Here is a 72,089-nt window from a genome sequence, read left to right as displayed (position 1 = left end):
CTTTTTTAAATAGTGCATATTATAAGGCTTCTTCCAATGAATTACTCAGCATTCCTACAAAGATATTCAGTGTTGCATGTCCAAGACAACCACAAAGTCATGAATGTGGTTTTTATGTGTTGAAGTACATTAGATATCTTGTACTGGCATCAAATGCAATGAATACCCTAAAAGAAAAAGTAAGTTCATTTTTTATAACTTATTTTGATATCGATAATCTATAAAATTAATTTATATTTATTAATTTTACAGTTTGGTGGGAAGACGCAATATTGTGAGATTGCAGACCTATTGCCAATCCAACACGAATGGTTAGGTCAATTGATGACATACATTTATCAGTAAGCCTATTTTGTTTATAAGTTTGTTTAGTTGTAAGTATAGTTTTTTGTAAATGTATTAATGTTAAGGCTAGTTATCTTACTTAAGTACTTGTGTTTTATATGCTCATGTATAACATTTTTAATTAATAAAAGTTATCATTTTTTCATTCAAAAAAAATTCTTAACCAATTTCAATTGTAAAAATATATATAATTGTAAATTCATATAATTAAATTGTTGAAAAAGAATTAGGCCAAAAAATATATATATTAATTAGACCATTTAAATAAAATTAGGCCAAATATATATATATATATAATAGAAATCGTCCATTTAAAAATAATCAGAAATATATATTAAATAAAAGGCAGGCACATTCTACTTCGGTTTTTACTAAGAACCGAAGTAGAAAGGGGACTTTCAACTTCGGTTTTTACTAAGATCCGAAGTAGAATGTCCCCTTTCTACTTCGGTTCTTAGTAAAAACCGAAGTTGAAAGTCCCCTTTCTACTTCGGTTCTTAGTAAAAACCGAAGTAGAAAGTAGCCCTTTTACATCGGTTTTACCTAAGAACCGAAGTGGAAAGTGCCAAGGATGGTCGCGTATATTCACTTTCTACTTCGGTTATTATGTAAAAACCGAAGTAGAAAGTGGAGATTCTACTTCAGTTTTTAACTAGTTTTTACTTCGCTTCGAACTACTGCGGTTGCGAATTTTAGCGAAAACCGAAGTAAAGGCTCATTTTCCTTGTTGTGCACGTGTCCCACGTCTTCCAGTGGGAGACGTTGGATGTCTCACTTATACATGAAATGTCTTCCACTGGTAGATGTGCCACGTGTCCCACGTCTCCCCATGGGAGACGTTGGATATCCCCTTGGCCACGTATACAACATATTTTCAACGTCTTCCACCGTTTTTAATGTCTTCCAATTGTAGCCACTAATAAAAACTTTCAATGTCTCCCACCATTAAACATTTAAAATCCCTGCTAAGTTTTAATGTCTTACACCAATGGTGCAAGGCTTTGTAGGGAGTCATTGTATATCAAATTTGTTGTAGTGTCAAGATAAGAGTAGTGATACGTGTCACCAAATTGTATAACCTTTATATAGTCATTGAATAAAGACAAAATACTAGTCATGCATTTGTCAAACAAACTCAGTCATTGTTTTAATGTTATTTTTTAGTTTATGTTGGGTTGATATTGTATAGGTTTAGGTTTATGTATAGTTGACTAATATCATTTTGTTTTTGTGTTGTTTAGATTTTATGTATATTTGTTTTCATGTTGTTTTTTAGTTTTTTAAGTTTATGTATAGTTGTTATGTTGTTGTGTTGATTTCTCATTGAGTAAATTTTTAGTTTTTCTTGACACATTTTAAAATGCATTGGTAAGTTTTTTAATGTTTTTTTTTTAGTTTATTTTGGATATATGTTTAGTTGTTTTGAGACATATTTTAAGTTTATTTTTGATACATTTAAAAATACAAGGAGAGGTTGTTTTTTTTTTTTAGTTTATTTTGAATTATGCAATGAATTGATGTCTAATTTCTTTTTCAACACTGTATTGTTGTCGTGTCGCATTTAATAATGAATTTTTTGATGTTGTTTTTCTGTGGGATGATGTTTAGCGTAAATTGTCTTTTTGTAAATTTGAAATATTAAAATCGTATTTTTGAAAACTTGAGTTAGTAAAAATGTAAAAAAAAAAATCATAAAAAATGAGTATTTATGAAAGAACCCTAAATAAATTAATTAAATACATATAATTTTGGATGTGATATCACAACAAAATTTAAAGTATATATTGCAACAATTTCTTACTTAAGAACCGAAGTAAGAGACCCCTATTATTTTAGTGTTCAAACTCCTTTTGTTTCCTCAGGAATAATGTACTTATTTGTGAACCGAAGTAAATCCAATATATAAAAACCAAAGAAAAATATTAGTAGGTATTCTTTTTGTAATCGCATGCTTAATGATCATACTATGTTGGTCAATTACAACGTTGTTCTTATTTTCTGTCTAATATTATTATTATAATTTTATTTCTGTATTTATTATATCAATTTGCAATAATAACATAAATAAATAACATGACGTAGTCGTACTGTGGTAGCGAACAAAAAAAAATAAAGAGTATTTGATAGATATTAGTTCATTTGGATCACATATATTATTGTGTTCACATATCTACTACGTCTAAATAGACATTTATAATATAAATTCATATCATCGTACGGAAAAAAGACTATGTCATACATTGGTGTGATATGATATTCTTGTTTTTTAAACCAAGTTGGTACCACTCTTTATCTTTATAGTAGAGTTTTGAGATGTTATTTATTTATTTTATTATTTATTATATATTATTATTACAATAATATATAATACGTATTAAATATATTATATAGAATATAAGTGTCTTATGTTACAAATAGTATGAATGTGTAACTAAATAAGAAATTAGAATATCAATTATCTTCTATTAAAAATAAAGAAGTTTCTTCTCCAATCATTGGGGTGTGATTTGAATATCATGATTTTTTTTTACCTTAAATATGGTAGTTTGTGATCTTAAAGGTTATCGTATTATTTAAAAAAAAATTATAAACAATGTTTTGGTTTAATCTTTATTTTAATATGTTTATGCCATTTTTTTATATATATAATAATATTTATTTATTTAAAATTTATATGACAATCATAAAAATATAATAAAAATAATTAATAAATTTTATAAATAAAATATATAAATATTTGAAAAAAAAGCTGTTTCGTTTAGTGCAAGTATTAAGCACATATATTATGTATGTATATCTTAATAAGTTATCTGAATTTAAATAGTTTGATAAAATTAATTAACTAGACAAAAATGTGCTTATAAACAAGAGAAATACATAAATTAAGGATTTCGACACAATAATCATACGTGCCTGTAAAATTTTAATTAGTTCAATATATGTGGACTAAGTGAAATAATACCTAATTTATTACAATATATATGTTAGGAATATTACACTTATAGGGAAGACGATGAGAAGATATTTAACCCATTTTACAAGTGTATATATATATATTCTCTATGGACTTTTTATCAATAAACCTCATATATATATGTAAAGTGTTCTAAAGTGCATATAGATTGGTCGGGTTTTACAATGCTATTAGTTGGTGTTTATAACCTTGTTGTAACATAACAATTTTTAGTTGTAACATTTTTTATTATTTTTTTAATAAGTATTCTAATAATTAAACAATAAAAAACAAATTAAGCATAGGATAATTTCTTTTAAAATTTATCTTTAAAAAAATACGGACATGCATTCAATTAATAATTCTGTCATAAACAAACGCTCAAACATTTGTGTTATTTTTACCAATAATTGATTGAAATATAGTTATTTCTCACACAAGAAATTAGTAAACTAGCATTACATAGTGCCATATTTATAGATTATAAAATAAAACAAAATAAGATACATACTTTCCCTCCCATTTACTTCAAATGTAACCTTGTTTCTTTGTCAAAGAAATAGCCAAGTTTATGTAGTGCCAATTTTCATTGGCCATTGATTCGATGATTTTGTGAGTGAACCTCTCAAATAAATCATCCATGATACATTCTCCAAATTGTTTCATCAGAATAGGTTCCAAAACTGCTCTCATATAATCTGAAACATACTTCCCTCTATTGTATTTATCTATATTATCTTCATCAACATTAGTACTATTATTGATTTTTCCTTTTTCTTCGTTGAACCCAGCATCCCAAGCAATTTCGAAAACTTCAAGCTTCTGTAACTCAAAAGATCCTTCGTCTTCAATCACCATTCTCACTTCTTTCGCAGTGGGACAATACACTGGCATGTTAAAATTGTCCAAACTTTTCTCTTCAACTATACCCTAAAATAATAGATTATTATTATTATTATATATATATAATATTTGCATGTACATTAAATAAAGTTTATATATATTATATTACACAAAATGGTACCTGGGAGACCATGTCATTCAACGCCCTCCCCATTATCTCCATCTTATGTTTAGGGTCATTACTTGTAGCACTGCCCATCATTGTTAGTACCATACATCCACCAGTGACAATTTCCTCTGAACGATACCTTAAAAAGGTTGTGAAATTCTCTTGAAACTGACTCAAGTATGCTTTCCCAACCACATCAGGACTTGCTTTCGTAATATAAATATTCCCTTTGTTATGTGCTTCTCCGGTCTCGCTAACCAACCCTTTGGGAGTCTTGAAACATATTAATATAAATTTAGTATCTTTGGTCGAATAAAACAATAATTTCAAATAAGTGTCGTCTAAACAATATTTAATAATAGTAAATCATGATATTTTATATATATACCTTGGACAACCAATGTAAACTGTAAGAAGAATGAAAGAAGTGTATGAAGTTATTAGGGAAAAGCCTTTCGTAGAAGCTCCCTGGCATGGCCATGACAAAGCATAAGGGACGATCAAACTTTCCTCCCGTCTCATTCTTCTTCTTCTTCTTCAGCCTCTCATAGAAGCTCGAAAGTGATTGAAAGACAGTGTTGAAATCGTTTCCAGGAAGATCATTGAGGAACACTTGGAATGTCAATGGCTTCTTCTTCTTCATAGTCATTTGGTTTATTATTTCATCTAAAATATAAGATGTAACAGCCAAAGAGTTTGGCCCGGAAGAGCAACCCAAGTCAGCTATTCTCATACAATCTGGGAATATATTACAGTAAGCTTCCAAAGCACTCTCTTCCACCGTGGCTTTCACTTTTGAAATAACCATCTTCTGCAATATTATATAATCACCACACATATATATTAACAGTCAGATGATATATGAAATATATATATATATACACATACATATATTTATGTATACTGTTCATACTTGAAGTGAGGAGTTTTCTGCGTAGCTTTCCTTGCCGACACCACCTTTCATGTGGAGAACTTGCTTCTCTTCCATATTTTTTTTCTTCGTATGATTGTGTGGATGAGAGATGCTGAGATGAAATATTAAGAAAAGTGATGGGATATGAGGACTATTTATAATGACAATGTGTTGTCGATACCACTTCACAAATTTCAAAGTTGTTGTAGTTCGTTGGATTAATTAAAAATAAATCCGACGGCATAGATTAAGCATATGTGAATGTATACAATATTATTTAAGAAATTATAGTAAATGAACCATTATCATTTTATTTATTTATTTATTTAAGAGTATATAACTTTAATATATTATTTTTGTTCAATTAGTTTTTATTTTAAAAATATATTCACTTTTTAAGTTTTTTATGGGTCGTTAATTAGTATATTATTTTCTAACTAATAACTAATGTATATGTAATTTGTTGTATGCATGCTATATAAATATATATATTTATATGCTATATAAATATATATATTTATATACTAGATACAAGCGACATGTTCACGTATGTTTAGTTTTATTTATAAAATATATTAATTATTTTTATTAAATTTATAATAATGTCATATAAATTTCAAATAAATATCTTATTTTAGTTAAATAATTTATTTATTTTTGTTTAAGTTTATGTTTCTTCTAATTTTTTAATTTGAGAAAGACAACAAGAGAATATATATTATATGTTTAATGTAGTATTAAATATTATACGTGAATTTTTAATTTAAGTTTCTTGCTATTTTTTTTTAAAAGGAATTTATTAATAATTGACAATAGATTATATTATATATTTAATATGATATTATTCTAATAAGTGAGTTTCAGTGTAATTATATTTTATCTAAGTTATAAAACATATGATTTTATTATTTTTAAATAATTATTATTGTTAAATATCTAAAAAAATATCATATTTTAATTTTTTTAATTATTTATTATTTTTAAATAATTATCATTGTAAAATATCTCAAAATATCCTATTTTATTTGTTTAATTATTATTTTTTTGGTAATTCAGATCTGTATATTGCTAAAAAACAAACACTTTACGACTATCTCAGCACCATATTTGGCCTGTCATTTCTCTATTACAACTGGTTAAACCAATCTTGATCTATATGTTGTATTTTGTTCGGCATATAATTCCTAACTCTACTTTTTACATTACTTTGAATTCTGCTTACAACTATATATGCTCACTCTATATACTTTGTGATTCCACAATGCCTCATTTCTACACCACCATAGATGATAAACCAGAGCTGCAACAGTAGTTGAATACACTTGTTTTCTGAATCTTGTCATCCTTGCCTTAGCTACCCATCTCAGTAATTTCTGTATTGTACTTGCTGCTGTACGCCAATCCAACCATTCTTTGATTTGTTTCAGAGCTTGAAAACACAGATGGCATTCAAAAAATAAATGTTCTCTATTTTCCTTTTTTGTTCCACAGAACAGACAATATTCATCTGGAGCTACATGAAATCTGAATAGCCTCTCTTTCAGTTGCAGCCTATCTAATACAGCAAGCCATAATATAAATCTGTGTTGTAATCCTATTCCAGACTTCCTTGTACCACTTCACCAGCTGCTTAGCAGTAACCAAAGCTTGGTACCCTTCATTCATCGTATACTCTCCTCTTGAGAAAAGCTTCAACATCTGTAGGTCCTTTAATTTCTCCTTGACTTTAACTAGTTGCTTCCAATACCAGCTGCTCATGCTTGGTGCTTTATAAGTCCACCAGTTGGTATCCTTGATATATACTGCATTAATCCATTTTACCCATAAGGAATCTTTCTTTATTTCCACAGCCCACACATATTTCCCCATTGCTGCTATGTTCCATTCCTTTATCTTCCTAAACCCTAATCCTTCTTCTTTCTTAGTTGTACACATGTCTTCGCATGATACTAGTCCCGAACTTCTAAACTCAACCCCTCCTTTCCATAAAAAAATTCCTACATATTGATGCAATTTTTTGTAAGACTTTTTGAGGTAAAATTAGTACCTGTGCCCAATATGAATGGATGGTAAGAAGGACTGAATTCACCAATGTAGCTCTGCCTGCATATGATAGATTCTTGGTACTCCATATTTTGATCCTTTGAACCATTTTCTCCACTAGAATATCACACTCAGCTGCTGAGATTCTTGTTGGGCATATAGGAATCCCTAGATAGCAAAATGGAACTTTGCTACTAGTAAAGCTTGAAGCTGCTGTGACCCTTTTAACCTCTGCCTCTGCCATATTGCTGCAATATATCCCTGTTTTGGTTTCATTCAGATTGCAATCCAGAAGTAAGGGAAAAGAGTTTAAGTCCCTGAAGCAAGATATATATTGACTTATAATCGCCATGACAGAAAATCAATACATCATCTGCAAAACAGAGATGATTAAGCTTAAGTAAATCACATCTGTCATAAAATTTGAATCCCTCTTTCTTGCCAACTTTCAGCATGATTCTAGATAAGTATTCCATCACCAATACAAACAGTAGAGGAGATAAAGGGTCCCCCTGCCTAAGCCCTCTTTTTGCTTAAAAAAATCCATGTAAAACTCCATTAAACATTAGACTATATCTTGGAGTCCTAACACAGTTCATAATAAGACAAATAAAGCTATCAGGGAAGTTAAAAGTAGATAACATTTCTTCCAAAAATTCCCATTCAATCGTGTCATAGGCTTTCCTCAAATCCAATTTTATCATGCATTTTGGTTTTGAGTTTTTCCAACCAAAATGCCTAATCAAGTCCTGGAAAATCATTATGTTATGAGTGATGGACCTCCCTTGGACAAAGCCACTTTGGTTCGGAGCAATAATATCTGGTAGCACTTGCCGAAGTCTCTTGCATATCATCTTGGTTGCCACTTTGTATATCACATTACAGCAGGCTATGAGGCGGTAATCTTTCACAGATTCTGGGCATTTGCCTTTAGGAATCAGAGTTAAAGTTGTTGAATTAATTTCTTTCAACAGCTTCCCTGAGTGTAGAAATGATCTCACTGCCTCACAAACCTCATTTCCAACCACCTTCCAATTATCCTGGAAAAAGAAACTACTAAATCCATCAGGGCCTGGGGCCTTAGATCCAGGAATCTCAAACATTGTTTCCTTTACTTCTTCGTTATCATACTCTGAGAGTAAAATTTTGCAGTGAGCATCTGTTACCCTTGGACCTCTGTTAACTATGTTTGTCTGTACTGGCTTATTGTCCTCCATTTTACTTCTGAGTAGCCTTTGGTAAAATTGCATAAAGGCTGTGACTACTGCCAGTGGATTATCCACCCATCTCCCCTCCATGTCTTGGATTGCATAGATCCTATTCTCTGCCCTTCTCATCTTGATGCTCTTATGGAAAAAAAATTGGTGTTGTCATCCCCCTCTTTCAGCCATTGTACTTTCGCCTTCTGATAAAGAAATGACAGATACCTTTTATTTATTGCATTATATCTTGCTCTATCTTCTTTTTCATGTGTAATCAGCTCCTTATCATAGGGCTTCTGTTGTAATGCAATTTGACTATCAATCATTGCTTGATAACACTGAGTATTTGTAGCTTGAATATCTCCTATCTCAGATTTGTTCATTTCCCTTAATAGCTGTTTGACTCTCTTTAATTTCTTCACCAGCTGAAACATTGGAGTGCTTGTATCTTATTCCTGCCATATTGCTTTCAAACCCTCCTGAAATGTTGGATAATTTTGCCACATTCTGAAGTATCTAAAAGGTTTTTTTACCTTCTGCCATCGGGATACACAGATAACCCCGCTGGGCAATGATCAAAATTACCCTCTGGTAAAAAAACTACTTTAGCTGTGGGAAACTTTTCTATCCAATCTTGGTTTGCCATTACCCTATTGATCTTGGAGTAAATCCATGCATGCTGATCTTGTTTGTTGTTCCAGGTATAAAATGACCCTGTATATTTTATATCTTCCACCCCACAACTCTCCACACACTCCTTGAAAGCACCTGATATTACGTGTTTATATTTTCCACCAATTCTTTCCTCAGCACTTAATATATCATTGAAATCCCCTAGAATAAGCCAAGGACCTCTACTCATAGCTGCAATTTCTTTTAAGTCATTCCATAGTGGTACCCTACCTTTCTCATCATTCAGAGCATATACATATGAAACCAAAAACTTTTCCTTCCCTGCCCTTGAAAATACTTCTAAATGCATTAGTTGGCTTGTACATTTCAAAATGTTGACTGAGAACATCTTCGGATTCCAGCTTACTATTATTCGACCTCCTTTATTCCATGCATTGTTTGAAGAGAAACACCACCCTACAAACATACTAGTGTATACAAACCCCAATTTATGAGTTTGTATTTTATTCTCAAGAGAGACCAACCAATCCCACATTCATTGAGTTGATCAATTTCTTTACCTCTTCCTGTTTGTGGCGATTGTTGATCCCCTGACATTCCAACTTAATATTCTATCCATTTCCTTGGGGAGGCTCTCCCCCTCCCTTCTGATTGTCATTAAACTATCCTTCCAATTCCTTGCCTGTATCCCTTAAAATCTGGAAATTATTAGAGACAGTAGTCACACTAGTTCCTTCTGATAGCACTTTCTTGCCATTCCTAACTGGAATAAATCCTTCCTGATCCGCCCCTGGAGGCTTCTCCACCTGTCCATCTCCTTCTTCTTTCTTTTTAACCACCCATTTCTGTCTCACCTCTCCTTCCTTCTTGCATAACTCAGACCTATGTCCTAATCCATGATATTTCCCACATGTAATCAGGAGCCATTCATATTTCACTGTGAAATGAATGTCCTTATGCAACTCATTAGTAAATGAAATTATTTCAGGAAAATCTTGCTTTATCTTCACTTCAACCAGCACCCTAGGATATAGCAATCTTTCTTTATTCCTGGTGAAAGAGTCTATCATCAGTGGATCCCCAATATGTTTCATTATTTTAAACAGGGCACGTTCCCCCCAGTATTTGATATCTAACCCATAAATATGAATCCACATTGGGGCTGAAGTAACATCTTTTTTCTTGAAATCTGTATGAGCATCCCAAGGCTTCATCACTACAGGCTTATTATCAAAGAACATGTATCCTCCGTTCAATATATTGTCCTTGATATTCGGATCCTCAAATCGAATGATATATACTCCATGTGCTATAGCTCCTATTTTGTCTATTCCTTTATCTTTCCAAATTCTTCGAGCATACCCCTCAAACACACTTAATGGTGGATTGGCCCCTATTACATAACAGACCATTGCTGAATTCCAGTATGCTATTTCATCCTCTATATCCTCCATATCGATTTTGACCCCTTCAGATGCTATCGTTTCCCCATCTAAGGAATCATCAAATTTAGTGTTTAAATTTTGCATCTCTTGCCTTGATCGAAGAATCGGAGCCAGAACAGATTTACTTGACCTTATTTGCGTAGCACACCTCTGCATATTTTCCATATATCGATTACAGTCCATTTGGAGAGCCTGTTGTTGTTGAGTCCGTTCCTTGCTTCGATCGATTTCATCTTCGATTGATCCATCCTTCACATCACCTTCATCTTCCGAGAACTCAATCGCCTCCACTCCTAAGATCTCCTCCATTGCTTTAGTCTTGACCACCGGATCCGAAGAAGACGATCCTCTCTTCCTAGGTCCTTTTGTCACCGGCGTTTTACCCATTTTTTGCTTCATCTTTCTCTTCGCCATAGCTCCAGCGTCTGCTGAGAGAAAAACACTTTAATTATCATTGTAAAATATCTAAAAAAATATCCTAATTTAATTTTTTTAATTATTTATTTTATTTTATTTAAGTTTAATTTTAAGGGTTTACGAACTACCATTAAATATAAGAATATTTTGTTAAATATAAAAATATCCTGTTAAAGGTAACATTAAAAAAAATAAAAAGCCGTTAAAATCAAGAATTTCCGTTATCTACACACTTATTATATATAATAGATATATTTATGATATTTAGTTTCTATCTTTTTATACATAATTGTAATATATGATTTTATATCGTGGTATATACATTTTAATGGTAGTATATAATTTTGTTAGCATAGTGTATATACATTTTTTAGTAATAATTTTGTAAATTTTGTTGGTATATTATTTTTGAACTCAATATATGTATATAGTGGTATGGTATATCATTCAACAACTCATAAAAAACGAAAAATAATAATAATTTAAAATAAAAACTAATTAACAAAAAAATAATATATAATATACATACACCATAATATTAAAATATTTAGAATAAAATAGTAATTTGCTAATTAACATATTTGGTAATATGTAATATTAAAAATACATTTATGCTATTTTACTACAAAATTAAAAATATAAATATGTGAACTTACTTTCCCACACCATTAAAAGTCATTTTGTACCAACCCTCATTTTATTATGCAAAATAGTCGTTTGAGGTTAACTTTGTTGTATCATAAATATTATTGTTATCAAATTTCCAGTCATCATACTTTTTGGAAATACATAACCAAACTAGACCAAGGAGGCATTCTGTGTTTTATTAAAATATACACTTTGTACGTTATATTTTTAATAATGCTAATTTGATACATGTAATTTGAAATCATACATATTTAGTACCATAAACTCAAATTATTAATCAATATAACTAAACTGTGTTCAATTTTATGGTTTCAAATTCAAATTTATGATGCGATTGATAACTATTTATAATGAGAATGTAGTGATACAACAGTACAGATTATATATGTGAAAACTATACATTATTGTTACTGAAGAGTGATTTTTTAAATTTGTTATATCATATATAGTGCTATCAAATTTTCAGTCTCACTAATAATTAGTCTAATTTACTAAGATTTTGTATAGAGTACGCTAATTAAGTGCATGTAATTAGTCTTCTAATTTTGACCATTTTCACCAAGTACGTAATATAGTCACATATATTCATGTGACATTATGCGTGTGTTCATTTTCAATGAAGTACAAATTTCACTTAATTTTGCAAATTATAATTGATAAGATAATCATGTGATTAAATTTGATATTAATTTTCTAACTATTATTCTATACTACAAATGATCATTAATTTTAACATAATTGTTAACATTATATACTTGGTGATTAATGATATAAACATTAGCCAATTAACAAAAATCCATTTCTCCAAATTTAATTTAATTTAATTTAAACAAGTTTATATATACTATATATATAATTACAACAATTTTGTGAGAGATTATGTTTCATAAAATTCAATTGATGTGATTGGAGGGGATAATATTTATATTAAAAAGAATAATATAGTAATTTTAACACTTAGTTTCCTTTCTATTATTCTAACTTATACGGAACAATATAGAAGAAAATTACTATCTTCTCCTTCTATCATATTTTCTATCATTTCTAAAATCTCTATCCTTCCTAGCATAGTTCCCTTTTTTGTACAAGCGGTACCTATAACCCAAACGAAAAGAAAGGCAAGAAAAATTGCTGTCTTTTACAACCAAACAAAATGAAAAAGAAAGAAAGAAAGAAAACTATTCCAAAAAAAGAAAAGAAAATGATCGTCAAATAAATACAAATCGACCATGTTTATACTATTATTAGGACAATTACAAAGTCGATATATATATATATATAGTTTCTTATGAAGTGAAGTGAAATGAATTGTGTCATTACTATTTCATTTGTCAAATACATCACTTTTCATCAAATGAGTTTTTTCTTTTTTCATTTGATCATTTATTAATTGAATTTTTTTTAAAGAAGAATTTGGTTGAGTGGATTTATTATGATATATATAACTCTTCTATTATTGTTCTATAAATTAACTATATGCATTTATAAAAGAAGACGAAAATTAAGGTGAGCAAAAATTGCTCATCTTTGTGCACATTACTAGTACGTGACGGTGGCAGAGCCAGAAGCAAAGTACAATGGTGGCTAATAACTTTTTTACTGCTATAAAAAATATTGAGAAATTCCTCCTTAAAAAAGATTATTGGTGTACCATTTGTGTGCTACTTTTTTACTGCTATAATTATTAAAAAAAGAAGCAATAAATAAGAAGATACAACACAATTAGGTGAGATATTTTTATTTTATTTTGAGTTGTCTTATAGTTAACTTTTATAACAACATATTTGAAATTCTTTATTTTATGATTACCAACTTTATATTTAATTAAATGCGGAATAAAATGTTGGTACTGGAACAAATATTTCGTAGCTACAAACAGAGATTCTGTAACTACAGAAATACACAACAAAATGATAAAACAGAAAATTAAAAACATATTGAGTTTTTTGACTTGGTGTCAATATTCTTTCAGATATTAGTCAACGGGACCACGCCTAGAGATAAGATTCATTAATAAAGTTTCTCAAAAATACAAAGTATATTTGACTTAAGCAAAGATTAGACTCCCTCTGATTTAATGTCACAAGCTTGATGTATTTTCCACTTGATGAATGAACCTTATTGAAACTTCAAGAGCTCGAACTCCCTTCGATTTGCTTGAAGAGTGCTTGCTTCCTCCAGAGGCAAGACTAGGATGAACCTTCTCCCAAACGTGTGCTCTTTGCTCTTCTCTTTGTTGAATTATTTCAATACACAAAACACATACAAAGACACAAAATAACAGAGGTATAGCCCAACCACTAACCTGTACACAAGAAACACTCTTTTTGTAAAGATGTAAAATAAGTTTAAGAATAGACAAAAGAGTTAACCTAGACAAGGCTGCTATGGTAAGTATTTATACACAACATACTCACATAAGACAGTCTTTATTACATTGAATCATCCGTGATCTAAGGAAACAGACAGACTGTCTGTAGCTGTAGAATAGTCTCTATTTGAGCTGTCATTGCAAGACCCTATCTTCGGTTTTAATAAGGATCAATCCGATCCTATCTGTTGAAATCTGGTCAAAAGAATGAGGTTGTCAAAAAAAATCATCCAAATATAAAATAAATCAACATTTATTATTTGATTCATATGTTAAAAGCTAAGTATATTGTTAAACTTTCTATAAATAGAATATATTGATATAATCAACTTTTTATATAATCAGAACATAAATGTGAACAGAATAAAAATGAAATAACCTTTAATTGAATGCCGAGATTATAAGAAATAAATAAAAAATTATCTTGTCAAATATAATTTGCCAAAAATAGAATTTACAATCTCCCCCTTTGACACTTTGATTGACAAAATATTTTGGATGTAAATACCCAAGAAGAAATGTTAGAAACAATGAGAATATACAATATCCCCTGCACATAAGAGTTACTAACACATAAAATAAACAAACATGTTAACTTTTAAAGAAAAAGTTTAACACAACAACTCACCTAAAAATAGGGTCCAGAGTTGTAACCAACAACAAAAAATAAACACACTACTCCCCCTTTTTGTCTATCAGTAAGGCCAAAGAAAAAAAAACCAAAGAGAAAACCAAAAGAAACAACCAAACACAAGGTTCAACTTGACATAAATACTACTCATGCAGCAAGAAACTTCTTAATATAACTGAGATGTTGAAGGGTAGAAGCTTGGCCCTCCTCCAATTTACCAAACCGAGTGGTAAATTTGGCAATTTCTGTCTGAACAGATTAAATGGATGGAGCGACAAAAGGTGATCCTGAATCTACAGGAGAAGCAGCACGCACAGGTGGAAAATATATTCCTTTAGGTTGCTTAGAAGGATCAAACTTCTCAGAGGGTTTGAAAGTCATCTCAGACATAGGAGGCTCTTCAGATTTAGTGTCTAGATCAGCTTCTTCTGTGAAGACAACATTTATAGATCAAGTTAGGAAAAAGCAAATTGTTTAATGCACTAAATGAAAGAACCAAACCGTTGACGTAATTTTTCGTCAACTAAAATAAGAAGAGCAATTAAACTGATAAATTGTTCTTAAAGAATAAAAATGAACACAATGGATTTTATGTGGTTCAGTAGTTAAATCTATCTTGTCCAAGAATCACTTTTATTGATTGATCTACGTTAAATTAAGCTAATCACTATGGTGCAAGTATTTATTGACCTGATTACATATACTCCTCCCCACGATCCAAGGAAGAAGTTATACAAATATATTTATTTGAATTTGAATTACAAACAAATCAATCAACAACATAATATCCAAACTAATCCCTTGAATATAGGAATGATTTACTTGAATATTTCTTTTTGACGCTTCTTAAACACACTTTCAAGCTAATCGTAATACTCTTCAAACTGGAATGTCATTTAGATCTCCTAGCCGATTCTCTTACTTCGAGCTAGCTAAAATGGTATGATACTTCGTAATTACAGTTACATTATTATTAATAATAATTGTTGACTGCGTTTTTAGCCAATGACGTGAGAACTTCAATAACGACAAGCCTTCAAGAGAATGTAAACGACAACAGACAGTTTAAACAAGAAAAGTAAATAACACACAAGATTTTTATAGTGGTTCAGCCCCCATTGTCGGTAATAGCCTAATCCACTTAGAGTTGTGATTTATAGATCCGTACTCAAGATCAGATGGACTGAGCCAACTGATTTTCTTCAGTACAGATTACAAAAATACAAGAATTCTCTCTTATTTCAGCACTTTCTCTCTAGAATACTCAGACCCAAATTTTCTCTCTCTGGAAAGATGAAGCAGAAGAAGCCCCTCTCTAATCTCATAAGCTCTCTATTTATAGGCTTAGGGTCATACATACGGTATCCCTTAGAACTGTGATATTTTATTATATTTATTACATTTAAATTACAAAGAAACATTCAAAATTCAAAATGTAACAAACCCTCCATTTGTGGGAAGAATGGGAGATTCCCGCATATCTTGTTGAAGTTGTTTCTGGGAATCTTGACTTAGTCTCCTCTAGCTAGTTGATCCACCTCCTACTGACCACTCATGTAAGTGTTGGTCGGACGTGCATGGTGGTAGGACATGTTTTTGTGGGTCGAACGTGCATGGTGGTAGGACATGCACTTCTCTCCTCTAACATGGCACTCTCCTCTAGCATGCCATGTTTCTCCTTGAACCAATCTCCTTGGCCTCTCACCTCGGATAGGTCCGAGGCAAGCTCCTTGAAGCTTCTCACCTCGGATAGGTCCGAGGCAACCTCCTTGAAGCTTCTCACCTCAGATAGGTCCGAGGAAACCTCCTTGAAGCTTCTCACCTCGGATAGGTCTGAGGCAACCTCCTTGGCATCTCATCCTTGGGGTCTCCTAGGATCACCCTCTTGGGGTCTCCTAGGACCACATCCTCTTTGGGGTCTCCTAGGACCACTTTCTTGAGTTCTCCTCGATGCACCCTCCTTAGCTCTCCTAGGATGCACTCCCCTTATCTCTCATAGGATGCACTCTCCTTAGCCTCCTAGGATGCACTTTCCTTAGCTTTCCTCGAACCAAGGTGCACTTGGCTTGGTTATAACATCTTTCAGGCAGTCCAAATTCTTCGTCAGTCTACCGGGTCACTTTATCACAACTCTGAGGAGTCAATGTATTTATTGACTATTTAATGTGTCTTTTACGGACCATGTACTGCCATTTGTCACCTTTATTGCCACGTTATTGATCTCCAATTTTTGGGTATAACAATAATATTTAAATTTGAGCTTATTGAGATGTCTCCAAGCTTATTATCCGAGCGAAATTCCCTTGTTATCGGAAACAAGGTATAACACCATCACGACACAACCACATCCACAAGATTATTACTAGATACAAACAATGTGCAATATGCATGTTTGCTTAGTTTTATTTATAGAATTTATTAATTATTTTTATTAAATTTATATTAATGTCATATAAATTTTGAAATAAATACCCTATTTTAATTAAATAATTTATTTATTTTTGTTTAAGTTTATGTTTGTTCTACTTTTTGAATTTGGGAGTGACAACAAGAGATTATATATTATATATTTAATGTAATATTAAATATTATACGTGGATTTTAAATTTAAGTTTCTTGCTAGTTATTTAAAAAAAAAAATAGTTTGTTGCTAATTTACAGTAAATTATATTACGTGTTTAATATGATATTATTCTAATAAGTGAGTTTAAGTTTAATTAAATTTTATTTAAGTTATAAAACTTATGATTTTATTATTTTTAAATAATTATCATTGTAAAATATCTCAAAATATCATATTTTAATTTTTTTTAATTATTTATTATTTTAAAATAATTATCATTCTAAAATACCTGAAAAATATCATATTTTAATTTGTATAATTATTTATTATTCTTTAATAATTATCATTGAAAAATATCTCAAAAATATAATATTTTAATTTTATTAATTATTTTATTTTATTTAAGTTTAAGTGTTTACAAACTACAGTTAAATATAAGAATATTCTGTTAAATATAAGAATATTTTGTTAAAGTTAACATTAAAAAAAATAAAAAATTGTTAAAACAAAAAATTTCCGTTATCCATACACTTATTATATAGAAGAGATATAAAATTTATATATATTTTAAAAAATTATATTTTTATATTTAATGAATATTTCTTTTATTTACTTTTATTTTATTATTGTTTAACGGGTCAATTCCAAATAACTTAACAATGTTGAAACTTTTTTTTTTTTTAAATCTAAAATAGAATAAATAAAAAATATTTTGGTTCAAATAATTTGTAATTAAAGTAATCAACAGCTAGCTCCATATAACAGTATTAAAATACAAACAAACAAAAAAGAAAAAAGTTACTTATGTGGACATGCCTCAAGTTCTCAGCCAAATGCTTTATTATAAATAGTTCTCATGTCTCGTGTCTCAATTACGTGTTCTGATCCATTACAAAGAAAATTAACTTGTATCCAAACAATACCAAATAACTCCTCACTTCAAGTATGCGCAGATACACACACATATAATACTGTCATGTGTATTATTTTACAATTATAATATATGTTAATTTATGTTATTATATATTGCAGAAGGTTGTGATTTCGAAAGTAAAAAGCACAGTGGAAGAGAGTGCCTTAGAGCATCAGCAACGATGGTCACCATCGTTGCTTATATTCATGTGAGTCCCAAAATCAATCAAATACCATATATATTTGTAGAGTCCCAGAATTTACTTAGCTAGTTAGATAGTAGTAGTAGTAGTAATAGACTATGGATTTTGGTTCAAGCCGGGACTTAGTTGGAAACTCCTAGCAATAGTTATGGATTTTATAAGTTTAACCTATAGTTTAAGAATACTAATTATAACATAAGGTTTGGTTAATATTGTTGGTTATTAATATGATAATTATTATAACCTAAGGTTTAGATAGAGCTAATAAGAATATGACACTTGTCATGAGCATGGTTATTCCTAAGGTTATGATTATTAATGAATTATTATTTTAATGATAAAATAAGAGAAATATAAGACTTAGTCTTCACTAAAATCTGATAGGAGCATGATATTTGTCACAATTTTATTTATTTGTGATTTAGATAATTAAATAGATTTTTCGTAACTTTAGGGCACTGTAACTTCCGACCTGTTTTTGACCCAGTTATGTTATGAATTTCGAAAAATAGTATTTCTAGAAAGTTGTAGATAATTTAATTAGATTTCTAACGGTATAAAGAGAGTCTAAATCGGAGTTCTACAGCTCTAGATATGTTGATTTTACTGAAGGGGAGTTTAGAGTTACGAAATTTAGGGAGTTAGAAGTTAAGATTCTATTTGTTTTTATTATTTTAAAAATCAAGCTTTGAATCCTTAAATCTCTCTGAAAAATTTGACCAATTCCTAAGCATTTGGCTGAAGGATATTCAAATATTTTCAATTAAATTTATTATTTTTATTCAAAGCCAAAAAGAAGATTTTTATTCCTAGAACTCTATAAATAGGACCTAGCACCAAGCCTTTTCATTCATTCTTCAAGCATTGATTAGAGCCTTCCATGTGCTAGTGAGACTATAGAGTGATAAACACTTGGATTGGGGTTATAAGCTTAATAAACACTTGGGAAGTAAGGTTATAGTGTATTTCGGTTTCGAGGTATAGTTCGGTCATAGAAGCATTCAAGGTATTCCTAATTCTAGTTCCTTTCTGTATTGCTTCTTATAGTTTTTCTCTACTCAAATCCTAACTCAGTCTTTTCTATTCTTAGGCATCTAAGTTTTTCGAACTTAAGGTTTTCATTGGTAAGTATCATTTCGATGGTGTAGTTTATTCTTTCCATCTCTTTTCTTTAGTATACTCACCTCTATATTATGGTTTTTTGGAGTGTTCCAAAATCCCGACTTTGTTCTCATCATCCCGGTATATTGGTAAGGAAAATAGGCTAGATCTTGTATGTTTGTATGATATGTTATGTTTTTATGTTATGTTATGATAAGTTTATGTTTTTTATATGTTATGTTATGATTTACCCTACCTCAAATATTAGACGAAGGACGTAGATGGGTTATTATACACTACATGTAATCTAACCTACCTCAAATATTAGACAGGGGAAGTAGATGGTTTATCACATGTCATAATGGCCATTATTAGTATAGTCTTATATAGTATATGTTATGACATGTTTTTAGCATATGTTATGATATGATTTTATGTGTATCTTTATGTGGTTAGTAGTTTTTCCTTGTTGGGCATTAGGCTCATTTCTTTATGTTTATATGTGCAGGAAAATGGTTATGGCGGCGGAAAGATTTTTGGCAACTTGAGGATGTGTATTGAGGCAGAATGGAATTGGTGGATTGCGCGTTCGATTCGAGGATGAAGTTTTTAAGTCTTTTAGTTATGATTTCAATGTATTATTTTTCCGCACTTAATTTTGTAACCAATTTATTTAAGTTATGTTTTGTTTTCAAAACAATGGGATCCCATATCCTAAATGAATTTTTATGTATTTAACCTTTACTTTACAGTTTTTAAATAAAGTTATGGTTATTTCATATGTACGTTTTCTTAAGATTAGTATAGTAGTCATTAATGGTCCAAAGTCTAGAATAGTTGTGTCATTACAATATTCAACTCTATTTTTTGGCAACGTTTCCCATTGGCAACGCTGTTTTGTTTTTTCTTTCTTATTTTTAGTTAATATTGTATTAATTGAATAAAATATTATATTTAGCCTGCAATGGAGATGCTCTTAGGGGTTTATAGTAGTATGTTGCCAGAGTGTATGAGAATAGGTGATTTGGATTGCTCTTCCTGGCCATCTGCCCTCACTGTTACATCTTACATTTTGGATGCAATAATAATGTCATCATCCCAATTCTTGGATGATGAGATGAATAAAAAGAAGTCGTTGACATTCCAAGTGTTTCTCAATGATCTTCCTGGAAACGATTTCAATACCCTCTTTTCAATTGCTTTCGAGATTTTATGAGAGGCTGAAGAATAAAAATGGTGACAAGTTTAAACCCTTATGCTTTGTCATGGCTATGCCGGGGAGCTTCCATGGAAGGCTTTTTCCTAGTAACTCCATGCACACCATTCACTCTTCTAACAGTTTGCATTGGTTGTCAAAGACAGCTAGTACGTATACAAAACTTGCAAAAACTAGGGCATGTTTGACATTGTTTTTTGTTTTTTATTTTCAAAGTTGTGTTCTCAGAAATTAGAACAGAAATTAGTTTTTGTAGTTTTCAAAAAACAAGAAGTATTTGGTTAATGTTTTCTAAAAATAATTTTTTAGTTTTATTTTTTTTAAATCTTAAATAAAAAATTAACAAATATATTTACAAAGAGAAAAATCTTTTAAAAGTTTGTAATAAATAATGAGATAAAATAATTTGAAAGAAAAAATGATGAAAAATAAGGAGTGAGAAAGTAAGAAGAGGAAAAAAAAAATCGTTATCCTATTAAAAACAGAGTTTAGTTCTCTCGCTCTTCTCTCAGCTTGTGCTGGCGCCATGGCGGGGAGACCGAGGGTTTCGAAGAAGAAAGTCACACTGAAGAAGAAGAAAGGTCCATCATCCTCAGATCCAGTAAAGAAACAGAAATCTATGAATGAAATTCTTGGAGTGGAGGCCATAGATTTCAACCTGGAATCGGCAGAGGAGGCAGAGGATGAGATTGCCGATATTGCCGCATCTGAAGCTCCAGTCCGCAGCGAAACGCCTGACTCGGAGAAGATCCTGGAACAGCATTTAGAGGTGAGATCGACGCTGAAAGATTGGGTTAGTGTGTTGAAAGGGGCTTCCGTTCCATCTAATGATACAGGTAAACCCAAGCTCATCCTGATTCTGAATCTTGATTCAGAGGATCAGATTGGAAAATCAGGGGAAGTTGTTGATTGTGTGCAAATTGAGCCAGAGGACATAGAGGATGAGATCCTATACTGGAGTACAACAATAGTTTGCTATGTGTTGGGTTCTAATCCTCCTATTTCAGTAATGGAGGGATTCTTTAGAAGAATTTGGAGGGGGAAAGGAGTGGAAAAAGTTGGTTTATTAGCACCAGGTGTGTTCATGGTGAGGTTCAATACTCTGGAGGAAAAAGATGAGATCATGAATGGAGGCTATCATTTTTTTGATAAAAAACCAATTATAATGAAGAACTGGGATCCGAATACTAGATTTACTAGAGAGGTTGTTCTGAATGTGCCACTTTGGGTTCAATTATGTAATTTGGACTTAAAGTTTTGGGGAGAGAAGGCTATGACAAAAATTATGAACTCTGTGGGTAAGTATATTCGGCAAGATAGAGCAACTTTGGCTAGAGAAAAATTACAATATGCTAGGGTGTTGATTGAAGTAAATATCTCTCAGGAGCTACCGAATGTGATTAAATTTAGAGATGAAAATGGAGAAGCAGTGTATGTAGACCTTTATTTTGAATGGAAGCCAGACCGGTGTGCTAGCTGCAAAGGATTTGGGCATAAGCAAGAGGTATGTAAGAAGAAGACACAAAATGTTCCTGATAAAGTCTGGAAGCCAAAAGTCATACCAGATGCTAGTACAATGCCAGTTCAGTTTACAAAGGAAGAAGGATCGCAAAGGGGGGGGGGGGGGGGGGGGGGGCGGATAAAGTGATTGATGCAGAGGGTTTTGAGAAAGCCAAAGGTAAAAGAGTTCAGATTGGTAGCATACCACCAGTGATCGTTGGTAATTCTTTCAATCTTTTGAAAGATGAGGCTCATAGGTAGGGGCAGGAACATGGTGAAGATCAGGAGGAAAGGGACACTACTAGTGGAGGGGGAGCTCCTCCAGTAGTAGATGGATAAGTTGTTGGGGTGGAATGTTAGGGGACTTAACAAAGTCAATAAACAACGAGAAGTTATGAAAATGATTTCTAATTATCATGTGGGCTTTGTTAGTCTCCTAGAAGCAAGGGTTAAGGCTACCGAAATGGGAGCCTTATACCTCCATATGTTTCAAGGGTGGTGTTTCACTACTAATTTGATGAATCATCCAAACGGCAGAATTATTGTGGCTTGGAATCCTAGAAGTTTTGATGTGAGTATTCAAGGAAGCTCAAGTCAATGGATGCATTGTATTGTGGAAGCCAAAACTGGTGAGAAGTTTGAACTCACTTCAGTGTATGAATTCAATGTTGTTAAAGGAAGAGAGAGTTTATGGAGTGATTTGAAAAAAATTAAGATTGAAGTTAAATTCCCTTGGCTTGTGTTGGGGGACTTTAATGCTATCTTGTCAACTGAAGATAGACTTCGTTACACTGGAGATGGCTCGGATTTATTTCCTTTTCAGAACTGTGTTCAGTATTGTGGCCTTGAAGATGTTAAGTTTTCTGGTTCCTTTTTTACTTGGAACAATAAACAAGAAGGAAAAGCTAGAGTTTATGCAAAGATTGATCGGGTTTTAGCTAATGATCACTGGCGTGAGCTGTTTGAGGCTGCTGAAGTGAGTTTCTTGCTGGAGGGAGATTTTGATCACTGTCCATTTGTGGTAGCAGTCTATCCTCAGTAGGAAGTTAGGAAACCGTTTAGGTACTTTAATTTCTGGAGTACTTATATAGATTTCCATCAGAAAGTAGCTCAAAGTAGGGAGGAAGAGGTTCATGGGAACCCAATGTATAGGCTGGTTGTGAAATTGAAGAGGTTAAGAGCTGTTTTGAGATTGATTAATAAAGAAGGGAAAGGTGATGTGTTTGTTAAAGAGACAGAGTCCTTTGCTGAGTTGATCAAAGCTCAAGAGAAGATTAGAGAGCACCCAGGTGACATCTCCTTTATCCATGAAGAGATTACAGCCAGGAAAAAGTATGTTGAGGCTCATGAGGATATGTTACAATTTCTTAAGCAGAAAGTGAAAATTCAGTGGTTGAAAGAAGGGGATCAAAACACGAAACTGTTTCATAATAGTATTAGAAGCAGAAGAATTCAAAATGCAATCTATTCTACTTGGGATCTTCAAGGGAATCGCCATGATACTCAAGATGGAGTGAGCCTTGCTTTTCAAGAGTATTATTCTGACTTGTTGGGAATGAAAGTGGCGAGCAGGAAGTCTGTGATTGCTAGTATTGTTCAAGAAGGGCAGGTTATTTCGGAGAGTCAAGCTGAGTTCTTGGTAAAGAGATTTACCGAAGCTGAGGTCAAGGCTGCAGTGTACTCGATTCCAAATGATAAGGCTCCAGGACTTGATGGGTACAGCAGCGCTTTTTTCAAGCATACTTAGGATATTATAGGTGAGGATTTGGTTAAAGTAGTTCTTTCTTTTCTTCACTCGGGGAAAATTTTAAAAGAAATCAACTCTACTACTATCACTCTCATCCATAAGATGAAATGTCCTCAGAATGTGAGTGATTATAGGCCGATTGCCTGCTGTAATGTAGTTTATAAAGTGGCCACTAAGATGATTTGTGCTAGGCTGAGAGAGGTTCTGCCATCCATCATCTCAGAAAATCAAAGTGGCTTTGTTAAAGGGAGGTTTATAGCTCACAACATCATGATTTGCCAAGATTTAGTGAGACATTATGGTAGGAAGAGTGCGCGTCCTGCTTGTTTGATGAAAATTGATCTTCAAAAGGCTTATGATACCCTTGACTGGGACTTTTTACAAGAAATGTTAATGGCGCTTAAATTTCCCAGCAAGTTTATAGAGCTAATCATGGATTGTGTGACAACTCCTCGGTTTTCCTTCATGATAAATGGATCCATTAATGGTTATTTGGCTTCTAAGAGGGGGTTACGTCAAGGGGATCCAATGTCTCCTCTGCTTTTTGTTATTGGGATGGAATATCTTTCAAGAATCCTTGTCAAAGTGACTGAGCATCAGAGATTTAAGTTCCACCCAAGATGTGAGGGGTTGAGACTTACTCACCTTTGTTTTGCTGATGATCTGTTATTGTTCAGCAAAGGAGATTTTGATTAAGCTCTTTTACTGTTAAAAGGTTTTCAACTTTTTTCAGATAGCTCTGAGCTTATTTCAAACAAAGGTAAATCAGCTATATATGGAGCAATGATGCAAGAGGAAACTTGGGTTAGATTGACTGGAATGACTGGGTTCAAAAGAGGTCTCTTACCATTTAATTATTTGGGAATGAAGATCAGCAACAAGCGTATCACAAAGGCGGATTGTGAATGCTTGGTTGACAAAATGATGCTAAGAATTCGCACTTGGAGCACTCGAAACCTTTCGTTTGCTGGCAGGTGTGTTTTAATTAACTCAGTCCTTTTTTCTATTAATACCTATTGGTCTTTAATAGTTATTCTTCTGAAGGCTGTTGTGAAAAGAATAAATCAGCTTTGCCGTGCTTTCCTTTGGAAAGGTAGAGCTGATTATGATGGGCCTGGTCAAGTGGCTTGGGAGGAGACTTGTAAGCCTAAAAAGAATGGAGGTCTTGGCTTTAGAGATGTTGGTTTATGGAATAAGTGTGCAGTTGGTAAATTTGTTTGGGCGATTGAAAAAAAAGAAGATAATTTGTGGGTCAAATGGATTCACAATGTGTATTTGAAAGAGAAGGAGTGGTGGAGCTATATGCCTCCCCCTACAAGCAGCTGGTATTGGTCTAAAGTAGTTAGAATCAAGGAGGAATTTCGAGCAGGTATGGTTGCAGCTGAATTCCGAAAGAATATCTTTAGTATAGCTGCCTTGTATAGTAGATTGAAGAGCTTGAATGAGACCAGATGGATTTTCACTCTTATATGGGATAGGATGAGTATTCCCAAGCATAAGTTCATAGCTTGGCTTGCTCTCAAGAAGAGATTACAAACCAAAGACAGATTGCTTCGTTTTGGTTTCAATATTGATACTTGCTGTGTGTTGTGTGGGCAGGTTACTGAATCTCATGAGCACTTGTTTTATGGTTGTGCCTTTAGTACTAGGTGCATTCATGAGGTGTTGAATTGGCTGGGTATTGGGACTAATTTGTGCTAGCTTAGGGGAATAGTGAACTGGGTTAGGCGTTGTGGTCATTCCAAATGTCGAAGGCGGATGTACTGATGTGCGATAAATGCAAGTGTGTATCATATTTGGTGCTCAAGGAATGATGCTTTATGGAACTCTAAATCTCCAATAGTCACAAATGTAATTAGAACTTTCAAAAGAGAAATCTGTAATAGATTTACTTTCATAGATACAAAAGGAATTAGCAAAAATGATATAGATTGGGTGGGGCAATTACTTTGTAATTAACTGATTGGTGTTTGTATTTGGTTTTGTGCATAATACAATTTTGAGTTGATTTACCAAAAAAAAAAAAAAAAAAGTAAGAAGAGAAAATTTGAATAAATAGAAATTGAGAAGAGAGAAATTGATCTAAGAAAAAATGAGAGAGAAGGTGATGAGACAAAAATTGAAGAGAGAGAAGTGAGGAGAAAAAGTGATGAGAGAGAAAATGATGATATATTATGTGATGAGAGAAAAAATGAGGATATATTATGTGATGAGAGACAAAGTGAGGATATAGTAAGTGATGAAAGAAAAAATGATGACATAATAAGTGATGCAAGAGAAAATAAAAAGATGGAAAGTAAGAAGAGAGAAAATAGCGAGAGAGTAAATGTAAGGATAGAGAATGTGATGAGAGAGAAAATAAGGAGAGAGAAAGTGATGTGAGAGAAAGTGAAAAAAGAGAAACTAATGAGAGAGTAAATGATGTGACAATAAATGATGTTAGATAATAATAATTAAAAAAATTAAGAACAACAGAAAACAATTTTTTGTTGTTCTCAAAATTTTTCTGTTTTTGTAACTTTGTTTTTAAAAATTATTTTATGAAAACAAAACCAAACACCCTAACTTGTTCTTTTAAAAAAAGTTTTTAACTTTTAATAACAAAAAATAATTTTTTAGTTAAGGAGCAAAACACGCTTTATACATTTATGATTGGTTGTCTTAGATTAAATAAAAATTAGGTTAAATTTTTATCTCTGAATATTTATGTACTAATCCGTATATATAAAATAGTTTTTTTTTTAAATGCAATATATGTATATCAAGATAATTAAGGATTAATATGATAATGTTTCACCTTTATTTGTTTGCTTCAATATCTCAAATTACAACAAAATTAGTATAAAATTATCAATTAGGAAATACGAATTTTTTCAAAATTAATTTTAATATTTAGAGGACATGTTTTGATTATAATCCGAATAGTTTTTTTTTTATTTTTTATATATTTGTTATAAATCAAAATCAAAATTTTAAGATTAATCAAATGTCTATTCAAAATAGTGCTTAGAAATAAGAAAAATGTATGATCGGTTTGACATGATCTTTAATTAAGCAATCACCATAAACTAATAAAGTTTGATAATTTAATCAATTCTTTTTTTCCAATTTTCAAGTAGTTTGTTTAAATTACATTGATTAAACATAATTATTTTTGTAGACAATATGTGACTCATTAATTGTATTTGTTTTGAAGGTACCAAATGGTTTGGTTAGTGAAACGGGAGAAGCACACAACAAAGATAATATTTATATTACAAAGACAAGCCCTGGTGTGTTAGTGAAAGCATACTTAAGTGACATGGCCTTCGAGGTACAATTAATTATGTTTCTTTTATTTATTTTGCAGAAATTGCTAAGGAGTTTATTGTTATACACTAGTATTAATTTATGCCTATTAATGTCGATACAAGATTTTACAGTGACTAAAATATAATTATATGTTATAGTTAAAATTAATTATTTTTAAAGAATAATTTATAGCACTTGTCGTAATTAAAATTAATATATTATTATTTTAGGGCATAATTGAAGAGAAAAGTGTGGGCAATTTCAACGTACCAATATATTGTCCAACTGTGATGGAAGTTAAAAATGTGATCGAAGAAGAAGGATATCTTTCTGGTTGCGAAAGCTTGAAGCTTATGAAGTTGCTTGGGACACTGGTTTTAGTGAAGCAGAAGGAAAAACAAATAATACCAGCATCGATGATGATGATGAGGTTGACAAACTTAATAGAGGGACTTATGTTTCCAATTATATGAGAGCAGTTTTGGAGCCTATTATGATGATGATGATGATGATGAGGTTGAAAAAGTGTCATAGATGATTTGTTCGAGAGATTCACCCGAAAGATCATTGAATTTACTGCAAATGAAAATTGGCCTCACATATACTTTGGTATATCTTTGACAAAGAAATAACCATGGTTGAAGATATCATCTAATCTATCATATGTGATATGATTTTTAATTAGTTTTTTGGTTCTTTGTTTGCGAATTGGGAAAATTGTGACAATTTTAGGAGTTTTTATTTTATAATTATTTTAAAATTTAATGTGTTATTTTATGATGGATGATCATGTATATATTTTGCATTTAGATTCCAAAGTTTTAATGGTGGTTATATATAAATTAAATATGATTTTGGTGTTTAAACTCCTTTAGTTTTTCATATGGAATAACGTTATCAATTAATCATTTCGTCAACCGGAGTAAATTAAGTATAAAAACCAAATTAAAAGCCTCATTTTTAGTACTGTTTTTTTTTTAGTCACATGCTTAATGAATATTGTCTGTTAATTAAAGATTTATTATATTTGCTATAATTAATATCGTAAATTAATTGATGACATATATGGCGTGGTCGTAGCAGACAAAAAAACATATATTATTGTGTTGAATATACCTGTACTAATAATATAAATTGATATAATTGTACGGAAAAAAAGAGTATGTGGTACATATTTATTCTTTTGAATGAAGTGATAATTTAAATCATAAAAGTGAAGGACAAGAATAATGAACATTAAGTGTGTGGTACATATTTTTCCATAAAGTAGATCTCATATCCTAGAGATTTACTGTTTTCCTAACTTATCAATAAGAAAAGTAAATAATAGAGACACATTTGTTTTTTTACCATTGTGCTTATAAAAAAACACTAGAAAAGTATATATATAAAAAACATTTTTCAATATTTGTGGATGAGAAATTAAATGTGCAATTTATTATAAATTAATGATCTGAGGATGAGTTGCCATGTCAAATAAATTAGCAGTGATTGAAGACTAATACGGATACGACATCACAAACCATAAAATTAACGCAATTATGGGCCAGTTTGGTACACTTGTATTGTGGGAAAAAATGGTTGTAGCTTTATTGTGGGGAAAAACAAGTTTACCTGTGTTATAGGGAAAATTTGTGGAGTGTTTGGTAAATTACAAAATTTAAAGTGCTGTGAGTTGGAAAACTTGTATCAGGATGTCTTATTTATTATATTTTACTAAAACAAATTTACATGTTTAAATTAAATATATTTTTGATAAAAGACTAATAAAGTGATCATAAACTGTTACACCCAGATTTCGAGACTTGAGATTGTGACCTCGAAAGCTAGACTCGTCAAGTGTGAGCTCGAGATATCTAAAACTCATGTTCGTGGCCCAGATGTCAAACCCTCGAATCAAGATGGCAACCTTGAAGACATTTAACCTCGAAGTTCTTTATGAGTTGGAAAGAACATATATATCATCGGGGTATATCCGTTGTTGGGTGTCTTCGGATCAAGTAGCCCGAGCTTAAAAGGAGTACAAGCTCGGAATGTAACAGCCTCGATGGTATCTACCCGCTCTGAGCTGGTCTTGGAATATGGCAGCTAGTTCGTAACTTATCTATAGACCTAGACCAACATGATGCTGATTGCCGACCTCGAAAGATTTAATGGGTCATCTGATGTAACGTGTTCCATGCGTTAAATGATATTTATTGTTGTAACATCCCAACATTAAAGGGATATTAACAAATCTGTTATTCGCCCCCTGGTTTTCAGGGGACGTTTCCTTGCATATAGGAGTTACAGTATTTAATGTGTTATTTTGGTAAGGAAAATAGGATAGGATTTATGTGTTATATGCTTTTATATGTTATCTTATGATTTTATGTTATGTAATATGTTATGTTAAGTATAATTGTAGACTTGGGCATATGACCTATACAACTAACAAGCCCCAAATAGATTATGGGCATATGACTTGCTTAGCTAGCAAGACCCCACTAAGCTAATGGGCATATGACTTGTTTAGTTTATGGGACCCCAAGTAATAATGGCCATTATAGTATGTATGTGACATAAGTGTTATGGTATGTTTTTATGTTGCATTATGAATTTTATGTATATGGCTATATGTTAGATTTTCCTTGCTGGGCATTAGGCTCACTCCTTTTTGTTTATATGTGCAGGAAAATAGTTTTAGTGGCGGGTAAGGTTCTTGGCAGCTTGGGGAATGTGTATTGAGGCGGAATGGATTCAAAGAGCCGAGAGTTTCGATTCGAGAATGTAGTTTTGTTCTTATGGTTTTTATATGTATTTTTCCGCATTTTATTATGTAATCTCTTTTTAATTATCATTATGTCATGTTTTGGTTTTAAAACAATGTGATCCCATATCCTAACTTAAATTTTATGTAAGTTTGACCTTTGTTTTTTTCAAAGTTTTAATAAAGTTATGATCTTTTCACTTGTAAGTTTTGTTAAAGATTAGTGTCTATGTATAGTTTTCGTTAATGGTCCAAGGTCTAGAGTAGTTGGGTCATTACAAAGAGGGTACCTACTCGACATGAATAGGTCCCGAGGAGTCTATGGTGTTCACAGGCTCGGGACCATCTTCATCCGAAACGTCGCCGATAGTAGAAGGAAATAATTCGACCTTCCTAAGGTTCTCTAAAGTAATGATGGTCTTGACATTCTTCTCCTCAAGGGTCAGGGAAATCAGCGCCTTAGCCCTAACAGTCATAGCCTATGTTGCGAGCGGTCTGTAAAAAGCCCGACATGCTTAAACTTGGAGTAGTTGGCCTCTGCATCCTTAGTGAAGAAATAGTTGTCGGCATATCTAAACACCATGCTATTTCCAGAGATCTCTTCCAAGAAAGTTTCGGTATCCTCGCTCGTATAATGGTGGAAGTGGAAGTACCCCGAGTTGCGCTGAGAAGGGGTCGTCTTCAGATCAAATAAGTAGTGGATCTCATGAGGTACTGGTGCAGCCCATTGTCTACGATGATAGATAATGTACAACACAGATAACACCAAGATCGTGTTTGGAGCCAACTGAAAAGGACTAATACCAAAATAATCAGCCACACTTCGGAAGTATGGATGAAGAGGAAGTAGGGCACCAGACTTTATAGTAGAGCGTGTCCAGGCGCACATACCCAAAGGGGGGTCCTCAGCTTTATCATTTGGACCAGGAATTGTAATAGAAACGCTAGAGAGGTCAAAGGTCTTCCTTAAGTTCTTTACCTACTCTTCAGTCAAGAAAGAGGCAGCCCCCTTCAATCAAACAACCTCATAATTTGCAGTGCGAGGCTTCTCAACTGGTTTTCATATGATTTCACTTGTAAAGGTGCTCCCAGAATCTGATGAATGGAACTCTTTTTGTCGTCTCTTCTTCTGATGCACAACTGGCGAGACTGTCTTACTATTGGAAGAAGGGCAAGCCACCTTAGGCCAGAACTTGTGAATAGAATGCTCTTGAGGATGAGTAGCCTGGCGATGAGAATCCTTCGTATGCTCTCGCTGAGAAGAAGAGTGATGGGGAACCTGACTGATATCCCAATGCAAAGGGCATTGCAAGGAGTCTCGCTGAATGGACAGACTCCACTGAGAACAATGACTTCGCTGAGATGTGCCCTGAGAGCCATGGGGAGTACTATGTTGAGAAGAGCCATGCGAAGAGCCCTGAGTGATGTGCCTGGAAATATGAGGATCATCTTTGGAAGGTTGCCGAGTTGTTTGTTATACTCTCGCCATTGGGCTATACTTTTTCAAGAAATCTTCCTCACTGAATAAAAATAATGCAGAGCAAGGGAAAATCCTTTTCACCCTTTCCAAGAACGCCTGTGGAGTACGCTCACTTACAGACTTATTTGACGAAGAGGAGTTGGACATCTGCAACAAAGGAAAATTAAAGAGTAAAGTTAGTATATCAACATAAAAAAGCTCCCTACCACAGACCAGATAGGCCAGTAGCTGGGGGCATGAATTTTACTAAGGAGCAAAAATGACAAAATCTATATAGGGGGTCGGCCTACCATACATTACAACAAAAATGATTTTTAGCTACCAAGCTTTTAGCTACAAAATATTATTGGTAGCAATTAATTATATTTTGCTACTAAATTATGGTAGCAAAATAATTTAGTTACAAAATATAAAAATATAAGACCAAATATTTCTACTACAAAAATTATTAGTAGCTGTTTACTAAATTTAGCTACCCATTTTCTTTTGGTAGCTAAATTTATTGGCGCCAAAATATAAAATTCACAACATTATATATTATTTGCTACTATTTTGTTTTGCTAGCAAATCAGACATTGTTTAGCTACTAATCTTTTAGTAGCAAAAGGTAAAAGTTATTTTTGTTAAATTATTGAAATTTTTTGCTACTAATTATTCATTTGTAGCAAAAATAATATTTGAACCACAATATTATGCTACTAAATTATTAGTAGCTAAAAGTATACAACATATAATACACTACTTAATAATAACTTAATAAATCATAGTAAAAATTTGTTTGATGACATAATAATTATAATTATACATCCATATAGTTATAATTATTTAAAATTATGTATAATAATATATACTTATAAAATTTTTAACACATTTAATAAATATAATATTCAATATAGTTTACTATCAATATATAAAAAATTTAAGTTATATAACTAATACTATTTTTCACTATCTTGAAAAACTGCCCACTACTCTGTTTCCCACACGCTATCTCACCACTAATACTCACTCTCTAGAAACTGCTCTCATTTATAAAATATATCATCAATATATAAATATATGTATATATATGCATATATAAAGAATTAAATACTTATCATTCTTGATATCGAAGCAAAGGAATCAAGCAATGTCTCATCTCTCTCTCATATAATTCCTCTACCAGCAACATATATATCTCTCTCTTATAGTTATATATTTCTTCTCTCTGCAATGTCTTACTCGAAAATGTATGTATGTTCAGTTATTTCATTGATAATTCATCATAATTATATATTTTTTTCTTTGTACAGAGTTGGCGCAAAAGATTGAAGATTAATAGCTGTTGTTCTACACTTGAATTTGGAGGAAAGCCACTATGCATTACACAATTTTGTAATTTCTTTTATTAATTAATCCAGCAATCCTTGCATCTTGTATATGAATTTTGTACCTTGTAAAGTTGTAATATTTTTAATTAATCTAACCTTCTTTGTTTTCGTCATCAATGTAATGTATACAATATATATATATATCATAAGTTTATATTTATTTTTATATTTTTCATGATATTTTATTTACATTAAAATTATTGAATAATTATAATTAATTAATTGCAAAAAGAACAAAGAAAAAGTACAATACAAATTACCAAATAAAAATATTTGTCAATTTGCTAGTAGAAAATATTTTTTTAACTACCAATTTTAAAATATATTGCTACCAATTAATATACCATCAAAATCATATTACTAATTAATCATTCTATTAATTACTCGATTAAAACATTTGCTACCATTTTGTGGTAGCAAAAACAAAATTAGTGATGCAAAATCTAAGTATTTTGCTACTAAATATAATATGTATTGCTACAAAAAATTAGTAGCAAATAAAGAGCACTTGCTACTAATTTTTTCGGTAGGAAAATACTTTTAGCGACGGGATATTAGCTACGAACTAGCTACCAAAAAATTTTAGTAGCAAAAACTATATTAGCTACCAAAAAGATATTATTTGCTACTAATATATTAGTATAGCTAAAAGACTTGTTTTTTGTAGTGATAGGACCCCCCAAGACTTGGAAAAATCGATCGAAGTCTCAAAGTAAGGGTTGGCCTAGTGGAACTAAGTCTAGGTCGACCACCCTGAGTCCCTGAGCTTACAAAACACAAAAGAAAAGACCTAGGTGGTCACCCTAGGCCTAGGCTAACCACCCTAGGATATTGGAGATCCAATAACATACAAAAAAGAAGACTAGGTGGTCGGCCTTGGATTAGGCCGACCATCCTAGGGATTGAAGAACACTTTGAAGCATCAAGGAGACAAAGAGGAGCTAAGGTGGTCGGCCTACCACTTTAGGCCGACCACCCTGAGGATTTAAGCTCCAGAAAATCGCAAAAAAGGCTAGGGTTCAAGTCTCATAAAAAAATGGTGCAACACAGGGAGGATCTAGGTTAAACCAAAACTGAGAATTTAAAACCCTTGGAATCGCCTACACCTAGGTTGTGAAACCCTGGAAATCGCCAATCATAGGGCACATAGACCTGGAAATCACCCAGCTAAGAAAACCCTAGGGGTAGTCGGCCTATACCCTAATCCCTTAAGCCTAGAAATTACCCAGGCTAAGGAAAACCTAGGATGGTCGGCCTATGGCTAGATGGGGAACCCTGGAAATCACCCAACCCTAATTTGCTAAGCTTGGAAATCGCCCAGGCCAATGAATCTAAAGGGTGGTCAGCCTATAGGCATCTAGACTCTAAGCAGCACTCAAAAAGAGGCAATGAACAAGGCAATTTTTGATTAAGAATAGTTTTTTTATTCAAACAAGTCAATTATTTTGGATCAAAATAAAACAAAACAAGGAGATTCAGAAAGATTCATCAAAGACTTAAAAATTAGGAAAGAATACTTACCAAAGAGGAGATACGCAGAGTTGATGAAGAATTCCACAGCTCAGAACTTCCTGAAGGAGTCAGATGGGTCAGGAGTTTGAAGAGTGAGGCCCTACTTATAGCCTCTCAGGCTATAACCATATTTTTAGGAATTCAAAATTCTTGAAAATTATGTATGGTATTGTTAAAAATTCAAATTCCTTGAAAAATGTCTTCTATTTTTAGGAATTAATATTCTTGAAAAATATTTTGTATTTTTAGGAATTAATATCCTTGAAAAATATTTTGTATTTTTTAAGAATTAATGTCCTATAAAAATACATTATATTTTTAGGACATCAAAATTCCTTGAAAAATATATTAGATTTTTAGGAAATTGATTTTCCTTGAAAAATATAATTATTTTTAGTAATTACAATTATCCTTGAAATCGATAGTTAATAAAAGTACTATGTAATGTCCCAAGGGACTTTCTTGTTATAGTACTGCTACGATATGTTTCTCAGGTTAGATGAAGTTTATCGTAATGTTGAACACATCACGATAAACTTTGGGGGAAAATGTTATCCCTGAAAAATCCAGGGACGACGTGGCGAATGAGAAAGCGGCACATGGCATCACAAATCAGGGAAAAACAACGAAGTATTAAAAAAAGGCCGATGAGAAAAAAATATAGGTCCAGGACCTATAGAGAAGTCAGCCAGGCCAAAACCCCCTAAGGGTGGTCAGCCTGACCCCAACCCCAAGGGGTGGTCGGCTTGACCTGCTCAAGAGCCACATGGGTTGTCGGCCCACCCTATTCTTCATAGAGTGGTCGACCTAAACTCCCAAATACACTTCTCTAGATAAAGTTCACGCTTGTTCAAGTTAAAGTCAACAAGCCTAGCACCCAGATGGTCAATAGGTGTAGCACCCAGAAGGTCATTAGGCGAAGCACCCAGAAGATCAGCAAACCTAGCACCCAGAAGGTCATCAGGCCTAGCACCCAAGCTCTAAAGGGTCATCAGGCCTAACACCTAAGTCTCATAGACCAACCAAGACTTAGCATTTTGCCGAAGGTTTCAATCGTGCATCGTCAACCACGATCCAGAGAAACAACAAGAAGACCCGCGATCTCATAATCATGGAGAGGTGGACACGTATCTCCACTCACAATGATCGTGTACCAAACCACGTCTTGCTGATCATGTGACAATCCCTGGGTACTACAAATAAAGGATCCAGAGCTTCATAAAAGGGGCTGGAATTTTGGGATCTGATGTGAGGAATATTTTGGGAGAAACTCTGGGCAAATTAGTAACGAGTGAATACTTCTGTTCATTAGTGTAATTGTCTATCGAGTGATTCAATACTAAAGACTAAATGGATTAGGTTATTACTATTCATCAGAACAGGGCTGAACCACTATAAAATTTATGTGTGTTTGTTTAAGATATTTGTACTCTGTCGTATATTATTTTTATTTCGTTCAAAAGGTGTCGTATACTGTACAATCAACCGTTGACTAATTTCATAGGTCAACAGAATCATTATGTCAAAAAAACCTGGAGGAAAAATCAAATCCATCTTACACAATATCTTAATAAGGTCATTTTGTGCTTCCTCCAAATCTTTAACATTTAAAGTCCTCGAACACATTTGCTTGAAGAAATTGCACAATTTTGTAATGGTGATCGATATAGATTTTGGGAGAAACTTGTGAACACCGAGAGAAAGTAATCGTTGCATTATCACATGACAATTGCGTGACTTCAACCCAAGAATATTTGTATCATTCTCGGATACTTTCTTCTTCAAATTTGAACAAAAGCCATATGGAAATCTAACTCCTTTTATAAACTGACAAATCTGTTGCCTCTGGGCCGGAGTTAACACATAAGGAGCATACGACTTCATCAACTTCCTGTTCTCATCTTCATAAATTCACAATGATTCTCTCACACCCATATTTTTCAAATCATGTCTTGCATTAGTGGTGTCTTTAGATTTATCATTGTCTAAGATGGTGCCAAGGAGACTATCACACACATTCTTTTCAACATGGATTACATCTATCTTGTGTTTTAATTTGTTTGTACACCAATACTCAAGCTCGTAGAAAATAATTTTTCTCCTCCAATTACCTTCATCTACACCTCTTTTACGTTTCACACCCCCAAATTGGACGTATTTTCCTTGAACATATGATGCAATATCATTAACTTCTTATAGTATATCCATCAAGTACACCGTCTCGAAGGACGTCTTGTCTCTACTTTTTAATCAAACTCAATGTCTCTTCTCATTCGATGAGTACTTGGCAAGAATCTTCTGTGACCAACATATGATGTCGTACCGATCACTCGGATGGAAGTTGTGTCTTCATTACACGTAGGACAAGCTTTGCATCCCTAACCACTCCATCCAGATAAACTGTTGCAAATTGGAAAATCGTTCACTGTCTGTTGCAAAAATTAAGCTATGCAAGTGTACACAGTCGCAATTTGTAATAATATGGTAATAACCAAGTATCGTCCTCAAGGACTGAATTCTCAATTACCAGTCAATTAATTTCACTTTCTATTTGATCAATTAGAATTCTTGATTCTTATAGACACAGCAAATGAAACTATAATATTCAGAAATAATAATTAAAAATTAAATAAAATAACAAATAATAGCAAAACCTTGGATTGAATTCACTGTAAAACAATTAGGAATCCTAATCTTCTCTACTATCCACTCTATTAATCTTTAATGCAATTACTACTGAAACTCTTCTCATTGAAATGATAGGTATGCAAAAGTGTTAACTATTCGAGTTAAGAAATAGAAAACTTGACCTAGTGTGAATTCCCTATATTTCTATGGTAAATTCAAACAATAGGAAGCAGTGAATACAACCCTCAATCACATAAACCAATTCGATACTCTCGTTCTAAATTGAAATCTATGTCTATTCAATTTTAGCATATTCAAATCTCACTTTTCAGATTTTGATTCAAATTCGTAAATCATATGTAAAAGATGCGCAGTCAATTACATACACAATAAACACAAATTGAATAGATTTCATATGAAGAGGAAATAGATAAATGTATTAAATCATAATAGAGTTTCAAGAGAGTCAATTAGAAATCCTAAACAGAAATTTAGTTCATGTTTATCATTAAGAAATCCATAAACATGAAATTAACATAAACTAAAATTAAAAAGAAAAGAAAAGAACTCTAGATGATCAATCCAAAAGCCTCCTTAGTCTCCTCTCTCAGTCCAAAACTCCAAAAGTACCCCCTTGCCTCTCCTTAATCGTCATTTAACCTAATTAGTGTTTTGTTAAACATGAAATGACTAAAACACCCTTAATTAAAAATCTGTGTTTTTTCCATTTGTAGACATATCCTGCGGTCGCAGGATGTCATTCCTGCGGTCGCAGGATGTCATTCCTGCGGTCGCAGGAATGCTCTAGAAATGCAGAAAACCCTCTGGAGTTGCGGCCGCAAGACACACTTCCTACGGTCGTAGGAAGTGCTCCGAAACACGTTTTCCACCAATTTTTTGTCATTTTGTCTATGTTTCCACCATGTTTCCACACCTAAGTCCTTTGACACCATAAAACATACAAAAACAAACATAAAATAGAACAAAACAAAACAAAGACCTAATACTTTACCTGAAAAACACATAGATAAATGAGTCTAAAACTCGTTTATCACTGTCCACAAAAGGGCTTCCCGCATCTTGAACATTGTGTTGGTCGTACTATCTCTTGTATCAACTCCATTAACCCACAGGTCCTTTAACTCATCCACCAATGGTCTTAGAAATACATCCATATCCTTACCCGATGATTTTGGCCCGGGAATAAGAAGGATCAACATGAAATAATTGTCATTCATACACAACCCAGGTGAAGATTATAGTTCGCCAACACCACAGGCCACATGCTGTATGCGAGGTTCATGTTGCCAAATATATTAAATCCATCGATAGCTAAGCCCAAACGAACATTTTTGGGATCCCTTGAAAAATCAGGATGATTGACATCAAAGTTCTTCCATGCAAAGCCATCCACCAAGTGTCGCATCGCCCCATCATCTTTCGATTTTCCGGTGTGATTTCATATCATGTGTTTCGCTGTAATCCTTGAACTGTTCAATCTTTTCAATTGAGGTGTCAACGGAAAGTAACGCATCACCTTGTCTAGTACTTTTTTTTCCTTTCGTCATTTCAGAAGTAATCCATCTACTACTTCAACATACTGAGCATGTCTCTTTAGATGCATGATCATTGTAAAATAAACAGCAATCATACTGACATACATGCATCAAATATTTTTAGTTTCTAATGTATCTCACAATGTCCTTTGGTGAATTTGATGAAGAAAAAGAGCTCCAATCACTTGATACAAAACAAACTATCACACAAATTTATAAGAAAAAAATTATATGTATATCTTCATTGTTTTTAAATAAATATGATTTAATTATTTAAATTATCATAAAATATCTTTAAAATATTCTATTTTAATTAATTAATTTTTTTTTTTGTTTAAGTTTATGTTTGTTCTAGTTTTTGAATTTGGCAGTTACAACAAAAGATTATATATTATATGTTTAATATAATATTAAGTTTAATTAAATTTTATTTAAGTTATTAAATATATGATTTTATTATTTTTAAATAATTATCATTGTAAAATATCTCAAAAATATCCTATTTTATTTTATTTAAGTTTAAGTCATGTTTACAATCTATCGTTAAATATAAGAATATATTCTGTTAAAGTTAACGGAAACAAATATAAAACCGTTAAAACTAAGAATTTTCGTCATCTACACACTTTTTATATAGAAGAGATACATAATTGGGAGTTGCCAAAATCATAACATATGTTAATTTGTGTATGTTTACTATTTAGATATGGAAAATTAAAAAACCTTAAAAAGTATATGCTAATGATGGCTATACATAATGCAACTTTGCGGAACACTTATTCATATAACGGAAAATATCAGTTTGGCCCTTGTATTTTTTCCAAATACGCGATCGGCTCCTGTGTTTTGTAAGATAACAATTCGAATCGTGTGTTTTACAAATTTGGTCAAAATATAACAATTTTAGTTGTAACATTTTAAAATATCACTACTACAAAAATAGACTTTACCTTCGGTTTTTATACATAGAATTGTTGAGAAGTACATAAAAAGCAAAGTTAAAGCTTTTGATGGACTTTTAACTTCGCTTTCTGGTTTAGCACTCATAGGAATTAACCTATTACTTCGGTTTTATTGAAGAAAAGTAGAACGAAGCTTTTAACTTCGGCTTTTTTTTTAAAAAAAATTGAAATTAAGAAAGGGCTCTAAAACCTTTTTACACCTGTATGTCTCATCATTCTGAAACGCAAAACAGACCCAAAGTCCCCCATTACCACAGTGAGAGAAAAAAGGGTTTCACTTGTTTTCAATCATTTTTCTTGTTTTCTTCCATCACTTTTGCTAAAAAAACTCATCTGGATCATAGAAAAATGGTTATATTTAGTATTGAGAGGAAAAATTTGTCCATTTTATAATGGGTATATGGGTGGTGGTCGAAATACCCATTGTTTTGGGATTTAGAATGGAATTTCAACATCCAAACACGTTTTTGAGCTTTGAAATATGTATGGATCGTTAAATATTTGTTCATATGATTTTTTTATATTTTTTTGCTGATTATTTCGGATTTATTATATTTTTCATAATATATTGATAATGTATAGGTTTTTAATGTTGATAATCTTGATTTGGAGTTGCAGTTGACTATTTAAAATGGTACGATTCTTCCAAATATGTGTTTATGATAATTTTTTTATTAATCCAAATTAAATATTATTATATTGATAAATTTATAATTTTTGTTATTTTATAAAATATTATTATTTATAATAATTATTTCGTGTATTAATCAAGTTAATATTTTTTTGATGAAATAAAACAAATTAATATGTTGTTGTAAAAAAAAATCAAGTTAATATTTTGTCCAAAGAGTCATTTGTATAAATATGTTTCAATGTTTAGTTTGTATTAAATATTAAATATGTTTGGTACTAGTTATATATAAACTCAATAATTTTAATACTTTATTTTTGTTTGAACTTTTTAGGACGATTATTGTTTTTGTGGTATATTGGTTTTGAATTGGCGGTTACTGACTTGAATATTAATTTGAAGGTGAGTAAGTATTTTAGTTTCATTTATTACTATTGGACATTTTTATAGAATTATAGTTAAATCATATTGAATTTAGTACAAATTAAATTTGAAAATTAGTGAAGTAGGTTCTGGAAAATTTGTGTGTTGCGGTGGTATAAAAATGGAATTATGCGTGTTGATTGTTGTTTTTCTTTGTATTGAATTCATAGGTACTTATGAAATTGAGATATGTTATAGAAAACAGAGGAGACTCTGCCAATTTTTTAGGATTTATTAATTGGACATGTTTTTAAATATATAGTATTTATTCATAGAGTTATAATTAAAAAAATTTAGGTTTGGCGGTAGGTTTTGAATAGGATATCGGGAATTTGTGTGTTGTGGTGATAACCATTAGTCCCTAGTATGAAGTAACCTTATCATGCCTCTAGACTAGATAATGTTACTTTGAACTAGAGGGCTTATGGATACCGTCAAAATTCAAGGCAAGCATTCAAGATGAAAATGGATTAACATAAGTTCTATTGTAATTGGAGACTAAGCTTTGCTTTTCGGAATGAGGTATTCCTCCAATTTCTGATAAACTTGACATGATTATGCTTATCTGCTCTGTAAACTATTGTAAATTTTAGTTGTAAATTGAATGTCAATAGGTTTGAGTAGTCTTATTTATTGGGGAAATTCTGCTAATTTTTTTGAAAAATATTTAATACTTAAGAAATTTCAATATTTCAAATAATTACTTAGGTGAACTTCACATGGTTAGTTGTATGAACACTTTAGATGTTTATGTGGTACTTAGCTTTTATATAGGTTGTGAATTTTATTTTATTTTAAGTTTATTGGAATGTTCAAATATATTTATTAATATTAAAATAATTACAAATTAGAATTAAAAAAATAATTATTAAAATATTTTATAAAAAAACTAAATTAATAATATAAATAAAATAAATATAATTTTTTTAGTAACAAATACCCTTAACTTCGGTTTTTAAATACTTTTAACTTTGCTTGGATTAACTTCGGTTAATATCTCCGCAAAATCCGAAGAATAACAAGCGAAAAACCCGAAGTTAAAGGTTATTTTTGTAGTAGTGTATATTTTTAATAAGTATTATAATAATTAAAAAATAAAACAGAGTTAAGGATAGGATAATATCTTTTAAAATTTATCTTTCAAAAAATACACACATGCATCCCCATAGTTCAATTAATAATTCTATCCAACACAAACGCTCAAACATTTGTGTTATAATTTTACCAATGATTTCTCACATAAGAAATTAGTAAACTAGTATTGCGTAGTGGTGATAACCATAAATCCTATTTCCCTCCCATATACTTCAAATGTAAACTCTGATATTTAACCTTGATTCTTTGTCGAAGAAATAGCCAAGTTTGTGTAGTGCCAATTTTCATTGGCCATTGATTCGATGATTTTGTGAGTGAACCTCTCAAATAAATCATCCATGATACTTTCTCCAAATTGTCTCCCTTCTCATTCTTCTTCTTCTTCAGCCTCTCATAGAAGCTCGAAAGTGATTGAAAGACAGTGCTGAAATCGTTTCCAGGAAGATCATTGAGGATCACTTGGAATGTCGATGGCTTCTTCTTCTTCTTCATAGTCATTTGGTTTATTATTGCATCTAAAATATAAGATGTAACAGCCAAAGAGTTTGGCCCGGAAGAGCAACCCAAGTCAGCTATTCTCATACAATCTGGAAATATATTACAGTAAGCTTCCAAAGCACTCTCTTCCACCGTGGCTCTCACTTTTGAAATAACCATCTTCTGCAATATTATATAATCACCACACATATTAAAAGTAAGATGATATATATATACTAGATACAAGCCACGTACAATGTGCACGTTTGCTTAGTTTTATTTATAGAATTTATTAATTATTTTTATTAAATTTATAATAATGTCATATAAATTTCAAATAAATATCCTATTTTAATTAAAAAAATTATTTATTTTTGTTTAAGTTTATGTTTCTTCTAATTTTTGAATTTGGGAAAGACAAAAAGAGACTATATATTATATGTTTAATGTAGTATTAAATATTATACGTAAATTTTTAATTTAAGTTTCTTACTAGTTTTTTAGAAGGAATTTGTTAATAATTGACAGAAAACTATATTATATATTTAATATGATATTATTCTAATAAGTGAGTTTCAATTTAATTAAATTTTATCTAAGTTATAAAACGTATGATTTCTGTTACACCCAGATTTCGAGACTTGAGATTGTGACATCGAAAGCTGGATTCGCCAGGTGTAAGCTCGCGATAGCTAAAATACACGTTCGTAATCTAGATGCCGAATCTTCAAAGCAGGTGGAAACCTCGAAGATGGGTAGCCTCGAAGTCCTTATAAGCTCGAAAGACAGAACATCGGAGGACGTCCATTGTCGGGTGGCCTCGGATCAAGAGGTCCAAGCTTGGCATAGGTGTGAGCTCGAAATAAGGTGGCTTCAGTGATATTTACCCACTCCGAGCTGGTCTTGGGGAAAATAATGCAACTCGTAATTTATTCAGAGACCTAGACCGGCATGATGCTGATTGCTAATCTCGAACAACGCAATAAGTCACCTGAGGAGACGCAGTCTATGCATTGAAGAGATATTTATTATTGTAACTTCCCTGCAATAAAGGAATATTAACTAGTCGGTCATACGCCCCCTGGTCTTCAGGGGACGTTTCCTTGTATATAGGAGTTACAAACTTTAAAGTCATTAAATTTATTAATGTACATAATAACTTCCTGAAACGTGTGAGATTGTATTATGAGATCTCCTCTATAAATAGAGAGATCATGTACCTTTGTAACGGACCCGAAATTTTGTGATCTTGAGAGAATCTCTGGAGAATTCATCCCTGAAGAATTCCCAGAAATTTCCTGAGTCTTAATAAAAAGGACTCGTGGACTAGACAGAGTTAACTGCTGAACCACGTAAAAAACTCTCATTGTTTTATTTTATTATCCTTTATGGCCATTGTTTTTACTGTTTACGTGCTCTACATTTTAAGTTGACGAAAAACGGCGTCAACAATTTTATTATTTTTAAATAATTATTATTGTAAAATATCTAAAAATATATCATATTTTATTTTTTTTTATTTTTTTTTAATTTTTAAATAATTATCATTGTAAAATATCTCAAAATATCCTATTTTGATTTGTTTAATTATTTATTATTTTTAAATAATTATCATTATAAAATATCTAAAAAATATCCTATTTTAATTTTTTTAATTATTTATTGTATTTTATTTAAGTTTAAGTTTAAGGGTTTACGAACTACCGTTAAATATAATAATATTCTATTAAATATAAGAATATTCCGTTAAAGTTAACATTAAAAAAAATGAAAAACTGTTAAAACAAAGAATTTCCGTTATCTACACACTTATTATATATAATAGATATATTTATGATATTTAGTTTCTATCTTATTATACATAATTGTAGTATATGATTTTGTATCATGGTATATACATTTTAATGGTAGTATATAATTTTGTTAGCATAGTATATACATTTTTTAGAAATAATTTTGTAAGTTTTGTTGGTATATTATTTTTGAACTCAATATATGTATGTTGTGGTATGGTATATCATTCAACAACCTATAAAAAAAAAAAAATTAATTTAACATATTTGGTAATATGTAATATTAAAAAGACATTTATGCTATTTTACTACCAAATTAAAAATATAAATATGTGAACTTACTTTCACACACCATTAAGAGCCATTTTGTACCAACCCTCATTTTATTATGCTGAATAGTCATTTAAGGTTAACTTTGTTGTATCATAAATATTATTGATATCAAATTTTCAATCAACATACTTTTTGGAAATACATAACCAAACTAGAGTAAGGAGGTATTCTGTGTTTTATTAAAATACAGACTTTGTACGTTATGTTTTTAATAATGCTAATTTGATACATGTAATTTGAAATCATACATATTTGGTACCCTAAACTCAAATTATTAATCACACTACAAAAAAAAGGTGTTATACCGAGAACACTTTTCCGAGAACATGTTCTCGGTATAGACATTTCAGATGCGCAGGACCTTTTCACGGTTCTGGAATAGGGTAAGTTCCTATACCGAGAACTTTATAAATATAGCCAGCTGCACGAACCTCCTTCTTCTTCCTCTCTTTCCCTCTGGTTTAGACCGTGCCCTCCGCCTCTCTCTGCCAAAATCCCCCATTTTCTTCCCAAAAATTTCGGTTTTATGTCCAAAAATATCCAAAAGTGAAGGGGTTTCTCTCTATCTGTTAAAGGTAAGGTTTATTTCTTCATTTATATATATATATATATATATTATGAAATGGTAATGTATTTTTGTAATTTTTGTTTGAAGGTGTGGGTACGGTTTTTGTTGAACTACAGAGAAATATTGCAAGGAATTGAAGGTGTTGGTAAGTTGTTTTAAATTTTTCTGTTTTTTTTAAGTTTTTTTTTTTTTCAATTTTTTAATAATTTAAGTTTTTTTATATAAACAAAATAATATTAGTTTTAATAAAAATCAGAAATTATATTAGGGAGAATGTATTTATTTTTAGGTTTTAAAAATATTTATTAGTAAAAATGAGATTAGGAATTAGAAAATTGTTATATGATTAATTAGTATTTTTTTTATTAAGATAGATTCTATGTTGTTTTGGTGAAAATTATGTGTATTAAACATATTAGTAAACATATTAAATATTTGAGTGTTAATTTGAAATTTTTGGTGCTAATGTTAGTATGTTGTTGTTAATTTTAATTTTTTTGGTTATGTTAGTAGTAAAAAATCAGATTTTATAATATTGACGATTTGTTGTTGTTAATTTTTAGTAGAATTTTCATATTTTGATTAGAAAATTGAATAATTAATAAAATTTAGACTAATAATTATAAATTATATAGTCGTTTAAAATGTATTTATATTGCTCTCTGCATAATCTGGGACTGCATATGTTTTATGTGTTATTTGCAGGTTTTTAAATTTTGGGATAAATGACAATACAGTCGTTATGCTGCCGAATTTTACATAGAATTATAAAATTTAGAGATTTTGTGAATATTAATAAAAGCACTGAATAAAATTTATAATAGGTTTAGTAAAAAAAATCATAAAGTAATTATATAACTTTTAACCAAATCCTAGAAATTGTGTGAAAATTAATTATATTATTCAATAAAGTAAAAGCATAAAATTTAATTTAATAAATCATTAATTAACATTTATAATTTTCACTAATTTTTGTTATTAAAATTAATATTTTAAGTTAGAAAAAAATATGTCAAAATTAAATAATTTTAATAATATTCACACTTAAATATATATTACAGTTAGATTTCATAAAACAACATAATTAGATATCTTAGACCCGTTCAGAGAGGGTGAGTCATTGAAGACTCTTAAATTTGCCTCTCTCTGAATTAGGACACACACACAAATTGATTGTAAGTTTGATGATTAGTGTTCCGTGCAGTGCTACATTCATACAATGTCGATCGACAAGAGCTGGATTAATTTGATAGATCGATTATCCGATGAGTATGAGTCTGGTGTGATGGATTTTCTCCAGAGAGCTCGGCAGTGCGTTGACTCAAGGGGATTGGTGAAATGTCCGTGTAGGAGGTGTGTCAACGTTGAATTTCAGACGATTGATGTATTAGAAAATCATCTCTTTATAAATGGTTTTCTACGGAAATATATCAATTGGCATTAGCATGGAGAGGATGAAATAATACCAATGAGGAAAGTGATAGATCAAAATGATGAAGATGAAATGATGAGTGTTCTCAATGATGTTATGCAAAATGACAATGACGAATATGAAGAGAATGAGCGAGATCAAGAGATACCTACAACAGACTATAGGGATGGGCAACATTATAACGATTTGTTTGCTGAGATCGAGGCTCCATTATTCCCCGGGTGTCAAAATTACACATCATTGAATTTCCTAGTGAAGTTAATGCATTTCAAAGTGTTGGGCAAAATTCCCAACAAAATATTTGATGGAATGCTGGAGTTGTTACATGATGCATTTCCAGCCCCAAATAAGGTTCCAAAATCGCATTATGCAGCGAAAAGGTTGTTGCGGAAACTTGGATTGGGCTACGAGTCAATCCATGTCTACAAGCATGATTGCGCACTGTTTTGGAAAGAACATGCTGGAAAAAGCAAATGTCCTGTTTGTGGGGAGGATCGATGGGTGGACAAGAACACCAAGAGCAAGAAAGTGCCTCATAAAGTGATGTGTTGTTTTCCTTTAACCCCTAGGTTAATGCGAAAATATGCATCGAGGCACATTGCTCAACATATGAGATGGCATCACGAGCAATGCATAAAAGAAGATGGTGTATTGCGTCATCCTACTGATGGGAAATCTTGGAAGGACTTTGACCGAAATAATCCAACATTTATAATGGAACCCAGGAATGTGCAGTTTGGATTGGCTGTAGATGGATTCAATCCCTTTGGTAATATGAGTCTTTCTTATAGTAGGTGGCTAGTTGTGTTGACGACATATAACTTGCCACCATGGCTGTGCATGAGAGAAACTAATTTCATGTTGAGCTTATTAATTCCAGGACCTCATTCGCCAGGAAAAGATTTTGATGTTTTCTTAAGACCATTGATTGATGAGTTAAAAGAACTATGGGTGACTAGTGTACAGACTCGAGATGCAGTCGATGGTAGTTTCTTCACTCTTCGAGAAGCTTTGATGTGGACTATAAACGATTACCCAGCAAGGAGTAGCCTTTCTGGATGGACTGGCCAAGGTTATCATGCTTGCTCTACTTGCAATGTGGCAACACCATCTATTCGTTTACAAAAGAAGATTGCTTTTTATGGCCATAGACATTTTTTACCAATGAAACATGCCATTAGAAGGGAAAAGAAGACATATGGTGTCGTTGAAAAAAGACTACCACCAAAGCCATTAACCCTGTAAGAAATGTTCACACAAATGGGTTTTATACCCGATTCTCTTCCTGGTAAGCAAGTGAGTTATGGCGGCCAAAAAAGAAAGCATACAAAAGAGCAAGTAGGTTGGCGGAAAAAAAGTATATTTTTTGAGCTCCTGTATTGGGCCAACATAATGTTGCGACACAATCTAGATGTTGTGCATGTTGAGAAAAATGTGTGCGACAGTTTAGTAGGCACAATAGTTGGGTTGGAGAATAAGACCAAAGACATAGTTAGTGCCAGAGTAGACTTGGAGAAGATGAAGATGAGACCAGAGTTACAGCTGAGGAAGTTGAATGGTCGAATACAGAAGCCTGCGACCAAATTCACTTTCACTGTTGAAGATCGCCAAAAGTTTTGTCGATTTCTTAAATCAATGAAGTTTCCAGATGGTTTTGGATCTAACCTATGGAAAAATGTGATTGATAATGAAAATAAGATCACTGGTTTGAAATCGCATGATTGTCATATCATTATGCAACACCTTTTGCCAGTTGGTGTGCATGCATTCCTAGAGAAATCGATAAGTACAACTATTATTGAGTTAAGCACTTTCTTCAAGCTCATTTGTGCGAGAATTTCAAAAGTCTCAGATTTAAAAAAAGTCAAAACTTCAATTGTTGAGATTGTTTGGAAGTTAGAAAATATTTTCCCACTTGCTTTTTTCGATATCATGGTCCATCTACTAATACATTTACCGAAAGAAGCAATACTTGGAGGACCGGTTCCCATGAGGTGGATGTATCTTTTTAAAAGGTATATGAAAAAATTGAAGAATTATGTCCGTAATAAAGCACGTCCAGAGGGGTCAATAGCAGAAGGATATGTGGTTGATGAGGCATTAACATTTTGCTCCATGTACTTGAAAGGTGTTGAGACAAAGTTCAATCGTCCAGATCGAAATGTAGATGTTGGTCCATCACTTAAAAAGATGTCGGTCTTTCGATCTCAGGGTCGTCCAATTGGTAAGAAATCCTTGACAATTTTGGAAGATGAAGTGAAGAAAACAGCGGATTGGTATATTCTAAATAAATTCAATGAGATCTTGCCATTTCTTCAACAAGTAATTAAAGTAGTTCATCATTTCATTGCATGTTTATTATAAAACTTATTAGTAGCTCTTAAATTGGTTGTTTTTGTTTGTTGCAGAGAGCATAGGGAAATTCTACAGACTAGAGGTGTTGAAAACCTAGACCAATTACATAGAGAGGAATTTCCTAATTGGTTTTGTAATAAGATTCATCATCTTCAATGAACAAGTTCCTTTGAAGTACATGAAGAATTAATCTCTTTAACAAACGGTTCTTCAACTCGCGTTGCGTCGTACCCTGGGTGTGTCGTAAATGGAGTAAGATTGTTGTGTTATGACAGGGACAAGAATCGCAAAACTCAAAATAGTGGAGTCTCTGTAGCGGGAGTCAAAAATAATACTTATTACGGCCAGCTGGAATAATTTTTAGTGATGTCATATCTTTCTGGTTGTTCTGTTGTATTATTTAAGTGCAAATGGTTTGACACTAATCGGTCTTCAGGATTAAAATTTGAGCAAAACATAACAAGTATCAAAACCAATTCGGAGGCCTTCAAAGATGATAAATTTATCTTAGCAACTCAGGCTAACCAAGTTTTCTACATTGATGACCTTAAAAATAAATCTCATTGGAAAGTCGTCCAAGAAATGCATCACAGAAATGTGTGGGTGTAACGCCCTGGATAGCCAAGACCCCTACACTGTGTACTGCAAATGTTTGGATCGAGATCGACCTCTTCTTTTTGCGGTAGCTGCTGCATATGTTAATTAAACAATAAAATTAAATTGAATAAAATAATAACAATTTTTTATTTATTGATAAAAGATAAACTAATTATAGTATATTACCTGTCTCAGAGGAAGTAGGAACTCGAGTGGGATTTGGGGGAGGATCACCTGCTCCATCATCACCATGAGAACGAGCTGACATATTTTGTAGTTTAAATAATTATTAACTTAAAATCAATTATAGTTGGAGGTTAATTACATAACTTAAATAATTTCTGTAATGCATTTGAAACTATTGGAAAACAAACATTGTTGAGAAAAGTCTTGAAATTAAAACATACACATTAAACATACAAATATGAATATGCATAAGAAAATATTATTCCTCATCAATGTCGATTCCTATGAATATGCATAAGAAAATATTATTCCCCATCAATGTCGATTCCTACATCATCATTTGTATTTTCTAAATCATCTTCAGTAATTTCATCATCTTCATCATCATTGATGAAATCATCATCCACATCCGGAACATGTCGAGACGTTTCCCCAATTATGCTGGTGTGACTAGGTCGATCCAAATGCATATTATCCAACTCTCCTAATTCCACAGTGAGTACAAAATTTGATGAACTGCTATCATGCACTACATCAACCTCGTTATCTTCATCGGTACTTGGATGATCCCAGATTTTTCAATGATTTACTTCTTCTACTACCTTCCAATTTTAGTTTCTTCAAGGATCTTCCAAGCAGAAAACTTATTTGCTTGAGTGGCGAGAATAAACTGCTCATTCTTGTATTATTCAGAATTAATCATGATACTAGTTATGTTATTCTCAGTCACATTTCGACCCTCACTTGCATTGGCGTTGAACCATTTGCATCGAAACAATGCTATTGAGTAACTATGGGAATAACATAACTCTACAATATCCTCAAGTTGGCCATAGAAAGTGAAACCATCGGTTCCTGGCATCGAAACTCCACTATTTTGAGTGGTATACATCTTTCATCACGACAATGTACCAAAATCTTCATACTTTTAACAATGCAAGCCGTGTAGGAGTATGCATTCTGATTGGACCCGTTTGCTAAAGCAAATAATTCATCAGTACACTCAGTTGATTGTACTTGTCGCAAACGACCCATCTATAGAGTATGCCACAAAAAAAGAAAACACAATGAGATGATTGCTAATCGATACGAATTTCGTAAGAATTCTATTGTTTCGATAATTTATCTTTAATTTAAACCAGCTAGAGAAATCTTTTTGAAGGTTTATGTTTGAATTTTCTCGAAGGCACTCACTGTATAACACAAGGATTAAGGTAAGATAACAGTTCGCTATGAATTAAATTTAATGGATTCATATATGTGTTAAGCTACTTACTCCATATATGGTTAGATTTCAAAGCAATTGTTGAGTACAAACCACTCCGCTTCTTTTCGATGAAGATAGTCAAGGGATATGATTTTCTTTTTGCTACTTGGATGACATTGAGATTAAAAAACAGACAACTGTATTTTAGGATAACCTAACTCTAACTTCCTTATTTTTTTTCTTAGACTCATAGAATGATGCTGAAATCTTATTCTCCTTCGAGAATGCAAATTTCATAAACTTCAAAAGTTCATCAAATGATCTATTTGTTCATTTCTTCATAACCTTCATGTGTATCATATTCATCAAGAAGGTCAAGGAAGACAACCATGTACAACCAAGGGATAACTTAGCTTTGACCTCTTGAAACAGGTCATCAAAATGATTCTACGCACTATTGCCACCACCATCTAAAATTCCTTCATTTACACATTCTTCGTTAGTGTCTTGTTCACCAATAAAATCATTGATGATGTCAATCATCTCACCAGTCACTAAAGCCCCATCGTCCACTACTAGAGGCATATCAACTTCACCTTGGTAGGTCCACTTCATGTATCGTTGCAGAAACCCATATTTGTGTTTGTGAGCCTCCACCACATCCATATTCTGATTCAGCATATTGACACAATGAACGAATGAGCATCTGACTTCTCCCGAAGCATTCACATGATTCTTGGCCATTTGTATAAATGCTTGACCACCTCCAAAACTTATCATAGTTACGTCGTCTATTGGTAATCCAACTCTTGTCAATCGTCATAATTGATTCAAGGGCAAAATAAATTATCACGACGTGATAATCATAAAAAACTATCTTTATTTGCTAATAATTTTTTTTATCACCAAAACACAAATTTTTTCAAGTAAATTGTGAAATCTTATGAATAAATATTAAATTTTATGAATATATATTGTCAAATTTTATGAATATATATTGTCAAATTTTATGAATATATATTATTGTTAGTTATGAATGTATTATAAAGTTTCATTATATAATCAAATATTTAATTATAATTATTATTATGTTATTTAATAATTATCACATTCTTAATATAATTTTTACTTTTTATTTTTAAAAAATAAGAATAAAGTTTTATTATCTTAATTTTAAGATTAAAGTTAACTTAATTACCTATTTTATCTACATATACTATCAAATTTTATGAATATATTATAAAGTTATACAAAGAAACTAATATTTAATTATAAATTTTCTAAATTACCATTAAATATTATTAGTTTAATTTCTACTGATTTTATAAAAAAAATATTACTAATAAAGTTTTATAATTGTAAAATTATTATTTTAATTTATAATTCATAATTTTTTTAATTAAAAATTTTAAACACACTAGCTTTAAAACTATTTTGTAATGTTTAGTTTTTCTAAATCTACAAAAAATTTGACAACATAACGACTGTAATCTAACCTATCCTAAAATTTAAATTCTGCATAAAAACATATATACCAGTCCCAGAACATACATAAAATTTAATAGAATCATTTTGAATTCACAAATATACAACAAAAACATATTCTCAAATTAACATATTATTTATATAACCTAACATATATATAATTTGAAACACAAATTTTATTTAACCTAACATATATACAATTGAAAACAAAAAATTAATCTAACTGAACAATTTTTCATAACTTAATATCAAATTAACTATAAAATTAACAAACATAAAAATTTAATTTAAAAATTTTTTATGTATACAAATTAACTATCATTATTTATCAATACACTAATAATCACAAAATAAAACAAAAAATATTAAAAATTGGAAACAATACCCAAAAGCTAGATATTATATCCAAACACTCCAATGCAATCTGAAAAAGAAAAAAAAAACAACAAAAATTTAACAAACACTTATCAATTAATATTCTAATCAATCACAAAACAAGACAAAAATAAAAATTACAAACAATAGCCAAAGGCTCGTGATGATATCAATGAATTAGGCAAAGGCTCAGGATGCTCCAATATAATCTGAAAACAAAAAAAAATAAGTAAAAAGTTTAACAAACCCATTACAATAACATGCAAAATACACAAAAATAATCATAAAAAAACTAAATTTAAAAGAAATAACTACATTATTGGGTATAAATGAACTTAACCTTAACAATGGTGGGCCAAAAATGGCATTGAAACGCCTTGGGCGGCAGAGGAAAACACAGAGAAACGTCTCTGTTTTGGAGGAAAATCACCAGAAATGAGGAAGAAAGGCTCTGCCTAGGGGGTTATATCGCTAAAGGTAATAAAATGTCGTCGCCAAGGTTGAACACGCTGTTTCACTCAAATGGTGAGATGTCGTTGCTGTAGGATAGTGAATAGTTCACGAATCCTGTCATGTGCTACGCGTCTACCCTACAGTGACGACATGTCATCGCTATAATTAGTGAAATTTGACTTAAATTTTTTGGCGGTTCACTTTTCCACATTTTTTAGGGCCATACTGCGACGACATATCATCGCTATAGAGTAGAAAATAACTGACCAGTGGTTTAAAGTGGACCCTACAATGATAACATGTCGTCTCTCTAGAATAATATATTTCCCTCCTTTTTTTCCACGATGACTCTACAGTGGTGACAAATCGTCACTATAGGGGATACAAATAGGCAACCAACTCTGGGAGGTTGAGTTCCCTCCTTATCCTACATCAACAACATGTCGTCGCTATATAGACAAACATTCTTCTCTTTTTTTTCAACGAAGACCCTACAGCGACGACACGTGTGTTGATGACCCACCTATTCGTGTGTTGTTGACGACCCTATGTCGTTGTTGTAGGGTACTTTTTTAAAAAAATTGACAACCGTACAGCGACCACATGTTGTGGGTGTAGGGTACTTTTTTAAAAAATTAAGAAAAAATAAATTTTCGTGGATTTCGGCTACATACAACGACTACTTTGGAGTCGTCGCAAAAGATGTCGTCGCTATAGAATATTTTTCTTGTAGTGTAATTCTGTCTGAACAGATTGAAAGGCTGGAGCTACAGAAGGTGATCATCCTGAATCTGTAGGAGAAGCAACACACACATGTGGCAAAGATATTCCCTTAAGCTACTTAGAAGGATCAAACTTCTTAGAGGGTTTGAAAGTCATCTCAGACACGGGATCCTCTTTAGATTCAGTGTCAAAGATCAGCTCCTTCTTCGAAGACAACACTTTATAGATCAAGTTAGGAAAAAGAAAATTGCTTAATGCTTTAAATGAATGAGCCAAACCGTTGACATAAATTTTCGTCAACTAAAATAAGAAGAGTAATTAAACAGATAAATTGTTCTTAAAGAATAAAAATTAATACAAGGGATTTTACGTGGTTCAGTAGTTAGGTCTATCTTGTCCATGAGTTACTTTTATTGATTGATTCGCTTTAAATTAAGCTAAAAGCAATTTCACAAATTTCGGTACAGTATTTGTGCGTGAAAAATAAATCACTATGGTGCAGGTATTTATTGACCTGGTTACAGATACTCTTCCCCACGATCCAAAGAAGAAGTTATACAAATATCTTTATTTGAATTTGAATTACAAATAAATCAGTCAACAACATAATTTCTAAACTAATCCCTTGAATATAGGAATGATTTACTTGAATACTGTTTTCTGACGCTTCTTAAACACGCTTTTGAGCTAACCGTAATACTCTTCAAGCTGGAATATGTCATTTAGATCACTGAGCCGACTACCTTGCTTCGAGCAGAAATGGTATGACACTTCATAATTACGGTTACATTATTATTAATAATATTATTTAAATCTGAGCTTATTGAGATGCCTCCAAACTTATTATCCGAACCAAATTCTCTTGTTATCGGAAACACGGTATAACACCATCACGAAACAACTACATCCACAAGATTACTATGTTTATAATTATTATATAAAATTTCTATACATATTTTTTTTTAAAATTATATTTTTATATTTAATGAATATTTCTTTTATTTACTTTTATTTTATTATTGTTTCATGCGGCAATTCCAAATAACTTAACAATGTTAAAACTATTTTTTGTTTTTTGAGAAAAATGTAAAACAGAATAAATAAAAAAATAAAAAATATTATGGTTCAAATAATTTGTAATTAAAGTAATCAACCGCTAGCTCCATATAACAGTTTAAAAAACAAACAAACAAAAAAGAAAAGTTACTTATGTGGACATGCCTCAAGTTCTTAGCCAAATGCTTTATTATAAATAGTTTTCATTCTCACATCTCAACGTGTTCTGATCCATTAAAAAGAAAATTAGCTTGTATCCAAACAATACCAAAAATGGAAGTAGAGCAAGTTCCCCACATGAAAGGTGGTGTCGGCAAAGCTAGCTATTCAAATAACTCCTCACTTCAAGTATGTGCAGATACACACACATATAATAATGTCATGTGTATTATTTTACAATTATAGTATATGTTAGTTTATGTTATTATATATTGCAGAAGGTTGTGATTTCGAAAGTAAAAAGCACAGTGGAAGAGACTGCCTTAGAGGTTTATAGTAATATCTTGCCAGAGTGTATGAGAATAGGTGAATTGGGTTGCTCTTCCGGGCAACTGCCCTGACCGTTACATCTTACATTTTGGATGCAATAATGTCATCATCCCAATTCTTGGATGATGAGATGAATAAAAAGAAGCCATTGACATTCCAAGTATTTCTCAATGATCTTCCTGGAAACGATTTCAATACCCTCTTTCAATTGCTTTCGAGCTTTTATGAGAGGCTGAAGAATAAAAATGGTGACAAGTTTAAACCCTTATGCTTTGTCATGGCTATGCCGGGGAGCTTTCATGGAAGGCTTTTTCCTAATAACTCCATGCACACCATTCACTCTTCTAACAGTTTGCATTGGTTGTCAAAGGTAGCTAGTACGTATACAAAACTTGCAAAAACTATATATCTCTGATTGGTTGTCTTAGAATAAATAAAAATTAGGTTAAATTTTTATATGTCTGAATTTATGTACAAAAGCGTATATATAAATATTTTTTTTAAAAAAAATGCAATATATATATCAAGATAATTAAAGATTAATATGATAATGTTTCACCTTTATTATTTGTTTGCTACAATATCTCTAATTACACACTGTTGTGTTAAAGGTTAATAACAAAATACTCCTTATGTATTGCAACAAAATTAGTATAAAATTTTCTAGTAATTAGGAAATACCAATTTTTTCAAAATTAATTTTAATATTTAGTGAGGACATGTTTTGATTATATTGCGAATTTTTTTATATTGGTTATTTGTCACAATCAAAATTTTATGATTAATCAAATGTATATTAAAAAAAGAGTGCTTTAGAATTAGGTAAAATGTATGATCGGTTTGACATGATCTTTAAACAATAACCATAATGGTTTGGTTAACCAATTAATTTTTTCAACTTTCAAGTAATTTGTTTAAATTACATTGATTAAACATAATTATTTTTTTAGACAATATGTGACTCATTAATTGTATTTTTTTTTAAGGTACCAAATGGTTTGGTTAGTGAAACAGGAGAAGCACACAACAAAGATAATATTTATATTACAAAGACAAGCCCTGGTGTGTTAGTGAAAGCATACTTGAGCCAATTCCAAGAAGACTTCACAATCTTTTTAAGATGTCGTTCAGAAGAAATGGTCGTTGGTGGTTGTATGGTACTAACAATTATGGGCAGTGTTATAAGTAATGATCCTAAACATATTTTGGAGATAGTTGGAAGGGTGTTAAGTGACATGGTCTTCGAGGTACAATTAATTATGTTTCATTGATTTATTTTACAGAAATTGCTAAGGAGTTTATTGTTACACACTAGTATTAATTTGTGTCTATTATGTACACACATAGAAAATACTTCAATATAATGTCGATACAAGATTTTACAGTGACTAAAATATAATTAGATGTTATAGTTAAAATTAATTTTTTTTTTAAAAATATTTATGGCACAGGTAATTAAAATTAATATATTATTATTTTAGGGCATAATTGAAGAGAAAAGTGTGGGCAATTTCAACGTACCAATATATTGTCCAACCGTGATGGAAGTTAGAAATATGATTGAAGAAGAAGGATCTTTCTGGTTGCGAAAGCTTGAAGCTTATGAACTTGCTTGGGACACTGGTTTTAGTGAAGCAGAAGCAAAAACAAATAATACCAACATCAATGATGATGATGAGGTTGACAAACTTAATAGAGGGACGTATGTTTCCAATTATATGAGAGCAGTTTTGGAGCCTATTATGATTAAACATTTTGGAAAAAGTGTGATGGATGATTTGTTCGAGAGATTCACCCAAAAGATCATTGAATTTACTGCAAATGAAAATTGGCCTCACATATACTTTGGTATATCTTTGACAAAGAAATAACCATGGTTGAAGATATCCTCGAATCTATCATATGTGATATGATTTTTAATTAGTTTTTTGGTTCTTTGTTTGCGAATTGGGAAAATTGTGACAACTTTAGGAGTTCTTATTTTATAATCATTTTAAAATTTAATGTGTTATTTTATAATGGATGATCATGTATATATTTTGCATTTAGATTCCAAAGTTTGAATGGTGGTTATATATAAATTAAATATGATTTTGGTGTTTAAACTCCTTTAGTTTTTCATATGGAATAACGTTCTCAATTAATCCTTTCGTCAACCGAAGTAAATTAAGTATAAAAACCAAATGAAAAGCCTCATTTTTAGTACTGTTTTTTTTTATAGTCACATGCTTAATGAATATTGTCTGTTAATTAAAGATTTATTATATTTGCAATAATTAATATCGTAAATTAATGGATGACATATATGGCGTGGTCGTAGCAGACAAAAAAAACATATATTATTGTGTTGTATATACCTGTACTGATAATATAAATTCATATCATTGTACGGAAAAAAGAGAGTATGTGGTACATATTTATTCTTTTGAATGAAGTGATAATTTAAATAATAAAAGTGAAGGACAAGAATAGTGAACATTTAGTGTGTGGTGCATATTTTTCCATAAAGTAGATCTCATATCCTAGAGATTTACTGTTATCCTAACTTATCAATAAGAAAAGTAAATAATAGAGACACATTTGTTTTTTACCATTGTGCTTATAAAAAAACACTAGAAAAGTATATATAAAAAAAAACATTTTTCAATATTTGTGGATGAGAAATTAAATGTGCAATTTATTATAAATTAATGATCTGAGGATGAATTGCCATGTCAAATAATTGAAGACTAATACGAATACGACATCACAAACCATAAAATTAACGCAATTATGGGCCAGTTTGGTACAGCTGTATTGTGGGGAAATATAGTTGTAGCTTTGTTGTGGGGAAAAACAACTTTAGCTGTGTTATAGGGGAAATTTGTTGAGTGTTTGGTAAATTACAAAATTTAAAGTGTTGTGAGTTGGAAAACTTGTATCAGGATGTCTTATTTATTATATTTTACTAAAAAAAATTTACATGTTTAAATTAAATATATTTTTGATAAAAGACTAATAAAGTGATCATAAACTGTTACACCCAGATTTCGAGACCTGAGATTGTGACCTCGAAAGCTAGACTCGTCAAGTGTGAGCTCGAGATATCTAAAACGCATGTTCGTGGCCCAGATGTCAAACTCTCGAATCAAGATGGCAACCTTGAAGACATTTAACCTCGAAGTTCTTTCTGAGTTGGAAAGAACATAGCATCGGGGTATATCCGTTGTCGGGTGTCTTCGGATCAAGTAGCCCGAGCTTAAAAAGTGTACAAGCTCGGAATGTAACAGCCTCGATGGTATCTACCCGCTCCGAGCTGGTCTTGGAATATGGCGGCTAGTTCGTAACTTATCTATAGACCTGGACCGACATGATGTTGATTGCCGACCTCGATAGATTTAATATAGTGTATAATAAACTCTATATTAAAGTGATTTGTTAATTTAATTTTACTAAAATAAAATAATATCTAATAAATTATAAAAATATTTTTTGAACAAAAATAATATTAATTTATTTTAAATAATTTTATTTTGTATAATATAATAAATAAGTTTATGGCAAAAAAATTTCAAAATTTTATTTTTAGAAAAAACTAAAAGTTGGGTTTTGCTAGCTTTAGCTTTTAGCTTATGTATAAATTATTAAATAAGTTGATTTCTGACTGTTTACCAAACATCATTATTGTACTACTTTTTCATAAAGTAATTTTTAGTTTTTTTTTTAAAAGTTGTCCCAAACAGGGCTATATATGGTTCGAATTTGGTGTATATTAGTATTTAACTTTATGTTATGTTAGCAATAAATAAAAGTTACACACAAAAATTTATATATATTAAACTATATACATCATTATAAATTAATCACTTAAAATTGATTAGTGTGTATTTTTTTTTTAGTATTTATTCCTCTATAATCTTTATTAAGCAGAGATTGTTCTGTTGGCACTTCATATTATTACTAGTGTATTAAAAATTACATAATAATTACTATCTACAATTACAACATCATAATAACTTAACTTTTACCTCATTTTTATCACATTTATATATTACATGAAACTACTATTTTATCTCCAATCTACTCCTTCAAATTTTACATCAAAAGAGAATATTATTCTTTTTATCATGAATAATTAATTTAATAAATATTAACATTAATAAACATAATTAAATAATAATTTTATATTGAGTAAAAAAAAGACAAAAAATTATTAATTTAGACTGAACTTAAACTATTACATTATGAAAATCAAAATTGCATTTTTAAAAAATTAAACACGAAAATTTAATATAAAAATGACATGTACAATAATAATTATATACTAATTAGTATATATTCTTCCCCAAATGATCAATTAATGCATTTGGAAGGGTAATGTGAGGTTAATTCTTTATCATTGATTTAATTGTATCGGTTAAGCTTCAAATAATGTTTTTTTTTCTCTCTTTAAATTATTGTTGAGTTTTGTTGACGTCGTTTTTCATCAACTTAAAAATGAGATCAATTAAATAAGAATATATCAGAGTAAATGAAATAAGAAGATGAAAACAAGATCTTTTTACGTGGTTTAGCAGTTAAATCTGCGTAGTCCATGAGTCTGTGCTATAAGCGCTTGGGAGTCATCTGGAAACTTTCAGAGAATAGTTGCCTAAGTTTTCTCTCAAGATTTCCCTCTCTTTACAAATGGAGTTTCCTTCTCTATTTATAGAGAAGGTTTCAGAATTCGTTCCCACATATTTCGGGAAGATATTCTGCGAATCAAATGATATAATGCAACTTAATGCATTATTTGCTACGTACACGGTAACATACCATAAAACATGGGATTGGTTAACAAATTACATAATATCCCTTAAACATAGGGATTCTACAACAATAATACATTCACATGTAACTGACTAGCTCAGATACTGAGTCCATTACACCTCCGAGACCATTTGTCTATCACAAGCTCGTCATCTTATTTTGCCTATGCTCACAACAAGTAACCATTGACGAAGTCATCACATTTGAGTTTATTATACTTCTAGAGTTCGAACCATCTTGTTTAAGGGAAAGAGATGCGTCAGGAAATATAGGCAAGTGTTGAACCCTTGCTATTCCGAGCTTCCTCATAAGCTCGGAGCACCATCGAGGCTACACACTCCTTGAGCTCACGAGGTTGTCATTTACAGCGAAACTGTTTGACTGAAGGAGCATATAACGATTGTGCTTGTTTTGAGCTTACACCTACCTAACAAGCCTAGATTTTGGGATCATAATTCCTCAATCTCGAAATCTAGGTGTAACATTTTGCCCCCTCAAAAGAATCAGTTCAAATCCTATGAGAAAGAAACTTTTGAACTATCCTCCTTGGAAACGGTACCGTCTAATGTACTCAAGAGTGGACGCGCGTCAGCCAGGGGTTGCTCAACTCGAGTACTTGAGTGCTTTTGTACCATGCCCACGTCTATTCATTTGCCATCTTTATGCCGCCATTGTCACGTCTGTGCCCATTCGTTCGATCAAATATCGAATTCGGCCAACAGTCCAAATCAGTTCGACATTTGACATTCTTTGGGGCCTATAAATATGCCCATAACATCTTATTCCCATCACTTTTGCATTTTAAACTTTCAGAGAAAAAAGGAGAAAAAACCAGAACTCAAACATTGTTTTGTTCTTGCATGTTTTCCAAACCGAGAAGGCAAAACAACTTTGGCTTGTTCGACCTCGTGAGATAATTCTTGCAACCACTCCTCCAATCATCAATCTCTCTGTATCCGCAAGCCATTGTGTGTAAGTTAATGTTCTTGATCCCATATGTTTATATATATTTTGTTTTTACATTTTTGTGTCCCTGTTGCACCGTGAGCATATTTGCTAGTTTTATACTAGGATATTTGTAGTAATTTGTAACTTTTACTGTATAGTTTAACTGATACTGCGCGGACTTTGGATTCAACAAATTTCTGGTACCATGGGTTTCAAGCCCAAATTTAGTGTAGAGGATGCAAGTGTAGCTTTTTGATTGTTATATATATATATTTTTTATTACGGGTAATGTATTGTATAGACCAAGAAATTGGGTACTGATTTAAGGTTTTAAATTGCACGTTTCCCAAATTATCACCTTTTTTGAGTAACCGTCAAATTTTTCTTCAAAAATCCGGGATTCATAAAATGAACCCACTTTCCCTTCTCCGCGTCAAATACACGCTCGAAGCCCGAGCCTAACAATGGATCAGGGGTACCTCCAAATTCATCCCATTCCTTTGAGATTTCGATCTCGATCGAGCTTGGCTTTGTTAGGAAAAAATAGATTGCCTCAATGGAAATAGGTAAGAATATTACAACTCCAGGCAATATATTACAAATAAATAAAGATTTATTAAATAAGGTTACAACTCTATAAGTGAAAGTACAAATAAACAAAAGAAGAAGAAGAAGAGAAGAAGAACATAATAGTGAAAATACAACTCTAAGCAAAAGATTACAAGTAAAGTAAAAATGTTTGGAACAAAAGAAAAGAAGATAACAACTCTAAACAAAATTACAAGTAAATAAAACATGAGGAATGAGAAGAAAAGAAATAGAAGAAATTGTAAGAACAAAACAAAGAAAACTCTCACTTACACAACCTAAGTGAAGAGTGTTGGGAATCGCCAACTTGAATAAGATTTAAAACCTTTGTTCAAAAGCTTATTTCCCCCTGACTCAAGCACTAAGGGATCTCTCTCAGATTAAAGGAAATGATTTATGGAATTATCAAGCCTCAAGGTGTCTCTAGCCAAGTGCTCTAATAGGTAGAAATATTGTGTCTTTCAAGTGAGCTATAGGCTCCTATTTATAGAGTTTAGAGACACCCTTTAAATTTCAAATTCCACTAACCCCTATGGCTGTTACCAATGTTTAATTGGATTAATATGAAATTAAAAATGAGATTTGGGAGTTATTTGGGTATTTGAGCCATTCAACAAAGATTGAAAAAACTGAAAAAATGGGTCAGTTTTGGCCTGTGGCCGCGGCCACGACTCTCTGTCCCACAGGCCTAAAAAAATTTGTGCTATTTTTCCAAATGGTTCCAAACCCTCCCAAATGATTTTGTAACCCCCAAAACATATTATTGGGGTTTAAATCATATCTCTAACAGGCATTTCTCAAATGGTTTTATGAAATTCATCTCAATATTGTGTTACACCAAATTTACACAATAATGGGTAATATTTGGAAGTTACCAATTTGTAACATCAAATATGTTACATTATTTGGATATATCTTATATATCTAAATATTGTAACTCTCTATTATATATTACAATATGTGACACTCTTTGTCACATTTATTTAATCTAAAACATTATATTATAATATAATATAATATTACATTATATTATAAAATAATATAACAGCCTTTCCATTCCGAGTCTTCGAGCTCGAACCATCTAGAAATTCATTCTTTATTCCTTGTGTGCCTGGCCCTCACCCTTTTCTTTCTTGCTAGATGTCACAGAGTTTTGAAAAACGATTGGGGTCAGTGCTCGCAATTCCCTATTTTCCAACAACTCCATGCCTCGAATCGCCCTTCACTCGAAATCAGCGGCTAATTCGCGAACATAAAGTGAGGTGTGAAAAAGAAGATATTCGAGCTCACTTCTAACGTCAAATCGATGAGGTTGAGGAAAGGAAAAGGAAAAAACTTCTGCGTGGCACCAAGATTTTGGGTCCGAGTCACTGAGGGGGCTCGGTTATTCCCTATTCCTACTTGTCCCTCTGCAATTGGGTTGGCAACATCTTCAGCTTGGTTACTTCTCTGGGGTCTCAGTGGAACAGGATGCAATGCTGGTGGCGGAGCTTGCTCTGCCCTTCTAGAGGCCGCGTTCTTACGAGGTCGCCCTCTAGGCGTACGCGGTGGGATTTGAGCATCCCGCGGAGGCGGAGCTTGGATATCTTGCGGAGGCGGGGCCTGAGCCGCCTATGCTTTAGCAGCTAGTCTGGCTAGTATTCATTGCATTTTGTAGCCTTTACCAACTGTTTACGCAGTTGGCCATTCTTGAGTTCCACGATTGGAACATATCTCTTGGGATTGTAGTACATATCCTTGTCGACACTAGGGGTAGGTGGTCCCCGGGAGTTAGACAAGTCACTCCTCTTATCAGGATCAGAATTCACCATATGATGCTTTCCAGGCCGTCAAGGTTATTCATCATCATCTAGAATTTCTTCCTCAGGTATATTGGGATCATTTGCAGCCATTGCTAATTTGAGAGGCTCTTTGACTAAACAGACTAACGCACTGTTTAATGGCTCTCAACGAAAGCACCAAACTGTTGACGCCGTTTTTCCTCAACTTAAAAAGGAGAGCAATTAAACAAGAATACATCACAGGAAATGAAATAAGAAGATGAAAACAGGATCTTTTTACGTGGTTCAGCAGTTGAATCTGCCTAGTCCTCGAGTCTGTGTTATAAGTGCTTGGGAGTCTTCTTGAAACTTTCAGAGAATCGTTGGCCAGAGTTTTCTCTCAAGATCTCAAGATTTCCCTCTCTTTACAAATGGAGTTTCCTTCTCTATTATAGAGAAGGTTTCAGAATTCGTTCACACGAATTTCGGGAAGATATTCTGCGAATCGAATGATATAATGCCACTTAATGCATTATTTGCTATGTACACGGTAACATCCCCTAAAACATGGGATTGGTTAACAAATTACATAATATCCCTTAAACATAGGGATTCTACAACAACAAATACATTCACATGTAACCGAATAGCTCATATACTGAGTCCATTACACCTCCGAGGCATGGTAGGTCGGTTGTGTGGGAAATGACTTCTCATGTGACATGGTAGGTCGGTTGTGTAGAACCGACCTACCATGTCATTATAAAAATACATTATTAAAGATAATCTAATTTGTTTTATATTATTGAAATTTTAAAATATATTAATTTATTTAAACAATACATATATATAATCTATTTGGGTATGAAATAAGTATAAAAATATATATACTTATTAATATTACATATATTATAATTTTTTAAATATAAATAAATTAATAAATTATTTGTAATTAAAAAATTAATTTCATTTTTATAAACAAGAAAATATTTTAATTTAATAGTATTTATAATTTAAAATAAAAAACTTTATAAAATAATTTAGAGTTTCTCTTTAATAATTTTTTTAGATGACATAGTAGGTCGGTTGTGTGGAAAGTGACTTCTCATGTGACATGGTAGGTCGGTTGTGTAGAACCGACCTATCATGTCATTATAAAAATACATTATTAAAGATACTCTAATTTTTTTATATTATTAAAATTTTAAAATATATTAATTTATCTAAATAATACATATATATTTAATTTATTTGGGGAAGAAATAAGTATAAACAAATAGATATTTATTAATATATTATAATTTTCTAATATAAATTAAATAATTATTTGGAATTAAAGAAAATTCAGCAAAAACAAAACAAAATTGCTGCCTCTTCTCTTCCTCGGCTTCCCATTCTTCTTTTCTCATTTGGTCTCGATTTCCCACTCTTTTTTTCTCGACCTGGCCTCCGACGACGCCTCCCAAAGGGTTTTGGCACTGTCCCCACTGCCATTGCCATTAGCCATTTAATCCATGGTAACCACTTTCGCTGAGAAATCAGAAGACGATCTTCGCAAGGAGATCGATGAGCTTCAGCGCCAGCAACGCGAGGCCTGATTTTCCCTCTCTCTCACTTTTGGATGTATATTGTAGCACAGTGTGTTTTCTCTTTGATTTTCTCGGTAAATTTTCAGATTACTGACCACCTTTGGGATCCTCGGGGGCTTCGCCGAGGACGCTTGCCCGGCACTGGTCCTTTTAACTTTGCCGCCAATGGTGCTCTTTAGAATTATGTTGCTCAATCTTTTTTTCATTTTCATTAATCCTTAGGTATTGATGGTAGAGTTCTTGGGTTTTGGTTTATCTTAGTTATACTTAGTTTCCTGTTTGGTTGAAGAGAAAATATAAAAAAGTTAAGAAAAACACTATTTTTGAACCAATGGGAAGTCTTCTTTTTTTCTGTTCTTTATAACATAGTCTAGAAATTGTATGATTCTAATTTATGGAAGTAGGTGGAAGATGGAGAGATCACTGAGGATGTCAAAGCAAATGAGGACGTGAATGAAGATGATTCGGTCAAGGAAGTTACTGATGGGAATTTGCTGCAGAGTGGTTGGTCGAGGAGAGATGGCAATCAAAGACCAATGAGGAAGGTAAATTCATATCACTTTACTAGTCTTCTTTTGGATTTTCAGGTTTCAAACTATGTCATCTTTCTTGTTTGTTATCTTAGTAGGTAGACCCTTGCAAAATAGAAGTTGAACAGAATAACTTTATTGGAGCTAGTGTTTAGCTTCTCTTTATTTAATTATCAAGTTAAGCTCTAATGTTTGAGTTATTAGGTTATTATCTATTTTGAATATCTGAATTTATAGATCAATCACACTTTGGAACCAACCATAAAGATCTTAGATATTTGTCTGGCCTTACCAATTGACTTCCCATTAGCTATTGAAGAAAAGATGATATGGTAGTTGTTTACATCACAAAAGGGGAAAATATGTTACTAAGATATGAGAGCTAGTGATTAATTTGACTTTTATTTAAAACAATAAAGAGTTTGCAGGTCATCACACATTTGTGTAATAGTTATTACGATGGCTGCTGTCATAGTTAAGTGCTTTGATATTATTTGCATGTAATTGATGCATGATAAATGCTTGGAAATGAACGTACACCTACTTCAGGGTGGCAACTTGGGTTTATAAAGTTAAAAGGGTTTGAGGGACTCTCTTTCTTAGATTTAGTTAGAAATTGGAACAACTTGTTGCAAAGTTGCTGCCGTTTCTGTTTCATAACTTTCATTTGTTTGTTTCATTGTTTCTTAGGTCTTATGTTTTCATCCAAATGATGTTTACATGTTCCTTTTACATTGTATTTCATTCAAACGAATAATACAAAGTTTTGTTCTTTTTTTATTTTTTTTTTAAAAAGGAACATACTCCCCCGTTAATTAATATAAGTATTTGCCTCATTGACATTTATTCAAGAAGATATGACTATGGGGTTGCTTTTATTATTTATATATTTTTTTAAAGTGTTTGTTTGTTGATAGTTTTGAGTATATATTTGTGTTTCAAGTTTTTGGCATAGTAAGTGTTTTTTTAGTGTATAAATGAAATTTTAATGTATTCTACTGCAAACAGAAGCGATTTGAACTTCTAAATTTATAACCTCTTAAGTTTGGGCAAAAATATTGAATGGACGTGGGCAAAGTTTTGGATGTTTATCATGTAAATTGCTAAACTTTGAACTGACTTGTCACCAAGCAATATTCTGTGTAGAGGCTTGAAAAGCGGAGGAGAGATCTGGTTTGTTAATCACATATGTAATTGGCCTGCTGGTGAACATCAATGCTTTTCTATTAGGAAATCTAGCTATACTAATTATTTTTTTATGCTTTTGCCCATGTTGTGTCAGACTCTGCGGGCACGTGTTTATGCCAAGACAGAAGAGAAGAAGTTGGAATTACTGTATCTTCGGTGGAGTGAGCACCATAAAAAACTTTGCAATTTTATAAGGTAGAGTCTCCATCAATGATTTTTTTTTTTTGGTTTTAAGTTAGTGTTTATCCCTTTATCAGTGTTCTTTCAAAATTTATGAATCCAATATGGTAAAATTTTAACTGTAACTTTTTTGCAGGTTATTTTTATGTTTGGCCCAAAAGTGTCCATATTCACATTTTATTGAGCCGAAGATAAGTTTTTCTGTTCATGTGCATAGTAGTATTGAAGCAACTTGATGAATGAGTGAAGTTTCTTGCTGTATAGCAAGGTTTTAGGTAGAAATTCAAAACCCATTTGTTTTACTTATTGGCCCATATTTTATTGTTTTGAATTTATTCTTTTCAGGACTAAGACAGAGCCTCCAATTTATTATTTGCCGAAGAAGCCACTGGATGCAGATGAAATTGAGGCTGAGCAGCGAAAAAAATAGGTTTTTATTCATCTTGTATTTCTCTAAGGCATACTAGGTCACCCATTGGTGCTGTAACCTGTAGGTGCTGTAATATGCAATGGCAATGGCACAACAAAGAATAGTATTGGCATCTATGGGAGTGCTTGTTGTGGTCATGAAGTCCATTGCTCTGCTTCTTATGGTTGGAGTTTGGGTATTTTTTATGGTCATCAATCTATTAATCTATGTTTTGTATATTTGTACAATGTATTAATGTATTATATATGTAAATTTGGATAGATATGAGTATTCTATATTTGTATGTATATATTGTATATACTATAAATTTGTATAGATCTAAAGATTTATTGTAATTTTGATATTGGTTCTATTCATTCTAATGCTCGATTTCAATAGTGTGAGGTATCTACAAGTTAATATGAAAAAAAAATATACAAGTTAATATGAAAAAAAAATAGAACACCACAAGTCGGGTGTACAAAAACTGAGGTGTGATGTAGAACACCACAGGTCGGTTGTACAACGGACCTCCCCTGCTGTACACCATAGGTCGGTTGTGCAACCGACCTACCCTGCTGTACACCATAGGTTGGTTGTCCAACCGACCTCTCCTGCTGTACACCATAGGTCGGTTGGGCAACCGACTTACCCTGCTGTACACCATAGGTCGGTTGTGCAACCGACCTACCATGTATTCACATGGTAAGTCATTGCATGGGAGGTCGGTTCCAAACCGACTTATGAATGTTTATAAGTCGGTTTTTAACCGACTTCTCATGCAATTTTTGTAGTAGTGACAACACTACTTGTCCTATTCCAACATCCAATAGACGCTTCATTCACGAATATCTGGCAAAAATTGGTACCTGGTACCATCTCCTCTTTTTATACATTCTCTAGTTGTGGCATTCAACCCATTGAGCAAAACTTCAAGTTGATACTCTCATTAAAGAAATTGTGATATAGAAACCTGGCAAAAACTTGTTGCAAAATTTAAGATTTGCACAATGTATGTAGTCAACAAGTAGTAAAGTGATAAGCCAAGTATAGTCTTCATAGGGATTGAAAATCATAATGTAATTTACAAAATTAATGTTGTCTTTCACAACATCAAGATTCACCTAGAAGCAATATCACAAACACCAAGAAGTCACTAAATAAACAAACCAGAAATCAAAACAGAGCAGGAAAATTAAAGAACACAACAAGTGATACTGGTTTAGATAAAGATTTAAAATGATCTTAAACCTACATCAAGTTTGGAAAAAGACAAGGCTCTTATATATATGAGAATAAAGTATACATACTATACAGACAAGAATATTGGCTCTCTCAAAATAAAAATGAACACTCAGTCATCGCAGTCATCCATGTACCCCATTACACCCAAACTTGACAATCCAAAAAAACCAGTGGTGTCGTGCTTAGTCTTCTTCTCAGTACAATATTCTTTTTTCTTAGTGTTTTTCTCTCTTTGTTTCTCACTCTAGAACAGTGTACCCCAAAACTGAAAGGGATAGGCATTAAATATAATATTTGTCATGCTTTTGGAATAAGAAGTTTGACTTTTACAATTGTCATAATATTTAGACCCAGCTGTCAAAAGGTGATGTTGAGTCATTGTAGAATTAATTCAATAAATTCTACCTTAATTCTTCAAGACTCAACTGTAGGAGTGTGAACCTTGCGATGATCTTGAAACCTCCTATCCTTCTCCAATGTTTAGTAAGCTTCGGCAGTGATTAAGCTTACTGAATGTGAAAACTTTAATTCCCACATTTGCTGGATTATCCTCCGTAGGTACCTTTTCTAGTTCCAAAACTATGTCTACAATCTTCTCTCTTATCCAAATATAGTCAGATATCAATATGTTTACTTTTCTCATGGTAAACTGGATTTCTACATAAGTGAATGGAAGATTGGCTATCAGAGTATACAATACCTTTAACATTGAGTAGCTTCAGCTATTGAAGTATTCCTTGTAGCCAAATTGCTTCTTTAAAAGCTTCTACAGTGGCAAAAAATTCAACTTTAGTGGTGGATAGAGTAACTACTTGTTGCTGTTGAGATTTCCAACAAATGCAATTTTGGTTCAATAGGAAAACATAAGTTGTTGTGGATCTTCTATTGTCTTTATTGGAAGCAAAACCAGCATCTACATAGCCATTAAGAGTCACTTTTCCTGAAGTTTGCTTATATATCAAAGCATATTTAGAGGTTCCCTTCAAGTATCTTAACAATCATTTAAGAGCATTCTAATTCTAAAGTATGAGGTTTGACATATACCTGCTCAATACACTTAGATAATAAGAAAATTCAGGTCCAGTGTTGACCATAATCTACATTAGACAACCCACAACAACAACATAAGGAACTTTTTCCATTTCTTTTCTCTCGTCTTCATTTTTCAGGCATTGGTCACTTGACAGTTTAAAATGACCAGCTAAAGTACTGTAGTTACCTTGGCTTATTCTATATTGAATCGTTTCACCACTTTGGAAATATAGCTAGCTTGTGTAAGTATTATTCTTCCTTATTATCTCTGCCTTATGACTTCAATTCCAAGAATCTTCTTAACGGGTCTAAGGTCTTTCATTTCAAACTCTGATTTCAGCTTCTCTTTAATGAATTTAATTTTTTACTTATCTCTACTAATTATTATCATATCATCAACATACAACAGTAAGTATATTGTATTTTATGAGTCTAAATCCTTGAAGTAAAGGAAAAGAATCAAACTTTGATCTTTTGAAACCAATTTCTTGAGCAAAGAGATTAAATCTCTTGTTCCATTGTCTGGGGACTATTTAAGTCCATTCAAAGACCTATTGAGTAAGCATACCATTTCTTTCCTACTTGTTTCCACCTGAAAACCTGGTTGCTGATCCATGTAAATAACTTCATCTAAAAAACCATTCAATAAGGTTGTCTTCACGTTGAGTTGTTCTACCTTTAGATCTTGATGTGCAACAATTGATAGCATCATCCTCATGGTTTTATACTTTACTACAGGTGAGAATATGTCTATATAATCAATTCCTTCCACCTGAGTAAAACCCTTAGCCAATAGCCTTGCCTTGAACCTAACTTGTTTATTCTCTGATGATCCTTCCTTGGCTTTGAATATCAATTTCCAGGCAATTATCTTTTGATTTTCTGGTCTTTGTACCAATTCCCATGTTTTATTTATTCTCAAAGAATCCATTTCTTCCAACATTGCAGCTCTCCATTTCTCGTTATGTACCCTAGAAAGTTCTTCCTCAACTGTAGCAAGTCCATAATTAATTTAAAATTTGATATAAAAATTATTATAAATACAAAAATTAATAATATGAAAAATTTAGAAAAAAAATATATAGTTTTAAAAGTTTTTAATAAATACATATTTACATATTTTATTTTATTTTTAAAATTTTATTATATTTTAAAAAAAATTATTTGAATTTTTGTGACATTTTATAACTGTCGGCATTGGTCTCGAATTAAATGTCGGCGTTGGGGTCAATAGCAACACATTTTAACTGTCGACATTGGTCTCGAATTAACTGTTGGCGTTGGTGTCAATAGCGACACATTTTAACTGTCAGCATTGCTCTCGAATTAACTGTCAGCGCTGGGGTCAATAGCGACAGCCAAAAGCAATGGTGACAGTTATTAGCTGTCGGCGTTGGTCTCTATGCCTACAGTTTTTAACTGTCGGCGTAGAGTTTCGTTAAGCAATTACGACAGTCAACAGAGTTGACTGTCGTGGTTAGGTGTCGGGAAAGCCTAGTTTTGTAGTAGTGAGATGATTTTTTTCCTCTAGTTACTATCATCCACACCTCTTTTTCGTTTCAAACCTCCAAACCTCTCATGTTTTCCCGTGACTTGAGGTGGTAGGGTATTAACTTGATCTAAGATATCCTGACAAGTAAACTTTCTAGGAGAACATATTATTTCAACTTTTCTGTCAAATTCAGTATCCTTTCTCCACCAATGATTACTAGCCAAGAATCGTCTATGACAATCATAAGATGTCTTAGGAATCACCTGGATAGAGGATGTGTCTTCGTTGCATGTAGGGCAAGCCTTGTAACCCTGACCACTGCATCCAGAAAAACTACCTCGAGCAGCAAAATCGTTCACCGTCCGCGAAAGGGCTGCATGCATCTTGAACATGTTGTTTTTAAAATCCCTAGTTTCCACCCCGTTAATCCACAACTCTTTCAACTCATCCACCAATGGCCTAAAAAATACATCCATGTCCTTACCTAGTGATTTTGGCCCAGAATAAGAAGAGTCAGCATGAAATAACGGTCCTTCATACAAAGCCAGGGTGGCAGATTATAGTTCGTCAACACAACAGGCCAAATGTTGTACGATAAACTCATGTTTCCAAATGGATTAAACCCATCGATAGCCATGCCGAGATGAACATTTCTATAATCTCTTGCAAAATTAGGATGTCGGACGTAAAAATCCTTCCATGCTAACCCATCAATAGGATGGCGCATCATCCCCTCTTCTTTTGATCTCCCAGTACGATGCCATAACATCTCTTCCGTTGTATGCCTTAAACTGTACAATCTTTTTAATCAGGAAATCAACGAAAAATAATGAATCACCTTATGCAGAACCTTTTTCCCTTTATTCTTCTCATTTATCGACCTCTACTCTGGAACACCAGACATGAATCTTTAGATGCATGCTCATTATAAAATAAGCAGCAATCATATTTACCCACATGTATTGATTGGTATCCCAACCCTAATTTACTCATTTTTTAGCCTCGTAGTGGGATGCTGGAATTTTGTTTTCCTTCGAAAATGCAAACTTTAATAACTTCAACAATTCATCAAATGTGTTGTTCGTTATCTTCCTCCTCACTTTCAAGTGAATCAACTTAACTAAAAGTTAAGTGATGATATCCAATCACAACTTGGATACAGCTCAGCTTTAATCTCGTCGAATAACTCGTCATAGTAATTACCTATTCCACTAATAACTTCTTCAGCATTATTCGGTAAAAGGAAATCATCAACAACA

At 32.1% G+C, this 72,089-nt stretch overlaps 3 protein-coding genes and 1 long non-coding RNA gene across 5 annotated transcripts; 3 read left to right on the top strand and 1 right to left on the bottom strand.

The window, feature by feature from the left end:
* Nucleotides 1–3,661: 3,661 nt before the first annotated feature.
* LOC133783837 (probable caffeine synthase MTL2) lies at nt 3,662–5,326 on the bottom strand. The gene is made up of 4 exons (XM_062223456.1): nt 5,224–5,326; nt 4,699–5,121; nt 4,323–4,583; nt 3,662–4,228 (listed from the first exon to the last, which is right to left on the bottom strand). The coding sequence occupies exons 1-4, from the start codon at nt 5,296–5,298 to the stop codon at nt 3,827–3,829; spliced, it is 1,161 nt and encodes a 386-aa protein (XP_062079440.1). The 5' UTR covers nt 5,299–5,326; the 3' UTR covers nt 3,662–3,826.
* Nucleotides 5,327–21,134: 15,808 nt separating this feature from the next.
* On the top strand, nt 21,135–23,855 carry LOC133784754 (uncharacterized). Its single transcript, XM_062224031.1, has 3 exons — nt 21,135–22,195; nt 22,541–23,118; nt 23,200–23,855. The coding sequence occupies exons 1-3, from the start codon at nt 21,135–21,137 to the stop codon at nt 23,853–23,855; spliced, it is 2,295 nt and encodes a 764-aa protein (XP_062080015.1).
* A 31,326-nt stretch (nt 23,856–55,181) lies between these two features.
* On the top strand, nt 55,182–57,123 carry LOC133784753 (probable caffeine synthase MTL2). The gene is made up of 3 exons (XM_062224030.1): nt 55,182–55,451; nt 56,068–56,328; nt 56,563–57,123. Exons 1-3 carry the CDS (start codon nt 55,182–55,184, stop codon nt 56,950–56,952), a joined length of 921 nt encoding a protein of 306 aa, XP_062080014.1. The 3' UTR covers nt 56,953–57,123.
* A 7,653-nt stretch (nt 57,124–64,776) lies between these two features.
* LOC133783836 (uncharacterized) lies at nt 64,777–67,107 on the top strand. Of its 2 annotated transcripts, XR_009870977.1 has the most exons (4): nt 64,777–64,976; nt 65,159–65,299; nt 66,567–66,667; nt 66,998–67,107. It is a non-coding gene; the product is annotated as an uncharacterized LOC133783836 (long non-coding RNA). The 2 variants fall into 2 exon arrangements; XR_009870978.1 differs by lacking the exons at nt 64,777–64,976; nt 65,159–65,299 and adding an exon at nt 65,710–66,457.
* The last annotated feature ends 4,982 nt before the right edge of the window (nt 67,108–72,089 follow it).

This window comes from Humulus lupulus, chromosome 6 (assembly GCF_963169125.1).
Source record: "Humulus lupulus chromosome 6, drHumLupu1.1, whole genome shotgun sequence".
NCBI lineage: Eukaryota > Viridiplantae > Streptophyta > Magnoliopsida > Rosales > Cannabaceae > Humulus > Humulus lupulus.
Note: the sequence above shows the minus strand (reverse complement) of the source record. Positions and strands in the feature narration are given on the sequence as shown.

Bases quoted from the DNA above. Each gene is read 5' to 3' on its own strand.
- LOC133784754 (XM_062224031.1), top strand. From the start codon at position 21,135: ATGGCGGGGAGACCGAGGGTTTCGAAGAAGAAAGTCACACTGAAGAAG. The intron at 22,196-22,540 runs GTTTACAAAGGA...GGGCTTTGTTAG, and splicing joins GCTAGTACAATGCCAGTTCA to TCTCCTAGAAGCAAGGGTTA. The intron at 23,119-23,199 runs GTCCATTTGTGG...GTACTTATATAG, and splicing joins GGAGGGAGATTTTGATCACT to ATTTCCATCAGAAAGTAGCT.
- LOC133784753 (XM_062224030.1), top strand. From the start codon at position 55,182: ATGTCATCATCCCAATTCTTGGATGATGAGATGAATAAAAAGAAGCCA. The intron at 55,452-56,067 runs GTAGCTAGTACG...TTTTTTTTTAAG, and splicing joins GTTTGCATTGGTTGTCAAAG to GTACCAAATGGTTTGGTTAG. The intron at 56,329-56,562 runs GTACAATTAATT...TTATTATTTTAG, and splicing joins TAAGTGACATGGTCTTCGAG to GGCATAATTGAAGAGAAAAG.
- LOC133783837 (XM_062223456.1), bottom strand. From the start codon at position 5,298: ATGGAAGAGAAGCAAGTTCTCCACATGAAAGGTGGTGTCGGCAAGGAA. The intron at 5,122-5,223 runs GTATGAACAGTA...ATAATATTGCAG, and splicing joins CAGAAAACTCCTCACTTCAA to AAGATGGTTATTTCAAAAGT. The intron at 4,584-4,698 runs GTATATATATAA...ATATGTTTCAAG, and splicing joins GTTTACATTGGTTGTCCAAG to ACTCCCAAAGGGTTGGTTAG.